The sequence below is a fragment of the Barbus barbus genome (genome assembly GCF_936440315.1).
Source record: "Barbus barbus genome assembly, chromosome: 41".
Classification (NCBI taxonomy): Eukaryota; Metazoa; Chordata; class Actinopteri; order Cypriniformes; family Cyprinidae; genus Barbus; species Barbus barbus.
In genome coordinates this window covers 602,489-674,577 of record NC_136719.1, presented here as the reverse complement: position 1 = coordinate 674,577, position 72,089 = coordinate 602,489, and the positions used below count along the sequence as shown (strand labels likewise).

At 39.0% G+C, this 72,089-nt stretch overlaps 2 protein-coding genes across 3 annotated transcripts in view; one reads left to right on the top strand and one right to left on the bottom strand.

Moving 5' to 3' along the window:
* LOC306860604 (uncharacterized protein) overlaps positions 1-24,747 on the top strand; it is a 29,185-nt gene extending 4,438 nt beyond the window's left edge. The window contains exons 3-15 of the mRNA XM_079402380.1: positions 4,796-4,997; positions 7,379-7,585; positions 10,103-10,277; positions 14,480-14,852; positions 15,917-16,076; positions 16,174-16,242; positions 16,320-16,457; positions 18,328-18,466; positions 18,605-19,082; positions 19,202-19,343; positions 19,464-19,553; positions 19,661-19,856; positions 19,942-24,747. Coding sequence (XP_079258506.1) covers positions 4,796-4,997; positions 7,379-7,585; positions 10,103-10,277; positions 14,480-14,852; positions 15,917-16,076; positions 16,174-16,242; positions 16,320-16,457; positions 18,328-18,466; positions 18,605-19,082; positions 19,202-19,343; positions 19,464-19,553; positions 19,661-19,856; positions 19,942-23,762 — 6,190 coding nt within the window. The 3' untranslated portion in view covers positions 23,763-24,747. The remainder of the gene's footprint in view (positions 1-4,795; positions 4,998-7,378; positions 7,586-10,102; positions 10,278-14,479; positions 14,853-15,916; positions 16,077-16,173; positions 16,243-16,319; positions 16,458-18,327; positions 18,467-18,604; positions 19,083-19,201; positions 19,344-19,463; positions 19,554-19,660; positions 19,857-19,941) is intronic.
* Positions 24,748-34,537: 9,790 nt separating this feature from the next.
* On the bottom strand, positions 34,538-71,552 carry LOC306860966 (uncharacterized protein). 2 transcript variants are annotated; one of them, XM_079402988.1, is made up of 32 exons: positions 71,451-71,552; positions 70,777-70,848; positions 70,227-70,262; positions 69,867-69,938; positions 69,689-69,742; positions 63,694-63,729; positions 63,435-63,458; positions 63,178-63,231; positions 62,957-63,010; positions 62,833-62,874; positions 61,068-61,124; positions 60,876-60,929; positions 60,734-60,787; positions 59,568-59,621; positions 59,410-59,463; positions 59,257-59,310; positions 59,096-59,149; positions 58,964-59,017; positions 58,834-58,887; positions 58,585-58,629; positions 55,299-55,352; positions 55,127-55,180; positions 54,822-54,875; positions 54,537-54,608; positions 47,558-47,593; positions 47,424-47,468; positions 47,310-47,342; positions 39,329-39,475; positions 39,189-39,243; positions 38,923-39,105; positions 37,625-37,702; positions 34,538-35,345 (listed from the first exon to the last, which is right to left on the bottom strand). In XM_079402988.1, the coding sequence occupies exons 1-32, from the start codon at positions 71,514-71,516 to the stop codon at positions 35,161-35,163; spliced, it is 2,040 nt and encodes a 679-aa protein (XP_079259114.1). In that variant the 5' UTR covers positions 71,517-71,552; the 3' UTR covers positions 34,538-35,160. The 2 variants fall into 2 exon arrangements, with proteins under 2 accessions (XP_079259114.1, XP_079259115.1); XM_079402989.1 differs by lacking the exon at positions 62,833-62,874.
* Between the last annotated feature and the right edge of the window lie 537 nt (positions 71,553-72,089).

Here is a 72,089-nt window from a genome sequence, read left to right as displayed (position 1 = left end):
CTATCTGGATAATTGATCGGATCTGTCTTTCCTGCACAATATTTAAATTAGGGATGGGCATTTTTGGCAATTTCTTATTTCGATCATCGATAGGTTTCAAAAACGATTAATTGAGTACTCGGGGGGGGGGGGGGGGGGGGGCTTAAACCATGAACACGATTAGATGTTAGATTATGATTATGATGCAGCAATGTTATTAAAAAAGAATAGCTGCCTGAGGTGAAGCTGACCTTATGCCAATAAAATGAAACCCGTTCTATTACACTTTCTATGATATTAATCAGATAACTTGGAAACATAATATAAACGTAACATTACAACTTGCCTCTACACAAAAGGATGCATATGCCAGTGAACTTTGTTACGCACTATAGTGAGAGAAAGAGAGAGCGCGCTCCCGCCGTGATGCGCTTTCAACAGTGTGCTGAAACACGGACAAGGACAGGATTCACTATAGATTTCACATTCTATAAAGTTCTCATTATAAAGCTTATGTCATTAATGTTTATGGCAGATTTGTGCTATATTTTCATCTACATTATCAAGTGATTCCTAAAATCGCCCGCATGTTTTCAAAGTCATACGAAGTACGAAAACAATTTTAATTGAAGTATGCCTACTGTTGAACAAATATGACAAAAAACATCACTGCTGCATTATTATAGGATGAGTATTTTTGAAAAAGAAACATCTAAAAGCAATATGACCGGCTCAAATAACTCGTATTTCAATGTTGGGCATTGCATGTGAGCATGAAACTAAACACTGGAAATATGCAGTGCATTCAGCATGTTAATAAATGTTAATATCCCAACGCATCCTATATTAGATTAATCAGATATATATAACCCAGACATCACTACGTGACTTCGAAGCCAAGCTTCTCTCTCTTCTCACGTCTATACTTTGATCCTCCTGCTGTTGCAAGCTAAACAATCAGCTCAGGGTGCCGCCCAAAGTGCTGCTATAACCAATCAGAACATTTTTTGTCCCACGATCATCGTTTCCATGATCGATCATCGCTGTCACAGCCGAGTACTCGATCACCGTTGCACATCCCTAATTTAAATAAGTCTGCAGAGAATGGCCGGTGCAAAGTCAGCCTGAAGTGGTGGGTTTTCTTTTGAAAACCATTTTCAGTCGCGGGACATTTTACAAATCAAAGATAAGTGTAGGAGTCTCCCTAGCGCTCCACACAGGTGTTCACAGCGGTCCTCCAGTCCTCGCGTATTTTGCAGATGCCGGCTCAACATCGTGATGTCTGTCAGCCATCGGTCTATCGGCCCAACCCTATTAGGAATTATGGGACTGCTGAATGATGAGCTTGACCAATCAGAATGAAGTATTCCAGAGCGCTGCGTGATAGGTAAACATGATAAAGATGAACATTAAAAGGATAGATCCTCCAAAAATTTTAAATTTGTCATCATTTACTCACCCTCACGTCTTTCAAAACTTATATGTGCCTTGGTTATAGTTTGGGTTTATAATTGTGGAGTAATTAAAGGCATAGTTCACCCAAAAATGAAAATTCTGTCATTAATTACTCACCCTCATGTCGTTCCAAACCTGTAAGACCTTCGTTCATCTTCGGAACACAAATTAAGATATTTTTGATGAAATCCGAGAGCTCTCTGACCCTCCGTAGTCAGCAACACAACTGCAATGTTCCCAGACCCAGAAATGTAGCAAGGACATCATTAAAACAGTCCATGTGACATCAGTGACCCAACCGTCATTTTACGAAGCTACGAGAATACTCTGTGCGCAAAGAAAACAAAAACAACTTTATTCAACAATTTATCTCCTCAGAACAGTGTTGTTCACGTATTTGATGCTCTCTAAAATGGCAGCAGGGTGATGCAGAGGAGATGAATTGTTGAATAAAGTCGTTTTTGTTTTTTTTGCGCACAGAGTATTCTTGTAGCTTCGTAAAATTACAACTGAACCCCTGATGTCACATGGACTGTTTTAATGATGTCCTTGCTACGTTTCCGAGCCTTGATCATGTTAGGATCCTTGCTGTCTATGGAGGTTCAGAGAGCTCTCGGATTTCATCAGACATATCTTAATTTGTGTTCCGAAGATGAACGGAGGTCTTACAGGCTTGGAACGACATGTGGGTGAGTAATTAATGATATCATTTTCACGTTTGGGTGAACGATCCCTTTAAGTGTTTTTGTGGAAGAGGTGTGTCTTCAACTGCTTCTTGAAAGTTGTGATGTCTGACATGAAGTTTAGCAGCTTCATCTAAAGCTCAACAGTGTTTCTCTGAGAGTAACAGTCCAGTACAAGTACAGGGCTCGCAAAATGTCTAAATCCCTGGTATCCCTTCGGGCAGGTACTCTTCAGATTTTGGTAGCCCGAAAATTAATTTAACTAGCCAAATAAAATAAAGACCATAAATGTCAATCAAAACCATTGTCAATACACAAATATCAACGAATATCAAGAAAAGAGTTTTATTTGACTATTTACAAGGTATCTGCAGAATTCTTAAAAATCTATTTAAAGCAATTTGAAACATTTGAAAATCTATTGAGCGGACACTTCTGTCTCCTGAGCAAAAGCATTGTTTACACCAGACCTGTACAGCACGCACACAAAAGTGTGTAACTTTGAACTTTAATGTGCTGTTTATATTTGATTTGACCCTTGATGTCACTATATGATGTATATTTTAGGTTAAAGAGAAAACATGTTTACTGAACAATACACTGCAGTTCAAACGTTTGGATCAATAAAGTTTTTAAAGAGGTTTCTTATGCTCATCAAGACTGTATCTATTTGATAAAAATACTGAATATTATTTCACAAAATAATAGTGTGAAATATTATAGCAATTTAAAATAATTGTTTTCTATTTTAATATACTTTAGAATGTAATTAATTCCTGTGAAGCAAAGCAGTATTTTAGAGTCACATGATCCTTTAGAGTCATTCTAATACGCTGATTTATTATCAATGTTGGAAACCGTTCTACTGCTATTTTATTTTATTTTTTATACAGTTTTTTTTGGGACCTGTGATATTTTTAAAATACAAAAAGTTAAAAAGAACAGTGTTTAGTCGAAATAGAGATTTTGTTACAATATAAACTGTTCAAAAGTTTGGGGTCAGAAATGTTTTCTTTCTATTTTAAAGATACTTTAAAAAAGTTTAAAGAAAGTTAAGCTTTATTCAGCAAGGATGTGTTAAATGGATAAAATTGATAGTAAAGACTTCTATTGTTAGAAAATATTTCTATTTTGAATAAATGCTGTTCTTTTAAACTTTTTATTAATCAAAGAATCAAAGAAAAAAGAAACCGGTTCCAAATAAATATTAAGCAGCAGAACAGTTTCAACACTGATAATAAATCAGTATATTATTATGATTTCTGAAGGATCATGGGACACTGAAGACTGCAGTAATGATGCTGGAAATACAGCTGCAGATCACAGAAATAAATGCTATTTTAAAGTATAGGTATTAAAATAGGAAACCAATATTAGAAATTGCAATAATATTTCACTATATCACTGTTTTTTCTGTATTTTTGAAATGAATACAGCCTTGATGAGCAAGAAACTCAAAGTCAAAGACTCAAAAACAAGGTCAATTGTTTATCAGGTTTATAATATAGCCCTAACATAATATATTATCAAAACGAACTATTTAAACTGATAGAACAGAATAGAACAGAATAGAAACTGAAGCAAAACTTAAGCTGAGATCTGTAAGTTAAATATAAATCCGTGAACATATGATTCTTCTATATCTGTGTAAACATGGTTATGAAGTACAGTTTGTACAATACTCTTGTGTGAGACTGAACATGTTTCAGAGTTTAGTTACCCATACTCCTCTATTTTCAGCACTTAATCAAGCCACTCTTCTTTAATACATGAGGATGTTTTATTTCAGATGTCATTGTGTTTGTGTTGTCTCTCGTGTTGAGCGCACCGCAACCATTGAAGTATTGAGTTTCTACAGCGACTCATTTGGTGCATATCGTTCTCTTTCTATGAAACCGGCTCTAACTCTGTCGTGACATCAGCTCTAGAGCGGTTTGCCCGAGCATTGCTATTCTTTCCCTTTTACTGCGGCATTCAATCAAATGGCTTCCAACTCATTTGTGTGCGCGAGGCACATTATTTCTTTTGCGCGGTCGCGCGCGCTCAGCTTAGAGGGAACATTGCGCGGGAACCCTGTATTTAAGGCCCGTCGGGCAGGACAGTGATACATTTTGGTAGCCCGACTGGAAAACACAATAGCCCCGGGATGTCGGCTAGCGATTTTGCGAGCCCTGAAGTATCAGTATCAAACATGTTACTTTTGGGAATTCGGAACAGGATTTATGTATGATGATTTTTATCATACACTGTTCAGAGCACAGTCAAAACACAACCTCTGTTTCCGGTGTTTTCCAGCACTCATGTGGCAGCACTGTCCCAGGGAGGGAATGCTGTTACTGGCGATGCTGTTAGTGGTGATGCTATTGTGGCAGGTTTTTAATACTGAATTTTCACTTATACTTCACCTTGTTGTGACCCGCATTATTATTTTAGATGTGTTCGACTGAGTTCGTGCTAGTAGGCTTTTCTATTGTTTTATCCAAATGTGGTTAGTTTCTGTGATGAGCCAGGAGAGAAGATTGATTGTGGATTTCAGTTTGTTCTGTTTCTCACTCAGCATCTTATTTGAGTTTGGACTTTATTCATCAAGCTTCTTTATGAATTGATTGAAATGGTAATGCATATTCATAGTGGTCAGATTTTTCAGCCCCTGCCAATCTAACGGCTCCATCTGTCAGGTTGATGATCTGCTGTGACTCCTGCCGAACGTGGCGTCATGTCGACTGTGTCGGCGTCGCAGAGACTTGCAGAGATGAGCATCTCCTGCAGAGGAACAGAGAATACGTTTGTCCCTCATGCTCCGATGACCGGGACGCCACCAGCAAGAACACGGCAACCAACCGTCTCAGCGAAAAACATGAAATCGACTCAACTCATGTGGTAATTTTCTTTTTTCTGATTATCTGCTTTTGCGTCATTCGGTATATTAGAATATGAACAGTGTGTGTTCTCCAGACCCTGATGAGGAAAACCACTACAATGTTAGCCGCTTCTACAAAAGGAGCCTGTACTGTTCTCCATCAATAACGTTTAAGAAGTGCATTTCTAATAACAGTCAGTTGAATTCTCAGTTTTATCAAGTAGGGTTGTGATGATAGATGATGGTGTTGTGTATCGATGATAGGCAGAGATATTGCCTGTTGCTGATGCCTTTGACGATAGCAAGACTATTATTTCTCTTATTATTATTATTTTGGGAAGGCTAGTAGTCGTTCATTTTAAGCAGTAGTCGACTTAGTCGCACGTTTGTTAATAAACTATTTAAATCATAATAATGAGCCTTTTAATTGCCTACATACCCTAATAAGCGCTCAAAGCATGCAAAAAAACGGTTGCCACAGCACACCAGCAGATATAATAATTACGAATGTGTCAGGGAAAAACAGCAAGGAGACTGCATTAATAATTTATTGATAAACTACTAGTGCTTTCTTTGTTTTCAGTTTAAGAGATGAAGTCGGCGACAATGACTCGTCATCTTCGCAGTACGGGATGCGCCTGTATGCATGTTTCATACGGATAACAAAATCTGAGAATATTTGTCTTCCATTTGAATTGTTTCATTTGAAAGTAGACATTTCACTCTCTATAGATATATTTTTCATATCTGTAAGGCAAGTATACACGGAGTTTCGGAGAGACCGAAACGGCAGAAAGCGCATCCTATTTGCTTTAATTTTCCGAAATTCAACGTTTTGTTGTTATTCTGAGTGCACACAAATAAACGGAGAGTCTTTACAGATTTGAAAGATGTATTACTCATATCTGAAAAATGTTGGGCAACCAAGCTTCTTCTCATCGACTAACGGTTAATCAACCATTAGGAGGCAGCGCTATTATTAGTCAAAAATAGACTAGGCGTCTATCTTTAGTGATGCAGATAGAGAGTGATGGGACGCTTCAGAAACATGCTGCGGCGCGCCTGGTATAAACACAAGCATTGACTAGAGAGACCGAGTCAGAGCCGTAACGCGCCGCAGACGTCTGCAGTGTAAATAAGAGATTTATTCATCATACAGTGTAGATAGCTTCACTGATTTTAACGGGTGTTTTTTAAAGAGCATATACTCATGCTGGACTGAGTCAGTGATTATGATCTTTGGTAATGTAAATGTTCTTTGCTCGTTTTCTGTAGCTGCTTTTTGAATAACGGAGGAAATGTAAGCAAAATAATTAGTAACTTACAATGTTTCTATAAAATGTTATAAAATTCTATAAAATTGTTTTAAATGAGTGGGACTTACATACCATTTGTCTTTGTCTTTAGTATCCTTTTACTCACTTATACACTTTACTGCACTGCACAGCACACGGACACTTTATCACTGACATACACTTTACTTTTTATAGAATCTATATAGAATCATATTCTATTTTTATTCTTCATATCTATTTTTATTCTCATATCTATTTGTTATTTTATTTTATTGCTAGTTTATTTCTGTATATGTTTACTGTACTTTTTCTATTTGTATTTTTGTAAACTTGAGGTTTTTCTTAATTTTGTTGGACAATTTGTTGGACAGTCGTACAATACATTTCACTACATGTCGTACTATGTATGTATATGTATGTGACAAATAAAATTTGAATTTGAAATTTGAAATGTTAAATACAAATTCAGTCATATTGAAAACATTAGGCTGCTTTTAGCCTTACGCTGGAGTTGGTTCACTTTCCGGCAATGAAACTAATAAATAATTAAATAAATTAGCACGATAATATTGTGTATCGCCGATCTCACAGGCTTACGATGACAATTGAGCATATTGCCCAACACTATTATCAAGCAGGCATTGTGTTTGGCAAGATTTAAAGGAATGGTTCACACAAAAATGAAAATTTACACATCCTCATGTCGTTCTAAATCTGTATGACTTTTTTTCCTTTTGTGCCGTTTTGGTTTTTCTTAACTCATTTTAAGATCAAACACATTCCACGCTTTCCTGTCTGATTAATCCATGTCTCTTCATCGAGTTGTTAATAACTTTTAAAAAATCCTGCCAACTGGAAGCTGTGTTGATTTCTTTAGATATGGACAAAATAGGATCATTTTATAGTACATAAGACAACAATCTGTATGATTCATTTGAAAACTACTTTGTGGACATCTACAAGATAGGTCATGATATAAAATCGCCAGATCGCCGCCCCCTACTCCTCCTAGGGTTTTTATGCAATTGTCACCAAACTTGGTCAACACGCATAAGATTCTAAATTGCACATGGATTACTTGATCTAATCTGTGTCTTGGGTCTCAGATGGAGATTAAGCAGCCGGTGGAGGAGGAGATGAAGGCGGCATTACCTAAATGCATTGGTCCAGGCTGCAGTAAGGACTCTCTGCCAGAGTCAGTGTACTGCGGTCATCAGTGTATTGTGCGGCACGCAGCTGCGGCCATGAAGTCTCTCTCTGAACCCAAAATTGAGGCAAAGCCTGGTGCCCCACCAGCTGACCCGCCTCTCAAGGTAAATATTATCATAATAAAACTGTACACAAGCTTTAACTGGTAAGGTAAAACACTTGCTTAAAACACATTGCATAATGTCTCTAAATGTGTTGTCTAGGTTGACATCAAAGGAGTTCTTAAGTAACTTCATCCAGTTTTAATTTTTTTAAGGAAATGCAATAGTTATTGACATATGTTGGTGATATATCACAGTATGGTTGGGTATATGGTACCTACTGAGAAAAAGACATAAACACAATACAGTATGACTGAAATGTTAAAGTGCAAAAAAAATCTTATTTTTTATCAAATCTACAGTTTTATCTTTTATGCAAAACTGTTAGCAGATTTTTGTCTGATACCCGAAATCAATGAACAAAAGTATATTTTATCTGACACCCAAAACTTTATTAAATAAGAGTCTTTTATCAGCCTGAGAGGTTGACAGAGGAAGCTGTGAATTAGCAGAGAAGCAGGAGACAAAGTAATGATAAAAACTGAGCTGGGGTTATTGAATAATACTGCATATAAAAGCCTTTTCAGCATTTAATTAGGTTAAACTAATGAGGTGAAATCATTTACAGATATAAATATAATATATCTAAAGTATTTGCTTGTTCTTCCGATATTGTCGGTCATTAACTCTTTCCCCACCATTGATGAGATCTCGTCAATTAAGAGACGACGCTTCCCTGCCAAAGACGAGTTTTACGGCAATCCGTGTTCTAGGTGTATTACGGTAAGGAGCGCATGCCCTGAATGAGTTACGGGTCTTCTGGGTGCGGATACAAGACGATCGGCATAAACGGAAGATCAGAGAATATGTAGATTGTTTTGACCATTTTGAATCTGATCGGGACGAAGTGGTCAGTGAGGGAGATGCTTTACAGACACAGAAACATCTCTAGTTGTGTCGTGGCTAGACCGATAACCCGTCGATCTGCATATGTATGTATGTGTATTTATCACATCCAAAATAAAGGTCTTTGTTTACATAACATATGTTTGTATACTGTGTATATTTATTATGTATAGATAAATACAAACACATGCATGTACTGTATATATTTAAGATAAATATATTATGTTTATATATTAAATATATTTATATATAAGAATCTGAATATATAAATGTATAAACGTAAATCTTTTCTAAGTATATACTGTATGTGTGTATTTATATGCACATAATAAATATACACAATACACATACATGTAAACAAAAACTTTTATTTTGGATGCGATTAATCGTGCTTAATCATTTGACAGCACTTATATATATATATGTGTGTGCGTGTGTGTGTGTCTGTCCGTCCGTCCATCTGTCCGTCCCGTCCTGTCTTGTCCTGTCCTGTTTATTGAATGCAATTTCCATGATTCATATAATTATTTACAGGTGAAAGAATATGACATCTGAATGTATTCTGCTTGAAAATGCACTACTTTGATAAAAATATTTCTGTTGAAACCTCTCTGCATTCAAGTGGTGATAAAACATGAACACATGAAGATAGAATAAAATAGTTTTTTGTTTGTTTAAAAGCAGAGGCTATATTTTGATATATAATATGTTCATATATTCATAGCAGAAAATATTGTGAGGGCCGTCAAATCTGGCGGGTGGCTGGCAACTGGAAAGAGTTAATGTGTTTTTTTTTTCTGATTGATTTGAATTATTTATAATTTGCTCCAACACTATATTTTATAGACAGACTAGAGGTTTTGTAAGTAATAAACCTGTAAGAACTGTTAGCATCAACTTGAAAGGGCAAATTTACTTCCTTTGCTGCAGAACAACTATAAGTTGGAAAAAAAGAAAGGAAGTGTGTGTAAATGCTGTATTTGACTATTTTCATGTGAACTTGAAATGGTTAACAATTTCTTGAACATAACATGATTAACCAAACTTATTTATTTGATTATATAATGTGAATAGTGCATAATCTTAAATATTCTTGTTTTTGTTTTTTTTTAATAAAATGTGTTTTAGACTAAAGGTTTTAAATCAGACTTTGAATAACAGATATACGGGAGGATTTACAGACCCTACTGAATGCCTGTGTGTGACAGAGAATATTGTAGTGGTTGTTTACCGACTTGAAAATCTCCAACATTTATAGCAATAATTCACTTTTTTTCTGAAAGCTAAGAGCAGTCAATGCAGAATAAGCTGTCATACACTCGAAGTGAAAGGGAGAAACACTTCGGTTGTGTTGTGAGACTGGTTTGCTGGAGCTACACGCATCTGATCAGCGCAGATTACTCCACAAAAGCAGACAACCACAGATGGTCCACATGTATCTCAGCCGTGCCGGCCTCGGCATGCTCTTCTTTTATAAATATATATGAATAGTGAAGTGTGACAGTCATCAGCGAGAGAACGGTTGATGAGTGTCACTTTAAAAAATGTCATTTAAATGGAAAAATAAACATGAAATAAAACTGATTAGGTTGTGGAATCGCATCACATTTCGGATCTATTCAGTTTTTTACTGTAGCTGTGTACTCAGTTCACTCTTATGCTTTCACATTTCAGAGCGAGAAACGATCATTTCTTGCAAAGCTTTTCAAGGTGAAGATCAGTAAGACGCCGGCACAGGAAGAGCGTGTGAGCAAGCAAGAAACGGATGAAGAGTCTCCGTGTTCAGCTACAGTGGTTGAGCCTGTACAGTCCGCTTCACCATCCACTCCTGCTCCAGATTACAAACCCAGTATGTATCATATACTCTCCTCACAGACACAAGGAGACACGCTATCTCTCTCTGTGAACGCAATTACATTCTTAAACCAAATATGGTTAAGCTGACAACACATGATGTTAACTGAGAAAATATATTGCACTCTTCAACTCTTTCTTGACCCAAGAAATTATAAAGAAGTGTTGTCTTGTGCAGCCGCAGGAGGTACGGTCTGCAAACATGAGGAGAACGAGTCGCTACACGTCTCCTGCTGACGCTTGGAGTACATGTATGTGGGTTTTAAGTAGGGCTGCCCCCTAATAGTCGACGAGAAGAGGCTTGGTCGACCAAAATTTAAGTAGTCGCTTTTGTCGCAGAAAATAAATGAAGAAATCCAGAGGAAGTGGTGAAGTCAGGCAATCCGTGACGGACAGATCGTTAACGGCTGGTCTGTGTGGTAATACAAGACATCCAAACGCTCACCTGTCATTCATCCACCTCAAATATGGCTTATCTGAAATACACTCACCTAAAGGATTATTAGGAACACCTGTTCAATTTCTCATTAATGCAATTATCTAATCAACCAATCACATGGCAGTTGCTTCAATGCATTTAGGGGTGTGGTCCTGGTCAAGACAATCTCCTGAACTCCAAACTGAATGTCAGAATGGGAAAGAAAGGTGATTTAAGCAATTTTGAGCGTGGTATGGTTGTTCGTGCCAGAAGGGCCGGTCTGAGTATTTCACAATCTGCTCAGTTACTGGGATTTTCACGCAGAACCATTTCTAGGGTTTACAAAGAATGGTGTGAAAAGGGAAAAACATCCAGTATGCGGCAGTCCTGTGAGCGAAAATGCCTTGTTGATGCTAGAGATCAGAGGAGAATGGGCCGACTGATTCAAGCTGATAGAAGAGCAACTTTGACTGAAATAACCACTCGTTACAACCGAGGTATGCAGCAAAGCATTTGTGAAGCCACAACACGCACAACCTTGAGGCGGATGGGCTACAACAGCAGAAGACCCCACCGGGTCCCACTCATCTCCACTACAAATAGGAAAAAGAGGCTACAATTTGCACGAGCTCACCAAAATTGGACGGTTGAAGACTGGAAAAATGTTGCCTGGTCTGATGAGTCTCGATTTCTGTTGAGACATTCAGATGGTAGAGTCAGAATTTGGCGTAAACAGAATGAGAACATGGATCCATCATGCCTTGTTACCACTGTGCAGGCTGGTGGTGGTGGTGTAATGGTGTGGGGGATGTTTTCTTGGCACACTTCAGGCCCCTTAGTGCCAATTGGGCATCGCTTAAATGCCACGGCCTACCTGAGCATTGTTTCTGACCATGTCCATCCCTTTATGACCACCATGTACCCATCCTCTGATGGCTACTTCCAGCAGGATAATGCACCATGTCACAAAGCTCGAATCATTTCAAATTGGTTTCTTGAACATGACAATGAGTTCACTGTACTAAAATGGCCCCCACAGTCACCAGATCTCAACCCAATAGAGCATCTTTGGGATGTGGTGGAACGGGAGCTTCGTGCCCTGGATGTGCATCCCACAAATCTCCATCAACTGCAAGATGCTATCCTATCAATATGGGCCAACATTTCTAAAGAATGCTTTCAGCACCTTGTTGAATCAATGCCACGTAGAATTAAGGTCAAACACAGTATTAGTATGGTGTTCCTAATAATCCTTTAGGTGAGTGTAGGTTTGTAGTAGCAACTTTACATGGCCGCTCAATCTGATGTTAATCTAGAGAAATGTGCGCTGTTCTGTGTCTGTGTGGAGTGACAGATGGAGGCGCTGGTGCGCTCACTTGCTCTTAAAATACTCCGTCAGTTTTGGTCATACAGATAAGAGTAATACATCTTTCAAATCTGTAAAGACTACATTTATTTGTGTGCACTCAGAATAACAACGAAACGTTGCGCTTTTGTAAAATAAAGCAATCAGGATGTTCTCTCCATGTATACTTGCCTTACAGATATGAAAACACATCTATAGAGAGTCAAATGTCTGCTGTTTTTCCCTGACACATTCATATCGTTACTTCTGCGGTGCGCTTCAGCACTTATTAGGCTATGCAGGCAATTAAAGGCTCATTAATGATTTAAATGGTTTATCAATAAATGTGCAATTATTCGACTAATGCTTCAAATGAATGACTACTAGTCAACCAGAAAAATCTTTAGTTGAGGGCAGCCCTAGTTTTAAGGCTTTAAAGGGTGGTTCACCCGCAAATGATTTTTCTTTCAAAATATATTTTTTGTGTTCAACAGAAGAAAGGAATTCATGCAGGTTTAACACAACTCTCATAATAGATGGAATACACTAAGAGTCAAATACACAGATGATAACGTCATTACTGGGAAATAAACAGATTTTGTTCTGAAAAATGTTTGTAAACACGGCTTTCTTGCTGGGTTATTAGCTTGCACACAAATCTGTTGATTTATAGTTATCAGCATGTTGGTGTTCATGTAAATGTGCGCTCTGTCTCTCTCTTGCACACACACATACTCTCTCACACACCTCTGCTCAGCCCGTTTTCTCAGTGTAGTAACAAACATTGGATGATAATATTTCAAGGTCAGTATTTACACAGACAATTACATTTTTCAAGTAAAAAAAAAAAAACTCTTTATAGGGCAGTAATCTGGAAGGCTGTTGTGGTTTGGCGTTTCTGGTAAACTGATATATTAAGTGAGATGGGCCCAGTGCGCAAAATAGGACAGGACAAAACATACATTTGGTTCAATGAAATGTTGTTTTAGGTTCTCAGATTTAGACAACTGGAGTTGCTTTACACTGAAAATGGTGCATTTACATGGACCGTTATATCAGGCACAGTAAGCATCACATGTTTCTGCACAGCTGTCATGATTCTGAACAGACAATAACAGCAAAAACTGATACTGATTTATACAGAAGCATGAATAAAATGAGTCCTCAAAAGCAAAACTCTAAGCAAAGTGACAGATTCTTCCACCTCCTTTTCACCATTTACAAACCACATTGTGCAAGCTTTGGATAAATCGTTGGCTGGTTTGGACGCAAATATAGTTATCATGGTTATTAGTTGTCATTATCGTTCTTGGTGTGAACGAGCCTTTATTCACACAGATGAAAAAAAAGAAACAAAACATGAGCAGTGCATTTGTACAGGCCAATCAGTTATTTCACCAAAATATATGATTCATTTTACTGCCGTGTGTGGTACGTTCACAATCCTGTGCAGCACAACATCATTAAATAATGCCAAAATAAACGTGGACCCTTGTTGGAGTCAAGTAAGATTGAATTGTCGAGCTACAAATATTGTAAATAGTTTTATTGCCAACACCTACACTGCCAAAACATTAAACATCAGTATACTAATATATCAGTTTAAGTTACTGATAATTATATAGTGTGCAAACAAGTGAAAATAACAATATACTGTATATTAAAAAGGCCTTCATTCATAAAACTTTAACATTTCATACGAGTATGTTAAAAACTGACCTTCCCAAAACTTGTGTATGTTAAGTGTGTTAATAAATTTCAATCTTTCATAAAAATGGTGTTAGCGTAATCCCACCCATGAAACATCTCATGTGATCAAGAATGACTGTTATGTTGAATAAAGGTTATTCACATATGTAACAGCTAATGAATCTACATAGAGGTTTCAGAGTCATTTTCACAGTCCATAGTCAAGATGTGAATCTGAAAGATGTGATTTAATTAAATAATTCCACACTCTACCGGTTTGATTCATTTACTGTGAATCGAGCTGTTCTGAGACACTGGGCTGCGTTATATCAAATTAATAAATGAAGACCTATATTAGTACTGTAATTTTGCAGAAAAAATAAATGCATTTTTATTTTCTATTTGTTTTTACTTTTACAGTATTAGAATGTTTCTTTTATATCACAATATCGAAATCAATGATCACAAAATCAGGAAGCTTATGAACACCCTAAATTGTCAAGTTTTTCCCAAATCTTGAAGACCTTAAAGGATTTCACATGCGCGTGCACAAAAAAAACTTGTGTAAAAATAAATCTTTCAGTTTTTTTAAAATATATTTTCTGTATAGTCACACTCCCCAACAAAATCACCCTTTCACACTAGCACTTTTGGGTTCGTTAGGATTATGTGAGCGCTGCATGTGAATTTCCTGATTTTTCTATATTCTTTTGGTGTTTTATTTCTTTCTCTTTGTTTCTTTCAGCCGTTAAAGAGAAAGATGAAGTTGAGTGCAGTACAAGCACACCACAGATCCAACCTTCAGATCTGACTCCGGGTATTTGCTCTTCTGAAAAAGCTCCTGCTGCCCCACTAGTTAAGAAGTGCACTCCAGGAAGAGCAAAGAAAACCATGCCAGGCTCTCCACGATTGGAGCTTCTGAAAGGGGCTCTCAGTAAAAGTCCTTTATCGATTCCTAAAAAGTCCTCTGAATCCAAGGCCCCTGTAGAGTCCAGCGAAGCCGCAGAAGTGGTGACCTGTGGCCCCTGGGCAGATGAGCCCGCTGTGGCCCCTCGCGCCTGTCCTCTCCTGATGAGACAAAACATTCGCCGCTCACTGAGCACACTTCTCTGCAGAAGGTCAGAGAAAGCTACCTCGTCTCTAGTCATGTCTTCATTCAAACACTTCATTTTCAAAAACAAAAATCCTGTTATAAATGTTGAACTGATCAAGCACTAACAGTCATCATCGGCATCTGTTTCTTGTGGAGTCTATAGAATCATACATAGAGTAGTTATAAAAATCTTGAACCTTTAACCAACAGTTAGAAGATTCACTTCCAGAGCCAATGCCAAATCGATTTTGTCAAACTCCCAGATCGCTCATTAGGTGTTCAATAAGTCTGGCTCAGCTCATCATGGATCGATCATGTTGCCAAAAAGTCATGAAAAGTTTTTGAAAAGTCATGAAATACCAAAGTATTCTTGTATAAAGCTGCAACAATGAAACTGAGCACACCGGTTGTATCTTCACAGCTCTTTTGTGAATGAATTAAAGCAGGTTTAGTATAGTGCCACCTGCTGGTCAAGAAATATGGAAATGAAACATAGTAGTTTGGCCTAACATCATGAGACTGATCTTTTAATTTATTTCACGAGGCATACGGAGTCAAAGGATACCTAATGTTCCTATGTCGGCCAAATTGAGTGTCAACAATTTACAATTTTTTGTAAAATAAAAATTAAAAGCTACTATCCTGCAGAGTTTAGCTCCAATCCTGAAGCAGCTAATCACAGTCTGGTGGATTACTAGAAACTTCCAGGCAGGTGTGTTCGGGCAGGTTATTCATTTAGCACATGCTTTCATCCAAATAGAGACTTGCAAATGAAGAATTTAGAAAAGTGCAAGCTAGAACAGGGAGGTATAAAGGAATAGAGAAAATTATGTATGTATTTCTTTGTTATTAGTAATAACAATCTCTGGAATGCTTTGGCATAACTTGGTGTCATAGTATGCCAATATTGTAATCTCAATAGGGTGGCAGTGTCACACATTAGTCAAGTTAAAATCAGTTTTGTTGCATTATAAGTAATTATTCTTATGGTTTTAGAGACCACTTTGCCTAAAATCATTCTATATTCAGTCCATATTTTACCATTTGTGGTAACAGCTATATTAATAATCCTGTCGTTGTCTTCATCAGGTTCAGTCAGAGTGATGATTTGGAGATTTCTGAGAGTGAAATTGAAAAGTTGGCAGTGGACATGGAGAAAGAGATGTTCAATATGTGTTACACAACAGATGAGGAGTATAAGAATAAATACCAGTATCTCGTCCTCACCTTGAAAGATCCCAAAAACAAGGTTAGTTTGGTCAGTTTACTGTGTACACAGTTATTCTATTGAAATGTTTTATAATGTGTGGAATCATGGATTTATTCTGATGGCGTATTGTTTTCAGGAACTGTGTCATCAGGTTTTGAAAGGAAACATGCCTTCAGTGAAGCTCATTCAGTTGAGTCAGCAGGAGGTGAAGTACTGTGACGTCACAAACAAATTCATTTTAAGCCAATGTGTAGCATTTCAGTTCTTGACTGATTTTGACAGGAACCCGCTGCTGATGCACTGCTTCAGATCTCTGTGAAGAAGGAACCGTCCCTTTTTTCTGAGGATGTGGAGGAACCATCTACTCCTCCTGAGAAAGTGATGAGCGTAGACACCACGCCGAGCACAACCACTCCTTCAGTGAGCTGATGCTTAGTTTCTTACATGTTTCAGGGAATCATAACCTTTATCATTCATCTGCTGCGCTCTAGCTGGGGTTTAGACATTGCAGATCATCCACCACAGCAATCTTAGGGTGTGTTCACACTGGCAGGTTAGATTTGATTTGAACAAGTGTGAATGCTGCCATCCGAACCTTGGTACGCACCAAACGAGTGGGCTGGGACCCCTTGAAAAGCTGAGTCTCGGTCTACTTCCAGACAGATTCTGGTTCAGTTCGACTGAAATATGAACACAGCTTGGACCAAAATGTTCCCTTCTTGTCATGGAGCTGTGACGAGCAACATAAACTTCATAAACTTCATATGGCCTAGTTTGGTGCAGTCTCCCTGCAGCAGATATTAATTTGTGTGTGGAATTGAATTGCTGATGCTAAACTTAGTTTAAAACTTTTTTTTTTTTAAACCACCATATGTACATACAACAAGCACATTTAGCCTAGCACACAGCGTTGCTTTATTTCAGTTCAGTCACAAAATATAAAAGTAGTCCAGTCAGGTTGTGACTCCATGGCCACCCCTGACCTAAGCTTGGACACCCCACTCAAAACTGCAGTTTCTCTCCCTTTTTTTCCTGACAAGAAATGCACCTATTAAGACATGGAACTGCCGTATCTCTTTATGACCACATCAAACAGCAGACTTTTCAGACGCGTACTTCAACTTCACCTCAGCGCCAGGTGTGAGTCAAACGAGCGCGGAAAGGAACATGTGCCAAATGAGCTTCAGTAGATCAACAGTGAACTGCGGTCTTACGAGATGTTGTTAGGCTATATGTTAGTAAAACAAACTTTCCTGTCCTGACAGCTGTTTTACTGTGCTCACGGCGCACACTCTTCAATTTTACGTGAATATAAGGCGCACGCTCTATATCGCTTCATCATAAATAATGCACGCAAGAAACTGAGCATACAAAGTAGTTCTGTCATCAGTTAAGTCATGAAATTACCAAGAAGGCGATTAGTGCATGCATGTATAGCATCACGTTAAAGAACTTCTCTCAAATGCATGTACTAAAATATTGTGCAATTCGAGATCACAATATAAGGCGCAAGCTGATGTTTTTATTTTTTTTTATTTTGTAATTGAATGCACAAGTAAATATGAACACAGTGCACTTATACTAGAAAACATACGCTATTTTGTATTTTTTAGTTTGTAAAGTACAAACGAAAATGAAACCATTTAAATGCATAAAATAACTCATTTTACATTCTGGCATTTAAGTGCTGTTGACTTCCATCCTTTTTAATTTTTAAAAATTTTTTATTAACCAATTCTTATCACTATCTGCATGTCTCATCAATGAGTATGCAATGACGGAGAACAAGCTTTTGGGGGTTTTGAGGACCAGAACCAAGCTGACTGAGCGATAAAGCTATAGTGAGCCCCTTTATTAAAATGCCTGGAGGTGAGGAATAATGCGCAAGTTGTCATATTCACTCAGCATTCCTTGATCTAATTCACAAATATCTCAAATGCAATGTAGTAGAAATTAATTGTATTCAGTTGTGTTTTAGGCACTAAAACAGTCCAATACTTTATAGTTGTTATTTGAAATGATGAAGATTTCTGTGCCACCCTGAGCTTGCTTGCTGGCTGGCCTCTCCCTGGCCACCCCTATGAAAACATCCTGGCTCCGCCACTGGAGTCTTTAGGTTCATTGTTAAAAATGACACCACAAACCAGAACTAAATGTGTAATTTTCTATTTTGGTCAGGACCAAGTGAACCAGAACACATCCTTATATTAGGGCTAATTCCCTTCACTGGCTAGAGCACAGTGGCATTTCTGTTCTTCTCTGAGCGATCAAGCATTGTGTCTACCCTTAGGAGGAGAAATCATCTCTGAAGCTGCCTCAGGCGAAGGAAATATGCGTAGGTGCTCCAGATGTGATCAGCTGCATGCTGAAAGACACTACAGCAGAACATAAGCGCCATCTCTTTGACCTTAATTGCAGGATATGTACAGGTATGACCTTCGAAAACAAACTTCACACGCACTGCTTGTTTACCTGGAAATTTAAGAAATTGTAAAAATCGTTATAAAGTTATGCAATTATAATTTATTTACAGTACAATTTGTTACAAATGAATTTCTTACCTGCAGGCCAAGTATCCACTGATGATGATCCCGAAACCAAGAAACCCAAGATGACAATGACCAAAGATGAGACAGAAAAGGAGAAATCTTCCTGTGTTGTTCACATGATCGATGAAGCGTTGGGTTCCCCAGCGCTGGACTCTGATATAATCGAGTCCCCTGCTTCTCCCAGTGGGGAGGACCTAAACTCACAGATACCCTCGGCAGATTTCTCTCCTGTGTTGATTCCTTCAGTTCCCACTGTGTCCATCTCAAGAAGAGACCCCCGTAGGGCACAATACCGACAAGCCCTGCCATCGTCTGCCGGCCCAGAGTCTGCCTCAATCCCACAGCAGCATCCGCACCCTGTGAAGAACGCACCAGAATCTCTGAAAGAGACGCATCCACCTCATGTGTCCGTACCTTTGCCCGCTCCTATGCCAAAATCAATCCTCATGAAACCTTCGCCAGCTTCACTGGACATTTCATATGGTTCAACGACAAGGTGCATGCAGACAGTTTTGTCAGTTGTCATTTCAACAGTAACCAATACAAGCAATTGTTGAAACTTACATGGCACAAATATTTTATTGATTCTAATCAAGTGTTTCTGTCTCTTTCAAGGCTGGCAGATTGTGATAAAGGAACAAAACAGTTTTTATCCAAGCAGAACATTTTATGGAAAGGCTTTCTTAACATGCCAACTGTGGCCAAATTCGTCACAAAGGGATACCTGATTTCTGGCTCTCCTGACTTTCTAAAAGAGGTTAGCCTTTTAAGCTTAACTAAATGAAAGTTAAAATTGTGTTTATTAATTATTTTCTTCAAATATGCTGTATTTGAATGTGGTCAGTGGGTGTTTAATATGTGCATTTTCACTGTTCAGGACTTACCAGACACTATACACATAGGAGGAAGGATATTACCTCAAACTGTGTGGGAATATGTTGATTTGATAAAGACATCAGAGGCAAAGGTAAGACCGTGACTTCAAATTTAATAATAATAATTCTGATATATTAATTATATTAAATGCGCATTATTAAGGTTAATGCCCTATTTGCACTATTTCTTTGAATGCAGGAGCTGTCATTAATCCGCTTCCATCCATCATCTGAAGAGGAAGAGGTTGCATATGTTTCTCTGTTTTCATATTTCAACAGTCGTAGGAGATTCGGGGTTGTTTCTAATATTTGTAAACACATCAAAGATCTTTACCTCATTCCTCTGAGTACAAAACAGTCCATCCCTGCGGTGCTTCTTCCCATAGAGGGACCAGGTATATCACGAACAGATGCACACTGATCGGTTCTGACATCAGACTTTAATGATTTTAACCTGTTTTATGTTATGACTTCTCTTAGGGCTTGAACAGAATCACCCGAATCTCCTAATAGGTTTAGCAGTCTGTCAAAAGCCGAAGCGTCCCGAGGGATTACCACAAGATGTTGGCGAAAAGAATTCTAGGTCCTTGATGTGTTCGGATGCGAAGGGAACCAGCAATCCTACCTCACTAAATGATCCTGGACAACATAGCATAAAGGCTTGTGATGCTGACATCTTCCTCAACTCAAATCCTGCTGGATCTTTACCTTCAGTTGGGTTACCAGACCCATCATGCTCTGCCAGCTCTCTATGCGCCCCATCTTCTCTCCCTAGCGTGTCAAATGCCACCCAATCTGTCACTGTGGGCCCATCCAAAGACTCCACCAATACCACCCCACTTCAGACCATCCTTAACACATTATTTGGACAAAAGAAACAACCCTCAGATGTCACAGAGTGTAAGATAAGCTCATTAACAGATAAGGTTCAGATTTGTCCACAGACTTGCAAAGATGATGATGCAGTGATATTGGGTGATGACAGGCCTTACGATCCCGAGGAGTATGATCCAGCATGCTCTAATGGGGTCATGGGTTCCTTCAGTCCAGCTGAAGTTTTGGAGCCTAAAGGTCCATCTTCAGTGGCTGATGATGATAGACCATACGACCCTGAGGAAGAGTACAGTGCAGTTGCTAATGGTGTTACTGTCAGAAATAATACACCGAAAGCATCAGAGGCTAAAAACAAGGAAGAGACCTCTACAGTTACCAGTGATATAGCTTATGATCCAGAGGACGAGACGATGTTTGAGGAGATGCAAAATTACCTCACAAGTAAAGCTATACCTCACAAATCCACCGTCTGTGAAAATAACACGTCACATTACAAGGATAACACCTCAGTTACAACATTATCTGAGCAGCAAAGAATTCTAGAAGAGTTGAATAGGCAGATAGAGGAACAGAAAAGGCAGTTAGAAGAACAGACAGAAACTCTACGCCTACAGAAGGAAGCAGTTGGTGTTTCCATGGCCCATTTCTCTGTTTCTAAAGCTTTAATGTCACCAACACACTTTGATAGGGATGAAGAGGAAAGCATAGAAAACGCACCCTACTGTCCAATAATTCATCAGAATAGGGATCCACGCATCTGTCAAAAAACTAGCCAGGATATGCCATTTGATGATGCTGAATGTGAGGCTATAGATAAAGAAAGTGCAGAGAAATTATTAAACACAGAGGAAGCCACGAATGCAGTCCTGAACAAATCTTTTACCACAAAGAAAGAGAAATTAGCCTCTGATAAAGCAATACCCAAGGAAGGATCACCAGACACTAAAAGCGCACAGCTAAAGAACACTAAATGCTCACACTCAGAGTACACCCACAAAAATCAAGGCAGTAGAAGGTCCACTCTGAGCACCTATAGGTCATCAAGGAGCAGGTCACAGCACGAACACGGGTCATCCCACCAAGACAGGGCGTCTTCAAGAGCATCGCGTGCAGTTAGATCCTCTAATGACGTCTCAGACAAACACCATAGAAGTAGACACTCTGCAGGGCATCTCTCTAGGGGAGGTAACAGTGACAAAATAGGAGTGAACTCAAGGAAAAGGCCTCATCACCATCACAGAGACTCATCTTCACCCCCACGGTATCGAAGGAGACGTCATTATTCCCCCGTCTCGCACTCAAGCAGGAGAGACAAATCTTCACATGATGACAGTGACCAGTCACGCAAGACTGACCTGTCAGAGCATATCACTAAATCTTCACATGAGTCTGGCCAGGTGCCAGACAGTGATAGCATTCAATCTGCGTACCCATCAGGACGGAGTGTTAAAGTGGAGGGTGAGGCTGCTAATTGCAAAGACAAGCGTTTGGCAGAAGTTCAGAAAGGTGGTCCTCCAAATACAAAGCATGAGGCTGATCAAAACCAGGGACTTCAGACGTTCCAAAATCCTGGGGAGGGTCCTTCACAGCCTCTGTTAAATAAGTCAGTTGACAAAAATCAGCCACTTTCTGTCCTGTCTGAAATGAAGAGGGAGAATTTGCCCCCGAGTCAAACTGACTTTTCTAAACAAGGAGCGCTACTGCCTACACCCTGCCACGGTGCTACTGACTTACCTTTACATAGAGACTCGCCAGCATTACAGCCATCTGTGATCCAGACAGACATGTTTCACCATGATACCCAGCCACCACATAACCAAACAGATCAGTTTTCTGAGCCTGGCCAGATTGATCAAAAGAGAAACATGCCATCGATGCTAAAACCAAATTATTCACATAATGAGACAGACAAATTACATTCAGGAGATTACCCTCAAAGAGCTTTCCGTTCACAATACAGAAATTCATCACAATCTGACACGGATCAATTCTATTCTAGAGAACTGCCTCAAAATAAAAGAGCAAAGTTTATGCATGATGCAGACAGCAACAGTCAACCTTATGTATCTCACAAGCAGGAAGAATTCTCCACAGGCAAGTTTGTTCACCAAAAACATCCAAACCGCAGGCTCAGAAGGTTTCCAGTGGAAGCGACAGATCAGGTTCATCAAAGTCAGCAACCCAGACCTGACCAGTCACTTGAATGTAACTTTGAAGAACCTGAAACCGCTGGATTATGTCACAAAAAATACACATCTCATAAGCAAGGGCAGAATTTTCATGAGGATGAATCTGTCCAGTTTCATCAAAGAGAGTCACTGTTAGGACCTCCTCCTGTGCACAAGGGCAATTTCAGACCTCCTAATCCTAGAGAGCACTTTCACCCTTCCACCTTTGATAAGTGGAAGCCTTTGAGAGAGCGTCCGTCTGGAATGAAACAGAGAAGTCCTGAATTTGCTCAGCCTAGGGATGGTAATTCTGGTACTTCTACGAACTTTGGACCTAGGGGCCAATCCTCAGGTTTTGTGAGGTACGAAGCCCTGACTAAAGATCCTCAACCCAGAGGACCGTTTACAGAAGAGATATTTGAGAGTCCGGGACCTGCTCAACCCGTTGGATCAAAGGACCCATCTCTAAGACAACGTTGTTTTAGGCGAGGTAGGGGTGGTCACAGGGGTTCGCGTCAGGTCATGCATGATAGAATCCATCTAATGAATTCAACTAAACAAATGAGCATTCCTAATGTTGAAGGGCCATTGGAGAGACAGATTGACGCCAGAGACTCGCGCACAACCCCAACCAGTAAATCTCATATGCCACATCTTGCTGATCCAAGTGGATACGCACAAGATATCTGTGAACTACAAAGCCCTGACTGCCACCAAACATCTGCAGAGGATGCAGAAGACAGAATACGCACAGGTTTTTCAAGACCGGCTCCATCACACTCTCAGGACCCAGCACATGGGGCAACGCATAGCCGGTTGGAAGGACAGCAGTATACTGAAATCAAGGGTCAACCAAGAGGGCTTCAAAAATTCAGAGGACGAAGAAGGGGCATTGTGGGCCCGTTTTATGTCAGGGATCATAAAAATAATGCACAAGCAAGGGGACCTTGCTTTGATTCACCACCACAATTTTCGGGCCAAAGAGAACCATCTGTTGATTTACATAGACGGAGAAGACCTTCACCTCGAAACTGGGAGGGTTTTGACGATCATAATGAAACCCATTCATCTGATTTTCCCGACCATTCCACTACCACGCCCACTCACTTTACGAAACCACAGCATCAGCATTTGGGGCAGCCACCTACAAATTTGGAGAGCCGGCTCAGACAGACTAATGTACGCCCTTTACGACTATCAGGTCCACTACTCCCCACTCCTCCCGGAGGTCCGATCAGGCAGAACCTTTCCCGGGGACACGGGCACAACTCTCACAATGAATGGGACTGCTTGATATAAGACAAGTCATATCATAAAGGATGATAGTGGACGCTGTATTCATGAAGAGAAGCCAAGCATCAGTAACTGTTTTAAACTTCTGCAAAGTGTAATTCAGGAGGAACATAGAGTTGAGTGTGAAAGTAGACCGGAAGAACCTTGAAGGAAAATGATGAAGAAGAGATTTATTAAAATTATTATTATTTTTTTTTTAATATAGAGGAAATGTAAGAGCACTTGGCTGCAGACTATATAGAAATGATAGGAGCAGGTCTTGCAGTGTTTGGCTGAGTAGTCATGATTTAAACTATGGGGTGCTGTACAGTTAATATAGATGGACTTCAGTTTGCAGAATGTTCAGAATTAGAATGGATTGAATGAAGAAAGACAATCCCTCTGAAACTTTAAATGAATATTTACCAGTTGAAGCATAAATAGACCTTCTTATACACCTGTGTGTGTGTGTGTGTTCGTGTGTTCGTTTTCTGTTCTGGAAAGTGAAGCAATGAATGTCAGTCAAGCAGTTTTTGATAAATCTGTTTAAATTTTCTTGAAAGGCTGAAGGTTTGTTCATCCTGCCATACCAACTGAATTACTTCAACTTCAATGTTTTGGTTTGTTTTGTGGAAGCAGGACATGGTCATGTTAACTACTGACAAAAGTTTGTAAACATTATTTTTTTCTCTTGCAATGAAAAAAGTTCTCGAGCTATAAATAGCAGTGTACATTTGTTCATAGGTTTTTATGTCATTTTCTAAATGTACATTTGTAAGTATTCAGAACCTCAAAAGATGGAATCTTTTGGAATGTCCACTGATTTCATTTATTAAAAACCTGACCAGTGCACTTCATGGCCTCTTATTGTGTCCCTCTGCCCAAAATTAAAATTGTGATCACTTACCCTTACATGGTTCCAATACTTTGTTTTTATTCTTCTGCAGAACACAAAATAATATATTTTGTAGGACAATGGGAATCAAGCAGCATCGGAACCGTTGACTTCCATTGTATGAACAACAACAACAAAAAAAAATGAAGAAATAACATACAAAAATGCACACAATATACAGTCAAATCGACTTTATTTTATAGCGCTTTTAACAATTCACTGATTCTTGAGAAGTGGGACAAAACAGTGCAATATTGAAAAATAAAACCTTGTACTCAGACAAATGAAATATTTTTTTGTTTGTTACATGTATAAGCTATGTGCTGGTGAAAGGTGCTTTTTACCTTGCCATCACTTATTTTGTAATCAAGATGGTTTTAACATTTCAAAGAACATTCTCATGTTAGCAGACAGATTACATTTGTAACAGTGATGGTGTTGACAAAATGTGACCAACAATTACTCAAATATGATCAAAATATTCTTCTGACGGAGTTGACGAAAACCTGAATTTGTCGTCATTTAAATACATTGAATCAATCAATTACTGTATTAAAACAAACACAACGAACAGTATGTTAATGCTTATGAAGCTTTTTTTCAAGATTCAAATTAAAGCATTTTGATATATCATTGGAACACAACTGATCAGTTTTCTCTCATCTCAGAGCAGTATGTGCGCTGCATCTGCTTTTAAACAGTTAAACAATTATGTGTTACCGCTATCCATTTACATTCACCAGGATTTTAATATTCACATTTAAACATCTTAACAAATTATCAGAACACATGATCAGAATACAAATGAACTCTTTTATGTACAGATCTTTTATCCAGTGCCATGTTCCCTCAACCCTAACTCTGCTACAAATGATGACTATCAATCCACAAAAGCAATATATGCAGTATATTTAGTATTTATACATTATTAGAAAAAATATTATTATATTAACTATTGTATAGTTAATATAATGACTTGAAAACCACAAAAATATGATGACTTCACTTCATGCTGAATGTCAACTCCATCAGACAGAAAATCTTACGGTGTTGACAAATTTAGCATTTCTTTCACAAAACTAATGGAGTTCATCTAGTAGCCCTTTAGTTTTCTCTGTTGATGCTAGATGCCAATAGAACCTGCTTCAGGAGAAAAAAAAGATCTAAACGTTCAAATAATTTCCTCAGAAATTGGAAGATGGTGTTGACATATGGTTGTGACGTAGGAAATATTAGTCACATTTAGTCATTTAGCAGACACTTATCCAAAGCAACTTACAAATGAGGACAATAGAAGCAATCGAAATCAACAAAAGAGCAAGTGCTCTCAATTAGCTTAACACTGGACACATAACAAGGGATTTATTATTATTATAATACATACAAAGAAAACAGAACAGAGCAAGCTAGTGTTTTGTTTGTTTGTTTAAAGAAAACAAGCAGTTGGTAAATGAATAGAGTGCAAGTCTAAAAGAGACTAGTTTTTTAAAGAATAGAATTAGAATAAAGAGTGCTAGAGTTAGAGGGTCAAATAAAGATGGAAGAGATGTGTTTTATAGCTGATTCTTGAAGATGGCTAAGGACTCATGGAGGGAACATTTAATGTGAAAGTCTGTGAAAGTGATGAACTTTAGGATGAACAATAAAGTGATGTTCAGCTTCTAGAGGGCATATAAGTCTGAAGTAATGCATTTAGGTAAAGGGGAGCAGAGCCAGTGGTGGTTCTGTAGGCAAACATCAATGCCTTGAATTTTATGCGAGCAGCTATTGGTGAACAGCGGTGTGACGTGCGTTCTTTTCAGCTCATTAAAGATTAATCTTGCAGCAGCATTTTGGATTAATTGTAAAGGTTTGATGGAACTGGCTGGAAGACCTGCCAAGAGAGCATTGCAATAGTCCAGCCTGGACAGAACAAGAGCTTGAACAAGGAGTTGTGAAGCATGTTCCCAAAGAAAGGGCCTGAACTTCTTGATGTTGATTAAAGCAAATCTACAGGACTGGGCAGTTTTCGTAATGTGGTCTGAGAAATTCAGCTTATCACAACTGCAAGGTTTCTGGCTGTTTTTGAAGGAGTTATGGTTGATGAGCCTAACTAATATTAACATCAGGATTTAAAATATTTTAAAACTATAAAACTGACCAGAGCCTGTCTGACACTGATGTACTCTGCAGGGGGTCCTTTAGAGTGACAGCTGCCCCTGATATTCCCTGATTTTATTACATTTTAATGAATGTCTGACGGTGTTGACAAAAAGTGGGGACACAACTTTGAAACCTTATGAAACAGGCATGTGTCATTGAAAAACAAAAATTAAGAGAAAAAGACCTCTTAATATACAAATAGCTGGACATTTTCAAGACAAACTTTCAAAATTGTTGAAAAATTGCTGAATGATGATTATATCTCCCCTACTGCGATACTCAACTGTTCTTTAAGATATTTAGAGATAAAAACTATTTTCTAAATATGGCTTCTCTTTTTAATGCATCATTTTGATTCTGCATCGTATAGGATCTCGTCTCTTCAGAGTAGATCTCTGTTCATTTTCTCTCTATATTCCTGTGTCGTCTCTCTCTCTCTCCCTCACTCACTCAATTCTTTCTGTCTCAAAAACAAAGTATTGCATTTTATACTTATTTTCATGACACTTTACAACAATACATGTTTTCTGTAAAAACATCAGAAAATATTTGAATTAATGTAATTATTGCATATAAGAACACTGAAAATGTTCAAAAAAGAATAAAAAGGAGTTAAAGAAATCTTATTTAATGACTTAAAATGCTTCTTAAAGAGCCCTTGTCCTTGACTGTCAGACCAAAGGATGTTTCAGCTGTTTGTCAGTGGATGACCATGCCTGTCATGGATAGACTAACCTGTCATTTATGTAGTTTAATATACAGTTTTTAGTTAATATATATACTTATATTAAACTACATCATTGATAAATTATGTTAAATGATGAATGTTAAATTGTTAAATTTAAGGTGTCACACTAAGGGACAGCAAAGCTTACCACTGGTTGCAAAAAAAGTTAAATATTTGAACAATTGTGAGACAAAAACTAATTAACTAATTGTCACTAATCATGTCATGATGGGCTTCAGTATCAACCTTGAATGGGGTCCTTCAACTAATTACAGATGTCCTGGGATTTCTTGATCTATTAATGATCAGAAGTGACACCATGTCCTAACTTTAAATCAACAAATGAAACGGACAACTTTAAATAAAATTTGCATGCATGTTTTAGTCTCAGAATTATTCTCCATTTAACAACATTAAGTTACAGTAGTGAATGGTCACGTGTGATAGACTGCATGATTTTCTTGTGTCTGGACGAAGGTCTATATAATCACTGTGAAGCGGAGCGAATATTCACATATCAAACAAAGATTGGTCCATAAACAATGATTCATTCTGGATAATAATTCATTTTGAGTAGGTTATTGTGGTCATAGGGCGTATGCGGATGATGGCGTAAATACAGGAGGCATATCACTACTTTGTGGGTTTGATATACAAGTCCAAAAAAACTAAATACAGGTTGCAGTCATTGTGATTTTTAACTATGGTCTTGATGTGATATTGATATAAAAGTGAAACGGACGGGGTGTTCAGAGCAGCTGTGTGTTGTTTCAGTCTGTGGTGTCAGGTAAACACTTTCATCTGTTTAGCATTATAAATCTCTCTTTTGATTTGAAGAAAATGGGTTTATTGTTTACTATTATTAATTGTTACTTTTGTCAAATATAGCAAATCAGGAAGAGAAAGTCTAATTTTTGGAGAATGGTGGCTAAAAATCCCATGTTCCGATAGCTTTACTGTAGTAATAATTACAGTATTTTTATCTTATAACATCTACTTTAACATGCAATCCACAGCTCCTTTTACTTTGCCGCTAATTCTCCACATTTTGAGTTAAACAGGATAAGACACAAATGCAGAGAGATGTGTTTTTATATCAGATTTGTGTTTGAAATGTCTTCAGGATGAGTGCCTGTAAGAGTCAACACGCCACAGATATCTGTGTGTCTGAGCCTGGGGGTCAAAGGCCAGAGCTCAGCATGGGGGAGATGACTGAGGTAGAGTACTTACAGCACATTATTCAGAGCCACATTGATGCTCAGGTGACCGAGATGGACAGCTTTGAAGAAAGCTTGTATGAGGAGCCAGAGGGGACATCGGCAGGACCCGTGGACATTAAGATGCTGTTGCTGAGCGAGTTGAACACGACACCTGCCGGTGGCGCTGAGGTGCCTGGCTCCGTGCTGAGCAGCGTCGACGAGAGGCCCCTGGAGGAGAGACCCAGCCCAGCTGCTCGCGTCTGCCTGGAGAAGAGGTACACGTGCCACCTGACCGACACAGATGTCTGAGCAAAATAATCCATTTAATTCATTTTGGAATAAGGCTGTAACATGAAAGCGCTGTAAAACTAACTGAACTTGACCAATCAAAATTCAGCAGTTAATAACATTGAATCTGAATGGCTTACCATTTAAAAAATGGATTACCCGTATTGACCCAAATATAAGGCGATGAAAAAACACTGCCGTCTTATATTCAGGGTCTAGACTTTGACATGTCAATAATACACTCACAACATTAGGTTCCAGCAAATACACATAAAACGAGTGTGTCATGAGTGTGAACATCGCCAGTGAAAACAAAAGAAAAAAGAAAAGCTTACAGCGGCATGAGTCGTGTCTGATGGGAACAAACTTCCTCTGTAAGTGATTTTAAAACGTAAAACAGTACCCACATTTGAAGACTACAATAACACTTCTACTGTTAATAAAATTTTGGTATGCTACTATGAGATGGATAGACTAAATGTTATATAATTCAGATGGGCTACCTGTTATTTTTATGCTATATCAAAAAGTGTATATTTAATGTGATTAAGTGTGATTATTGGTACATTTTACTGTATTTTCTGTATTAAAAATTAAAATAGGAAAAATATGCAATATGAAAATAATTTAAGATAAAAAAAAATGTTTTTATTTTCTCAGTAAAACACCAGATTTGGTTTTCAAACAGTCTTTTTCCAAAAGGTACATCTGGAAATAGGGGGGTCGTCTTATATTCTTATATTATATTTGTCATATATAAGCACATATATTCTTATATGCTTATATATGCTTATATATAAGCATATAAGGTATATGCTTACCAAATATTGTGAAAATCAGCCACAAGGTGGCACTATAATTAGCAACTTTACATATTAGCTAATAATTGGTTGTGGCTAGAAGGGATACAGCTCTGCCCGGAAATGAACAATGAAATACATTTTCTTATTAAACCCGAAACCTACCCCTTACAATAATGACAAAATAGTAATTATTGTTGTACAGTGTGACAAAAATGACGCTGTATTGATGTGCGTATGCCCAGTAGCGCCATACGGATCCCTTCTAGCCTTAACCCTAATAATTCAACATTCTGAATCCTTGCTTTAAGCCCAAACAAGAGTCATTTTTATGACTGACTATAAACTTTATCCTTTTGTTAAAAACACCCCTCTTTTTCTGAACTCCTCCTAGGCCATTTGTCAGATCTTCACCAAACCTTGCACAATCAGCTCTAGGGAAAAAGAAGGAAAGACTAAAGGTCAGAAAATCAAACCTAATCCGGATTTTTTTTATGACGAATGAAAGTTTCGGTGTGTAAACGTAAACACAACGTGAGGCCGTATTTATTTTTTAACGTGCAAAAAATTCGGATGAAAATTTCGGACTCGGTGTGCAGTGACCTTTAGAACAATATATAACGTGCAATATATAGGCTTTTCTACTAATAGCACAATAATCTGTTCATTGCCGTTCTTTAAATCCATTATTGAAGTATCAACAAACTCCAGTTTCAGAGTCTGTGATAAATCCTAACCCTAACCCTAACCCTAACCCTAACCCTAACCCTACTTCATCAGTAGAACACAAGACTTTTTTCCATTCAGTGATCAGAGGCTGCCATCTCCAATAATCAAAAAGAAACGGACAAACAAAACAGTACTTCATTTAACCAATGCATTAAAAAAGATCCTTTCTGCTTTAGTTCAAGTTCAAGTTCAAGTTCAAGTTCAAGTTCAAGTTGAGCTTTATTGTCATTCTGCTACATGTGGGGACATACAGTGGAACGAAATGTCGTGTCTCGCAGGACCACGGTGCTACATAAATACAGACATACAACAATGAAGTAAAAAACACTATAAACCTATACACTACTAACAGATTTAACTATAAGTATACTATATATAAGTATTTACCCTATACAAACTAAAGAATAAAGGATAAAAAATACAACTATACGAATGCTTCACATAAATATTACCCTATACAAACTAAAAAATAGAAGATAAAAAATACAGACTATACGAATGCTTCACAAATACTGTACATGTGCAAAGAGAGACATTTGAGTCAGCAGCTGGTTGGGGAACAGTGCAGGATGATTTGTAGTGCATGGGCATGTAAACATACATATATTGCTGAGTCTTTTGTGAGATTGTGCACACGCAGCAGTGTGTGTAAGTGTCCATAGTGCACATAGTGTAAAGTGTAAGTGTCCATAGTGTAAAGTGTCCATAGTGCACATAGAGGAGAGTGTCCATAGTGTAAAGAAAAATAAGAATAAAATAAATAAAAAAATAATTAAAGTTGCATACAGTTTTTCTTTGGTGTGGTAAGGTTTGGGGTGGGGGGTGGTCCATGTTCAGGAGGTAGGGGTTTGCATGGGGTTTCACAGGGGGGCGGGGTGGTTTGAGTTCAGGGCTCTCACAGCCTGGGGGAAAAAGCTGTTGAGCAGTCTGGCGGAGCGGGCTCTGATGCTCCGGTACCGTCTTCCTGATGGTAGGAGCTGGAAGAGACTGTGGGAGGGATGGGTGGAGTCCTTCACGATGCTGTTGGTTTTGCTGGAGCATCGTGTAAGGAACATGTCCAGGATGGAGGGGACATCTTCCTTACAAATTAGCTCACAATTTAGCTCACAAATCTTTTCCATATTGGCACACATTCAAACCCTTTGCACTAGGCTTGCTGTGATAGACGGTGTTAAGCCGTCACTTGCCCACCGCAACTCCGCTCCTCACCGTCATTTAGATTTTTTTAATAGTAATAAAAATAATTCTGTTCAGTTAGAGAGCAGACACTACAATTAAAACTCAATGCAGCACACCGAACGAAGGACAGTTGCGCATCACAGATTTGATTATCAGGTGAGGAGAGTGAGTCCAGCTGACTGACAAGAAGAGTGAGGTGAGACTGACAAGAGTCAAGACCATGGCAGAAGAGTTTCAAAACCAAATGTAAAAGCGCCTGTTTTAAAAATATTTTGGATTTTGAAAAGCCTGTTGACCTGCCATTTATCTAAGGTGATATTGGAAGGTTTTTTTTAACATTCATTTCTCATTTATTTGGTTCCACAGTATTTTCTGATTTTTATTTTATTTAAACTGTGTAATTTTTTCCTATTAGTTTACATCAAGGTGTATGCAGTCCGTGCCTCCAAACTTTCTTAATTGTTCTGCGTTTCATTATTATTTGTTCCTCAGTCTTTACTGATTTTCAGTTTTGTATAGGCCTACCTATTTAAAATTTGTAAGTTATTTGTTATTTCATATTAGGCATATAGCATGGTGTATTTTTGTTCATTTTGTTAATAAAAGTTATATGTTCTGTGTTGTATTTTGTAGATTATTATGATGCCAAATTGCTGCAAATTTGAAAGTGAAAGTAAAACGCGCTTGGAGCTTACAAGCTATTTAAAACCGAAGGAAAGCAAGGAAAAGAGGGAAAACTCAAACGACCCCCCACCACGGTATTACCGGTGTTGTCACACGTCGATTAACCGGTGAAAAAATGTCCTCACCGTCACAACCCTATTTTGCACCAAGAGCCAGATTCATTCAAAATTATTAAGGAAAATCTTCTTAAACACTGCTCTCTTATAGCTTATCTTTTTTCTTAATATTGAATTTGAATTCCTGAAAAGAATGCTGAATTCCTAAAGTTAGGATAACCTCCAACTTGTCTTAAATCCACAAAGAGAAGACATCTAATGAATTTGTGGGGTTGTTTCCAATATTAAGCAATAAAACATTGCTATAACTAGGGATATACGTGAATATTTAGCAGTGATCGATAATGTAAACAATGATTGGTTATGATGATGCGTAACTTGTAGCCAAATAGGACCTGGTTTTTAATTGTGTAATTGCGACATTCACAGTATTCTGCACCAATGAGAGCGTCCATACACAGGACATAACCAGCAGCACACACACAGATACAAAACGCATTCACTCGTTCATAATGAGCAGGTGTAGCCAGCCATCCTGCAGGGTTCAGCTTCAGCCTTACTCACCCAAACCCGTAAGACCTTAAGTGTGTTACTCTTTCACTGTCCTTATCTGGTGAATGGCACAGGGAGTGTATTAGACAGAGTAAATTAGCTTTCCATTGGGCTGAATAAAGCCTGCTTGTTGCATACTGTTTTAAGGCATGAAAAGCAGAGATGTGTTTGCTTTGTTTCTCTTGTCGCTGCAGATGAGGCGGCGGATAACGCTGCACACCCCATCAAACCCGTCCGCACAAGGTCTCTCAGGTCATCTAATATCATGCAGGACTCGGAGAACTGGAAGCCGTACGCCGGTATGTCTGGGACTAAACGATGCAGGACAAGACCTCTCATGGACCAAACTCAGCGCAAAGAAGTACACAACAGAAAGGAGCGCGACCGCAGGTGGGCTCTGCAGACGTATTGTTTAACCTGTACCTCTCACTGTGCAGAGATTACGTGAAGCATGTTTACGGTTTGCTCACTCTGTGACTCAGGAGGAGGATCCGTCTGTGCTGTGACGAGTTAAACCTGCTGGTGCCGTTCTGTTACGCTGACACCGATAAAGCCACCACACTGCAGTGGACCACAGCCTTCCTCAAATACATTCAGGAGATACACGGAGACCGACTCAAGCAGGTTCTCTCGATCACAGCATCATTTTCTTTCTTAATAAGTGTGGGTCATGTGACATGCATGTGTGATGCATCGATTCTAAAGGAAGATAAGATATCTTCAGTTTACTTCTTTAAACAGAAGGCTGCAAAAATTCTTTCATTTTCTTAGTGTAGAAAAATCTTATTTGAAAACATTTCTAATGAGGTGGCTTTAAAATACAGTGTTAAGCACCACCTACTGGTCCAGAAACAGATTACAAAAGTGAGGCTGAAGGCATCGGGGCCTCATTTATAAAGTGTGTGTACGCTCAGATTTGATTATAGAGTGTGCGAACGCTGTAAGAGTGATAGATGCACACCTGACATCAGAGTGTCTGGAGTACGATCAACACGCTACAGAAGCTCTTCCTGAAGTACTCTGACCATCATTACTCAGAAATCCACTCTCTGTTTCAGGATTTCCAGAGCACATTCTGTGGCAAGACTGGACTGCGGCTGAAGCCTAGTTGTGTTTCAGTGGCACATCTCCTGGAACCCTATAAAAACATGACAGAAGCTGCGGACTCATCCTCGCACAGCTGACTCCCTGTTCTCTGCTGCAGCGTTGGGAATGTGCACCTGTAGTTTGTCATTAATGTTTTTCATGTGGGTTATTGCATGAAACTAGTTCCTCTCTTCCACTAGCCCATGTCCAGAAGACCCTGAGCGTTTGTTGTCTTAGACCAGCTCGAGTGTAGAACGAGGCTCAACCCACTGTTCATTTTATTTCAAGACCGGAGAGCAAACCCTACTGTAATATAGTTCACACATTTAGAGAAGTTGTGCTGTGTATTTTTGTTTGTATTTTTATGCCTTGTTTGTTTGAAAGGCACGACCATCTGTTGTCTTATATGTTATTTTATATTTAATGTATTTATTATTAGTGTACTAACGAACGTTCAGAGAAATACTTTACTGAAAAGTGGCTTTATTCAGTTTTTCTTACAATGCCATGCTGTAGAAACTCACTGTACACATAACAGTAACTCAGAAATAATAAATAGTATTTAAAATCATATTTAATAGTTTTACAGCACCGTTATCTAGTGGATAAGGTTGATGAAGCCCACAGATGGCCAATGACATATTTTACAAAGTAAGTGTGTCTGAAGCATCTCCATCGATGCTTGAAGTTTGTTCCTTAAACAGTGATAAACTGTTAAGAATGTTAAACTTTTAAGAACTAAATGTAAACGTAAGAATAAAATGGCAAAGAAAATCAATGTGCAGTAATGCGTCCAATATTTGGTTTCATTTCTTGCTGTTGTGGAGGTCAGATTTTGAGGCACTGTAAAACCCCTCATGAGGCTCAAAGTTGTACTCCATTACACTTTTAAAGGGTGCTGTACAAGAAGACTTCTAAAACAAGGACCGAATGATTATTTTCACAGAGTGATGCATTTAGTCTTTTGCTGTATCTACACACGTTGGAGTTGACAGATGCTCCGCTCTGATGCTCAGTGTTCGTTCGGCTCTGACATCCTCTGACACTTCAGTTGTGTTTCTCCTCCAGAAGCTTTCCTGATGGTTCTGTTAATGGTTCTTGGGGTTGGAGGACTTCCCATGAACCACGGCTCCTTGGCACGCTGATGTGTCACAGATTCCGGGTGACCCCTGGTGCCCCGTTCTGCCGGCTCTTCCTGCTTCTCCTGGCTCTCCTGGATCTCCAGGCGCTCCGTCGCGGCCGTCTTTGACGATGCCATGCACGCCGGGCAGACCTGATGGCCACAGAGACGAATGATGTATAATCAGACAAAAGTAGTCTGATTATATTACCAAAAATGTGTACTGTAATGGACAGGGTTCCTACACATTTTCCATTTCAAAATTCCATACTTTTCCAGACTCAAATTTCCAAACCTCTCACTAGATTTTCAAACCACATGTGACCCTGGAGCACAAAACCAGTCATAAGGGTCATTTTTTTTAAAGTTGAGATTTTTACATTATCTGAATAAATAATCTCTCCATTGATGTATGGTTTGTTAGGATAGGACAATATTGGTCTGAGATACAACTATTTGAAAATCTGGAATCTGAGGGAGCAAAAAAAAATCTAAATATTGAGAAAATCTCCTTTAAAGTTGTTCAAATGAAGTTCTTAGCAATGCATATTACTAATCAGAAATGAAGTTTTGATATATTTATGGTAGGAAATTAACAAAATATCTTCATGGAACATGATCTTTACTTAATATACTAATGATTTTTGTCATAAAAGAGAAATGTATAATTTTGATCCATACAATGCATTTTTGGCTATTGCTACAAATATACCTGTGCTGCTGATGACTGCTTTTGTGCTGCAGGGTCACATTTTTAACATAAATGGTTCATAGAGCATTATTTTCAGCATTGTATTTGGTATATACAGTGGTGTGAAAAAGTGTTGGCCCCCTTCCTGTTTTTTTTATTTTTGTTGCATGTTTGTCTCACTTTAATGTTTCAGATCATCAAACAAATTTAAATATTAATCAAAGATAACACAAGTAAACACAACATGCAGTTTTTAAATGAAGGGTTTTTTTTATGAAGGGAAAACAAAATCCAAACCCACATGGCCCTAAAAATCAGGAAGGGGGCCAACACTTTTTCACACCACTGTAGTACAGTCCTCTGCAAATATTTTTATTTTCTCAGGGGTTTTTTTTCATTAATTTTCTCTAAGTGACATTAACATACAGAGCCACTAAAATAAATAATAATAAAAAAAAATAAAAAAAATGCACGTTTGGAAGAAACTTTTTGCATGCTTACGTGTTTCTAGTTTTATATAACCTATTTCCTTTGTGCATCACTGCCATCTTACTATGAATAAAACAAGAGCATGGATGCACATGAAGTAATAGAAACCTACTTGCTCATATTTTGGCTTTTCTTATGGTAGTACTTCTAATATCAAGACCTAATGTCCAATTCAACACATCCTCCGTGGAGGCACAGAAACCATGACACAAAATGGGCTGATGGCATAAAATTTGCCAAGTTCAAGAGTATATAAAAAAGACTGGTACTGTAAAAAAAAAGTGATTAAAATTTGTTTTTTATTAGGGCATTATGCCATATTTCAAGGTCTAAGGTCTCTTTAACCCATACTCTGCGGTGGCCAAAAAAAACTGGCCTGATGGCACAATAGGTGGCTCAGCGTGCATTGTCCTATATGCTAAGTTTAATGGATTCTCGTGCACACATAAACGTCTGTATGTATTTTATTTTTGATCATTTTAAAATAACATCAATCAAAATAAAACACTAAAAAACTGAAATGTTTCATTTGTTTGCATGCATGTCATGTGACCATTAAACAATGTCAGAACTGTGAACATGCAAATGTGATAATTAAAATATTTCTTTTAAAATCTCAGAGGTACTTCAAGTAAATATATCAGGTGAAAGAGGATCAGATGACAAAAAAGTTTGGGAATCCCTGCATTACTGCATTTTAATAATAATAAAAAAAGTAACTAGTCTTGATTCCGAGTATTTTGAAATGTTATTTAATATTTGGAATCTGATTACGTAATCCAGATGACATGTGATGAGTTACTACCCAGCTCTGCATATAATCATTTTATGATTGGTTGCTCATATACTCATGTTTGGTTTAGTTTGAGCAAACAGTACAGTTAATGAAGTCACAAACGTCACTGGCGTGTTCTGGGGAATCCATCCCAGGATGTTCTTAGAAGACTTCTGCCACATCTTTTTTTTAATCTTTTCATTTTACATTATTGACACACTATTTTCCTTTTTTGATATTGTGCAGTTGCTTTGACACAATTTACATTGTTAAAAGCGCTATATAAATAAAGGTGACTTGACTTCACTTGACATCTGGCCCAACTAACTTTTTTATTTTTTTGCATGCTAATAATTTAGGAAATGTGTTTTTTAAGTCGATATACATTTTTAAGATACTATACATTGACAAGCTGCATTGATAATGTGTTTGACTGGGGAGCACTTATGAATGTCCTTATGAACAGACTGTACATACCTGGGTCACCTTGGTCTCCAGCGGGCCCTTCGATGGCTTTACCTACAGGCCCCTTGTCACCTGGCTCACCAACATCCCCTGCAGAAGTAAGATCCATCCAAATTCATTCTGGAATGTGCTTTATGAATTCATAAAAAACATTCTTCCTGGATTCATACACGTAACAGCAAATAGCTGTGAGAGAGTTTTTTACAGTCACTACAGGACCCATTACTCTGGTCACTTTGAAAACTCTTCACACAATGAGCGCAGCAGCAGTCTGTGTGGGTCATTTATCACAAAACACACTCAGTGATTAAATCTTTCAAACATCACCTATACAAATTAGGAAACTTAGAAATCATTTAGTACTGCAAATACATAGTACTACAGTGAATTCTCAACAGTGGCCAGTTTTATTCTTGTTTAGTGAAGAAATTGAACAGAAGAAAACATTGTATAATGCTATGTGATGTTGGAGGGATGTTTTTTGGTGGTTGTTTTGCATTCTGGATGAGAAATATACAGCTGTGCCAAGCTAAAGGTTGGTAGGGAGAACTGTGTGAAGAGTTTAGAAAGAGTTACCCAAGTATTGAAAGATGTGTCTTAGCAATTGTAAAAAAAACAAACTGTCATACTCTGCTTGAAAGCACACTCATGCTATATTCTATCCACCTTATTTTGCCCGTTAGAGCAGGCGTGGCCATTTGTAAATTTAATGTGTCTGGCTTCCGGTGTCACTCGCTTCCAGCTATTTTGAGCTGTACAAAACACCTCGTTTTGCGGCTTGGTATTTCAAACTGGTGTCTTACCATATTATTTGAATGTATTACATATCTTAATTATGAACACACTGGTTTGTAGTGCAAACCGTTTTACCCTTTACTGCACTTTGTTATTCTTCTCGTTATTTCCCTTCAGCGGTTAATGAACCGGACGTCTCACACATTCACAGGATTACTACGGCGTTGAACAATAAGGTGGATAGGTGCAGATAAAGCCTGTCCTGAGGAAATATGGCTAGCACTTTAAGAGCTACATTAGTTAACATGAACTAACAATAAAAAGTTATTCTAAAGCATTTTACATGTACAATAGTCATTTTAACATGAACCAAAATCAAAAGTTGTCTTGATGTTATTTAATGTACCTGAGCTAATGATGAACAGTTGTATTGAACTAACCTAAACAAAGATTAATCTCTTAACAAATGCACTGCTTTAACTACCTATAATGCAACCTTAATAACATTGCATTGTACTCATTTATCCTTTTAACCATTTATTTAATAAAAAAGTGCAACATGACCAGTCTCTCACCTCGAGGACCAGGATCACCGAGATCTCCTGGCAGTCCTCTATAACCTGGCGGGCCAAGGGCTCCAGGGTGACCGATGGATCCAACTTCTCCTTGCTTTCCTGGAGGCCCGGGTCGTCCAGGCCGTCCCACAGCACCAGGAGCCAGAGGTCTTCTCAGGTTAGCAGCCAGCTGAGCTATCTGATCTAAGATCAACACCAGCAATACGCTACAGGTTGCATCGTGAAGCTTTTCACAAGTGCCATTTATGAGTGAACAAAGGTCTTACCATCAATCATTGAGCCACACAGTTCTCTGATGTGCTGTTCACTAGTCAGTTTGCCCTGCAACATAATCACAACAGCACTTGTGAGACATATTTTGTGTTTACAGCGCAGTACCGACACATGTTGACTGGCAGGTGCTTACAGGAACACCAGTCTTTCCAGCAACGCCTGGAAAACCTTGCTCTCCTTGGAATCCCATCGGTCCTGGTTTTCCAGGGGCCCCTCTGGCTCCGGTCTCTCCCTGTGGTCCTACAACTCCTTTAGCTCCCAGCTCGCCACGCTTACCGTGCTAAGACACAGGGAAAACCACATGGAGGAATGATTATCCTCAGGTAGCAGCATAAAATGTTTTGCATTTGGTCCCAGATGCTGTAAGTCAGCGTCTCTGTCACTCCAGCTAAGAGCTATGACGTGTTTTATGACGTGACACCAATAGCCTTGTGTGAAGTACGCTCCAGGCGTCCCGAGTTCGAGTCCCGACTCGAGGACCTTTCCTGATCCCATCTCCCTTATCGCTTCCTGTCATTATGCTACTATCCTATCAAAATAAAGGCAAAAATGCCAAAAATAAACCTAATTTTTTTTTATTTATTTATTTTTTAAAGTACCGCCCTGATTAACTCTTTCTCCGCAAGCGTTTTTAAAAAATGTTGCCAGCCACTGCCAGCGTTTTTGATGATTTTCACTAAAACTTCATGGCCCCCAGAATATTTTATTGTATGAATATCTGAACACACAGTACATCAAAATATAGAACAGACCCTCTACTTTCAAACAAACAAAAAAAAATCTGTTTTATTCTAGCTCCAATCATTATTTTTTTTTCAAAAAAGCAACACTTTGAGCAAAAATGTTTTCATATTCAGTAATACTATCAAAGCAAAGATGCAGTAGATCAGTACTCCCAAAGCTTGCACAGGCCTTTACCAATTCCTGGATCCACATTTCACATTTCCTTGTAACATTAGGCAGGTTCCATTTATATGCGGTTAGTGTTGATGATCGTATTATTTTTCATATGCATATGCTTACATATGAGATCGCTCATTTCTGCATCTTCTTGATCTGTGTTTTTCATCGGCACTTTCAAGACTCATTCAGGAGATGCGTAAGAACATATAACAGTGAAAACACGGATACTTGGAAAATTATGTTTGGCAGGGAAAGAGTTAAGCTATTTCACGTTCATGCCACATGACAATACAAATGATCCTGTTGAGAAGTGTTTGCTTGCACATTCTCAGGTTTTCCATCTCTTCCCAACAGCTTCAGCTTTTATCACGAGGATAATTAAGGGACTCACACTACTATTACAAAAGGTGCAGACGTTCATTGATGCTCAATCAGGAAACACATTACAATAAGAACAAAGATATTCTTTAGCGCTGTCCTTCACAAGTTACATACGATACATACGTATCCCACACAGAATAAAACACTAATAATTCACAGCAGTCATGCAGTAGGTAGCGCTGCTGCCTCACAGAAAGAAGGTTCGAGTCCCAGGAGACATTTTCTGTGTGGTGTTTGCGTGGATGTCCTCAGGGATCTCTGTTTTCCCCTCAATCATGCAAACATGCAAAACTGGTGATACTGAATGTACTAAACTGATGGTTTGAAATTTTCTCGCAAATGTCTTGCATACTAGATTAGATAGGTTCTCTACATGTAATCTGGCGAGCTGCATTTAATGCTCCATTTAACATTTAAATACTCCAGTGTTACTGTAAACTGGTTCATTGCAACATGCAAGAATTGTTCTCTTAACCCTCCTCCTCCCCAGCAGCACTTGTCTAGATCTACATATGTGCATTTGCTTTAGCTGCAGCAAGTAGAACAAACACTTTCCATTTCCATGATAAAGGTTTATTCATGATTGAGACTATGTAGCTACAATTTTCTAAAAGCAATGAAACACTTGAGACCTCGATAACCGACACCCATAGTACTTAACAGAGCACCTGACCCGTTATCTGATAGCAGCACTAATTTAATTCTATACTTGATGATTTATCAAAATAAAATCGTGGCGATATGGCTGAGTGCTATTGTCAGACCACACAGGTGGCTATTTCATTAAATATACTGTATGTGTTACTGGTTTCAAGCATGACATTTCCACACGTGTAGTTCATGATACAGTGTTTGAGCGTCTGAGAATGGTATGGTTCATTTACTGTGAATCGAGCTGTTCTGAGACACTGATATCATGGGCTGCATGAATACACAGAGCTGAGCATCACTCTGAAACTAAAAATCATTTTTCTTTGTTCTTTGATGGTTTACCCTTTGAAAATTAAGAAATGAACGGGATAGTTCTGCCATCTTTTACTCACCCTTAAGTTGTTCCAAACCTGTAAGAGTTCTGTGGAAGAAAAGAAAGGACAAAAGAAGAATGAAGAATGTTGGTAACCAAACAGTTGTTGGTAGCTATTGACCTCCAAAGCATTTTTGGTCCATACTATGGAAGTCAGTGGCTACCAGCAGCTCTTTGGTTACCAACATTCTTCAAAATATCTTAGAGTAAATGATGACAGAACTTTCTTTTTTTTGGGTGAACTTTTCCTTTAAGACATCAATATTAGTATTGTAATTTTACAGTATTATTACTATCTATTTATCATTTTGTTTTTATTCTGTAATATCACGATAATAAAATACAATTTTATTGTTATTAGTGATTATAATATTATGACAACCACAATTGTATTTTATAGCCATACTGGTCAAAAACAATGGCAATGTGGCCAACAAAAAAAAAAGTGTAAAAAGATTGTTTTTTTTTTAACCTGGAGTGGTTAATGAAAGAGATTTGAGCTGGTTCTTGTAAATCTTCAGACTAAAAATACATTTTTCAGCTGTTTATTATTTTTATTTTATATATAGATGCACTCCCTAACAAAATCACCCCACTAACTCTAAAACGATTTATTCTTTTTAAATATAGCTCTTCAAATCTTCTGGTGACAATTACTGCATTTTAAAAAATAATCTCAAAAAATTTGAATATTGTGAAAAACAATATATAAATATGAAAAACATATTTCAAAAAGTGAAACTTTCATATATATTTTACATTCATAACATGTAAAGTAAGACATTTCAAAAGTTTTTTATTTTATTTTGATGATTAGAGCTTACAGCTCATAAAAGTAAAAATCCAGTATCTTAATATATTAGAATATTTACATTTGAGTTTCATTAAATGGCCATCCCTACAGTATAAATTCTGTGGATCTCTTGTTCTTTGAAACCACAATAATGGAGAAGACTGCTGACTTGGCAATGATCCAGAAGATGAACATTGACGTCCTCCACAAAGAGGGTAAGTCACAGAGGGTCATTACTGAAAGCTGTGGCTGTTCATAGAGTGCTGTATCAAAGCATATTAAATGCAAAGTTGACTGGAAGGAAGAATTTGGGTAGGAAAAGGTGCACAAGCAACAGAGATGACGCAAGCTTGAGAATACTGTCAAGCAAAGCTGATTCAAACACTTGTGAGAGCTTCAGAAGGAGTGGACTGAAGCTGGAGTCAGTGCATCAAGAGTCTCCACGCTCAGACGTCTTCAGGAAAAGGGCTACCAAGCCACTTCTGAACCAGAAACAACATCAGAAGCATCTTACCTGGGCTGTGGAGAAAAAGAACTGGACTGTTGCTCAGTGCTCCAAAGTCCTCTTTTCAGATGAAAGTAAATTTTGCATTTCATTTGGAAATCAAGGTCCCAGAGTCTGGAGGAAGAGAGGAGAGGCACAGAATCCATGTTGCTTGAAGTCCAGTTTGAAGTTTCTGAAGTCAGAGATGATTTGGGGTGCCGTGACATCTGCTGGTGTTGGTCCACTGTGTTTTATCAAGTCCAGAGTCAATGCAGCTGTCTACCAGGAGATTTTAGAGCACTTTATGCTTCCATTTGCTGACAAGCTTTATGGAGGTGCTGATTTCCTTTTCCAGCAGGACTTTAGCACCTGCCCACACTGCCAAAACCACTTCCAAGTGGTTTGCTGACCATGATATTACTGTGCTTGATTGGCCAGCCAACATGCCTGACCTGAACCCCATATGAAATCTGTGGGATATTTTCAAGAGAAAGATGAGAAACAGTGGATCCAACAATCCAGACGAGCTGAAGACTCAATAGAGCCTCAGCAGAGCCACAGGCTGATCGCTTCCATGCTATTCCTCACTGATGCTGGAGTTTGTGCTAAAGCAGCCCTGACCAAGTATTGAGTGCAGAAATCAACATACTTTAAAGAACTTGAACTTTTCTGCTTTGCAAATCCTTTTTTTGATTGATCTAAGGAAATATTCTAATATTTTAAGATACTGGATTTTGACTTTCATGAGCTGTAAGCTCTAATCAGAAAAGCAAAATATAGCAATGTCAGTTTTTTCCAACAAGCTAACCGAGGTCTCCAGGATTACTAGAAAGTTGCAGGCAGTCTAACTATACTGCTTCCTCTCGTTTATATCGTGTCTACACTTTGTATTTTAGAGTGAGTACTGAAATGACTGAATTTGAGTGAGTACTGAATTTCCGCACATTTAACACCTTTGACAGGACTCTGTTTCAGTTCATGTGCTCTACAGATGTGTGTGATCGCGCTGAAAATGCTTTACTTTCATGCTCTTCACACTGTAAACACAAATATGCAAATATGGCACATTTAAAAGCAGCCAGCAAGCTATCAGTGGGTTCTGAATTTGGTTAAAAATAGCCTTGGACTCAGTGATTTGGGGGCCCTTAGCAATTTCCAGGCCTGGGGCCTCCACACACCAACTACAGTTTACTTTTGTAAGCCTGATTTTGCTGCCTCATAGCTTGAAGTTTATGACCCCTTCACATTATCTATGGGAGATTTCAGAAGATTTCAGTGCAAATTCAGAAATTAATTAGTCATCCTGATGGTGTTTTAAACAGTAATTACTTTCTAAAATGAAATGTGATGTTGTGAGTGGAACTTGCTAGCTGTTTTTTTCTTGATATTGAATGAGTAAATTAATACAGAGATGATTTTCAGAAGTTCATGAAATGTGCTGGTTCCATACCCTTAGAAAGGCTCTCAAAGCCAAAACACATCAGTTTTTATATATAATTAAAAGTTATCTTCAACTACAAGTGTTGCTGGATTTCTGGTCTTTTTTTCTTTTTCTGTTGTGAGACAGTCATGGCCATGTAAACATTTAATATATACTATATACCAAACACAATATAGCTTATTATTCTTTTCTGTGTTTTAATAATTAAAATGTTTTAATTCACACCTAATTCAAAACTAGATCTTTTATATAGAGTATATATATATATATATATATATAATTATTTGTTAATTTTATTTATAATATGCTTATATGATCCCAGATGATGCCAACCCTCAGACACCATACAAAACTACCACATTTTGCTATAATTATTAACAGCAATAATTATATGTTGCAATCAGTGTTTACTGTCTGTTTGATTATATGACATTAACTGCTTGATTTTTACTGTACATTTCTGCCATATGGACATCAACTTGAGATAGTCACCACTGATAAGATATTACTAAATATAATGTAGAAACTTTAATTTTCTGTAAAGCTGCTTTGCAACGATTTGCATTGTGAAAAGCGCTTTACAAATAAAACTTTAATTGAATTGATTATATAAGAAATAATGCAATAAGCGCTTACCTTATAATCACTCAAATCTGTCATATTTTCCTGTCCCCAAGAAACCCCAGCCCACCTGCCTAAACGACTATCGCCCTGTAGCCCTCACATCAGTGGTGATGAAGTGCTTTGAGAGACTGGTCAGAGACTTCATCATTGCATCACTACCAGACACACTGGATCCACTACAGTTTGCATACAGACATAACCACTCCACGGAGGATGCCATCTCACACCTCCTCCACACCACAACAAGTCACCTGGACTGCAGAAAAGGGAATTATGTAAAAATGCTGTTTGTGGACTACAGTTCAGCGTTTAACACCATAATTCCCTCCACACTCACCTCCAAGTTGGAGGTCCTTGGTCTCAGCACATCCTTGTGCCAATGGATCTCCAGCTTCCTGAAGGACAGACAGCAAGCCGTACGGATGGGTAAACACACCTCATCCTCCATCACCCTAAGCACTGGAGCCCCTCAAGGTTGTGTTCTGAGCCCCCTGCTGTACTCACTGTACACTTATGAATGCGTGGCCACTTCCAACTCCACCACCATCATCAAGTTTGCTGATGACACTGTTGTGTTGGGCCTGATCTCAGACAACGACGAGACGGCCTACATACAGGAGATTAAGAACCTGGAGAGTTGGTGCCAGGTGAATAGTCTACACCTGAACATCAGCAAAACTAAGGAGCTGATAGTGGACTTCAGTACGAAGCAGGAGCGGTCATACCAGCCGATCACGATCAACGGGACTCCAGTGGAGAGAGTGGACAGCTTCAGATACCTGGGTGTTCACATCACGCAGGACTTGACTTGGTCCTGTCATACCAGCACCCTGGTGAAGAAGGCCAGGCAGCGTCTGTACCATCTGAGACGCTTAAGGGACTTTAGACTTCCCTCTCGGGTGCTTAAGACTTTTTACACCTGCACCATCGAGAGCGTCCTGACGGGCAGCATCACTTCCTGGTTCGGGAACTGCACTATGCAGGACAGACGAGCCCTCCAGAGGGTGGTGCGCTCAGCGGAACGTACCATTCACACCGAGCTCCCTAACCTGCAGGAGATCTACAGCAAGCGGTGCCTGACCAGGGCCAGGAAGATAGTGAAGGACCTCAGCCATCCCAACAATGGACTCTTTTCTCTGCTGCGTTCAGGGAGACGCTTCCGCTCCATGAAGGCGAACACTGAGAGAATGAGGAGGAGCTTCTTCCCGCAGGCCATTCGGAGTCTTAACCTCTCTCCGCTATAATCACATCACCCCACACTTCCACTTTGCACATTTTTCAATTACAATCTGCACTAATTTGTAGAAGGTTACGTAAGGATAAATGAGTGGGACTTACATACCATTTGTCTTTGTCTTTAGTATCCTTTTACTCACTTATACACTTTACTGCACTGCACAGCACACGGACACTTTATCACTGACATACACTTTACTTTTTATAGAATCTATATAGAATCATATTCTATTTTTATTCTTCATATCTATTTTTATTCTCATATCTATTTGTTATTTTATTTTATTGCTAGTTTATTTCTATATATATGTTTACTGTACTTTTTCTATTTGTATTTTTGTAAACTTGAGGTTTTTCTAATTTTGTTGGACAATTTGTTGGACAGTCGTACAATACATTTCACTACATGTCGTACTACGTATGTATATGTATGTGACAAATAAAATTTGAATTTGAATTTGATTTAAAATTGCAATCTCACAAAGTTCCATTATAATAAATTCCCTGGAGCCCTATGCATCCGCTTACCTAGCACCTTTGGTTAAGTCCGCTCTGCCCTACCGCTGGTGACAAGGTACATCTTTACCAGCAGTTTTATAAAACTCTCTCGCTTCACCTGTCGGGTCGCTACCCACAGGCAGGAATCTGCAATGCCCTTTGCTTCATTTCGATAATTTGCATGAAAAAAAAACATCAATTAAACGCAACTGTGATCTGATTACAGGCACTTTTAATTACAAAAATAATAACTTTGTATGTGGGTGGGTGTGAATTTTTAAATGTGACATATTGCATGGCTAAAAAGGGAACGGAAAAGAGAAAAAAGGAGAAAAACAACCTGGAGATGACATTATGATCATTTTTCTTGCCTCCTGTTTAACTGTACAATGTTAAAACATTTTTACAAGAATGCTCAGTGTCAAACATGAAGAGGTAATGATAAAGTTTGATACAGTTTGAAAGGTTTGCCACCGTATAATGCAGTTTCGCTTAATACGTTCAGTTTTAGGCAGTCCAGAGACTGTATATTGTGTTGTGTTCAGTAGTTTTCATGCTTTCCAAGCATAGCCACTCTGTTCTCTTTCATTTATAGCATTGTATTGTATCAAATGTATCATTTTGAAAAAACAAAACATATATATACTGGTTTTGACTACATTTTTCATTCAACAAAATATGCAAATAGTAAGAAAACAGGAAAATGTCATCAAATGAAATGAGCTCTCACCTCTCCTTTCTGTCCGACCGGACCATAAGGACCCTGAAGTAAGAGGAACCAGAGTCTATGTCAGAAATCAGAGGACTATCAGACATTGAGCTGCATGTGGCAAGTGTTACGTACCGGCTCCCCGTTCTCCCCCGGTAAACCATCACTTCCAGCAACTCCCTAAACACAAAACATCAACATATGAACACATGCATACATAAATGATCATCATATGCTTTCTCTCATCGTACAGCAGATATGCCTCTTACCATGTCTCCTTTAGGCCCTCCAGCTCCAACTGGACCCTGAGAGAGAGAGAGAGAGAGAGAGAGAGAGACAGATCTACATGAGCTCTTGAATTTTCTTTTTTGTTTGCTATTTTGAGATGAGAAATAGATGAAAAATCTACAAAATCTAGAAGAATACTACATACAGACACAAATTTTCATGAAAAGAACTCAGAAAATACAGTATTTATGCTTTTAAAACCAAATAACCAACGCAGAGGATCAGAGCATCACACTTCTAGCAGCAGGCCTGCTGGAAAATTGGAGGGAAGGTTAAAACAAGAAGAAGATCCACTTATTCACAGAGAGAGAAGCAGTGAGTACAAACAAAACTGCACTGGAAACCTTTTTTTGGCTCGTTTGCTTGTTTTTTCCAAATATAAGGGCATAAAATTTATATGTTTTGTATTTTTATAAGCTAAAATGCTATAAAGCTAAAGCTATGGCTAGCCCACACTCTGGCATTCCTCAATGTATCAATTCAAATGAGCCAGAGAAAATCAGCCAATCAGAGCAGCAGCTCCCATCACCCCACTGCCATATTCAGATGAGCTCCCCACTCACCACCATACAGTATCCCTCTGAGATCAGAACTGACTCTGCAAGGAAAAACTACAAACAGAAACTTCTTTCTAACAATCCAGAGACTCTGTTTGCAGATCTATTCAAAACTGGAGAAATCTGCAACCTCATTTTCTTCTCTGATCACCCCAGTGCCTGGCATAAAGCCATCATCAAACATTACCCCTCTGTAAAAAAAGAAGGCATCTGTAATGGCTGGAAAGTCAAAATCAGAGAACCACAAGACCCCGATAGCACTATGATGACTGTGAACATCTACAAAAACGGAACAGTCATGGTACAGGGGAACCTGAAGTTATTCCAGGCTGACTACAGAGCAATAGCTGAAACTGTGAAACACGAGAAAGCTTTGCTATCTGAGAGTCTGTCATCAGAACAGAATCCACAGAACAGCAGCTCAGATCTCAGGCCCACTCCTGCAGAAACGGCTAAAACTGAGAACATCCCATCCTCCCTGCTCAAATCCATCCCTATACTTCAGGAGCACTTCATGAAGCTGGAGATGGAGATGGTGCAGCTCAGAGAAACGGTGCTCAAACAGCAGCAGTCACACACATGTGCAGCTCATACTGAACTCCAGCAGAACACAGAGCAGCAAACACAGAGACTGACAGCCCTCACCCAGCAGATGAGAACGCTTCAGACGGAGAAGGACAGCTATCAGTGTGAGCTGACCGCACTGAGACTTCAGCTACAGGACAGAGAAAAGTCCACACTAGAGATGAGGCAGCAGCTGAGAGAGATACAGGAGGAGAGAGAGCAGCAGAACAGCGAGATCCAGGCCCTGAAAGAGCAGCTGAGAGAGATACAGGAGGAGAGAGAGCAGAGAGAACAGCTGAACAGTGAGATCCAGGCCCTGAAAGAGCAACTGAGAGAACTCCTCCTGGCCAGAGAAGAACCAGCACAGACCCACAGAGCTCAAACATTGCCCTCCACCCCAAACTCACCAAACACAGGGAGTCAACACCCACCCCTCAGCGCAGACTCAGAGAGACCCGGCCCAGACAGCTCACAGCCATCACAGCGCCCCCTGTCAGGCTCCCCAGCACAACAGCATCAGCCCTCGTCTCACAGCAGCCCAGCACAAACCAGCACAGAGGAACCTGAAGTAGCTCTACTCATCGATTCAAACGGCAAATTCATTGATACAAAGAAACTTTTCCCCCGACACAGAGCTGTTAAATTCTGGTGTCCCACCACCGACAAAGCCCTGGAGCTCCTGACAGAATCCCAGCTAGGCCGGCCCAGCCACATCATAATCCACACGGGCACCAACGACCTGCGGAGCCAACAGGACCGAGTGTCTGACTCCCTCAGAGCCGTCGTGGAAAAAGCTAGAGAAACCTTCCCCAACTCAAAAATCACCCTGTCCACTCTACTCCAGAGGAAAGATTTCCATCCCAAAACAATTAATAAAATAAACTCTAGCATCTCCAGACACTGTGCCCTCCTGCCCAACGTACACTTGGCCCACCATCCAGACCTGGACACCGACTGCCTATATGACCACGTCCACCTTTATAAGAACCTGGTACATATTTTTGCAAAGAAACTCAAAGATGTCGCTCTAAACAGGACCAACCAGACAAGTAGAACCAGTCTTAACCCAGCCAACCCAACGAGACACACCTCAGGAAACTACATCCCAGCCAACACCTCATCTAGAGCCCCGACCGGAGCACCGCCCAGACCTTCAGCGCCCAGACCTTCAGCGCCCAGACCTTCAGCGCCCAGACCTTCAGCTCTCAGGGGTCCACACAAAGCTTCAGCGCCCAGAGAGTATCCGTACGGACAGAGACTGTCATATAACAGCCCCAACGCTCCAGCGGCTGAAGCCCGACCACAGCAGAGCCCGGCCCAGCCAGACAGACCGAGCTACGCCCAAGCTGTCAGCGGAGGAGCGAGCCGAGCTAACGCTGAACTCCACGACATCCAACACATGCTGAGTATCATCTGCTCTCACTTACTCACACACAGTGGACAGTGGTAAAAAAAAAAAAACAAAAAAAAAAAAACAAATATATATATATATAAAAATATCTCTGTGTATGTATGTATATATATGTATGTGTATATATATATATATACTTAGATATACCATTTACCAAGCCACATTGTTAGTATAAGTGTACATGTAATTTAAAATGGATTTGTTGATGTTTTTGAGTTTCTACCATAACATTACTTCCATCATTCATTATTTTCTTTTACTCTATTGTATTTTTGTATCATTCTCTTTTCTCAAAATGGCAAACAAACCATACCGATTATTTTAAAAGTTTGAGATGAAATCACTTAGTTTTTCTACATGGAATATTCAAGGTCTAAACTCCTCAGTCTTTGGCCTAAAAAGTAGAAATTCTGACTTTATGAAAGAACTTGAAGACATAGATGTCATCATCTTACAGGAGACCTGGTGTAGAGGAGATGTGTTCACTGGCTGTCCCTCGGGATACAGAGAGATAATATTACCATCAGTCAAACTCACATCAGTCACACAGGGGAGAGACTCGGGAGGGATGATCATCTGGATTAAATCTGAACTGGCCATAGAATTAGTTCAGAGAGATCAATACCACCTGTGGCTGAAAATACAAAAAGGATTAATATCAGCATCTCAGCCTGTTTTCCTTTGTGCCATATATATACCCCCCCTCGAGTCTCCGTATTTCCAAGAGGAAACCTTTCAAAACTTTGAACAAGAAATCAGCCATTTCCAGGCCCAGGGAAACGTGCTGCTTATGGGTGATTTAAACGCTAGAACCGGAGAACAATTAGATTTCTTAGAATCACACGGTACCAGATTCATCACTGGCAATAACGACTTGTACCCTTCTTACCCCGCCAGAGAGAACTGTGATCAGACAGTGAACGCTCACGGACGGCAGCTGCTGCAGCTCTGTACATCGTCAACGGAAGACTGCGAGGAGACTCGCTCGGCCGATACACCTACAGCTCAGCTCTCGGTAACAGCACTGTAGATTATACCATCACAGATCTCCACCTTTCCTCTTTGAGAGCATTCACAGTCAAACCCCTGAAACCTTTCTCAGACCACAGCCAAATCACACTCTATATAAAGCAATCTGAAACATCACCCACACCAATTAGGACACTATATCAAATGATCAAAATTATGTCATTCAAATGGACAGAAAACAGCGCCACAAATTACATCAATGCTGTTGAATCTCCAGAAATACAGTCCCTCTTACACTCATTCCAAACACAGGCATACCCTAAAAATCAATTCGGCATCAATCAGGAAGTACAAGATCTAAACAACATATTATACAAAACAGCACAAAAGAGTCATTTGACCATTGTTAAACCAAAGAAAAAATGTTTAGATACTGACAAATGGTTTGATTTGGACTGTAAGACTCTGAGAAAAAACCTCAGAAATCTATCAAATCAGAAACACAGACAACCAGATAATCCGGACCTCCGCCTTCATTACTGTGAGGCACTAAAACTATATAAAGCCACACTCCGGCGGAAAAAAGCACAGTTTTTGCAAAACCAGTTTGAAGAAATTGAAAAATCTATAAATTCACACAAATTTTGGGATAAATGGAAATTATTATACAAACCAAATCAAGAAACTCTGGCCATCCAAGATGGGGAGACGTGGAAAACTCATTTCCAAGAATTATATAGCCCGACCCAAATACAACATTTGAATCAAAATGAAATAATTAATAAACTAGACAATTTAGAAAGATCGATTAAAGCGAATCAAAACCCCTTAGATTTCCCCATAACAATGAAAGAATTGGAAGATAAACTACGGGTCCTCGAGCCCAAGAAAGCCTGTGGTGTCGATAGCATCCTGAACGAGATGCTGAAACACACAGAGCAAAGCTTCAAACTGGCCATGCTAAAACTCTTCAATGATGTTCTGTGTGTCGGGTTCTTCCCTGAGATCTGGAACAAGGGCCTCATCAGCCCCATTCACAAGAACGGAGATAAACTAGACCCCAACAACTACCGAGGCATCTGTGTGAACAGTAACCTGGGGAAGGTGTTCTGTAGCATCTTAAACACCAGACTGTTACACTTCCTTACGAAGCACAATGCCTTGAGTAAATGCCAAACTGGCTTTCTTCCAAAATGTCGCACATCCGATCACATTTTTACATTACAAACACTAATTGACAAATATGTACATCAAAACAAAGGAAAGATTTTTGCTTGTTTCGTTGATTTCAAGAAAGCATTCGATTCAATCTGGCATGAAGGACTATACCTAAAACTTATCGACAGTGGAATAGGGGGAAAATTCTATGATTTGATCAAATCAATGTACACAGCCAGCCATTGTGCGGTTAAAATTGGGAACCAAAGAACCGAATTCTTCCCCCAGGGGCGTGGAGTGAGACAGGGATGCAGTTTAAGCCCCACCCTCTTCAACATCTACATCAACCAATTGGCCAACATATTAGAACACGCCCCCTTTCAAGGTCTCACTCTACACGACACAGAGATAAAGTGTCTTCTCTACGCAGATGACCTGGTCCTCCTGTCGCCCACTGAAGAGGGGCTTCAGGACAGCCTGAATCTGCTGGAGGATTACTGTCAGACCTGGGCCCTGACGGTCAACCTCCAAAAAACTAGAGTAATGATGTTCCAGAAACGCTCCAGATCTCAGGGACCAACACACACATTCACACTATCACACAGAACCATTGAAACCACAAAAACATACACTTACCTCGGCCTGAAAATAACCCCAACCGGTAACTTTGCTTTGGCTGTGAATGAACTCAAAGAGAAAGCTCAAAGGGCTTTCTATGCCATAAAAAGATCCATTAAAATTGACATCCCAATCCAAATCTGGCTCAAACTTTTCAAATCTATAATTGAACCAATTGTTTTATATGGCAGTGAAGTGTGGGGTCCTTCTATAAAATTTGACTTCTTAAATTGGGAAAAACACCCGATCGAAACTCTACATTTAGATTTTTGTAAAAGAATACTTAAAGTTCAAAGAAAAACTCCAAACAACGGATGCAGAGCAGAATTAGGCCAATACCCTCTGCTTCTAAACATTCAAAAAAGAGCCCTGAAATTCTGGAAACACCTAAAAACAAGCGACCCCAACACATACCATTACAAAGCCCTAAAACACCAAGAGCTGAGCGTAAGTAAGAGTCCCCTCCTTCAGCTGGTGCTGAGACTGACTGAGCTCACACACACAGAGATCAGCCAGCCTCAGCACACACACACACACACACACACACACAGAGATCAGCCAGCCTCAGGACACACACACACACACACACATTCGGCCCACACACATTATAAACACAGAAAAAGACAAGTACATCACCCATTGGACAAACACCATTAAAAACCAGCACAAACTGGAATGTTATTCGGCCCTAAATCGAAAATACACTGTTGCGATCTACCTGAGCACCGTGAGTGATGTGAGACTCAGGAAAACACTGACGATGTACAGACTCAGTGAACACAGTCTGGCCGTAGAGACGGGCCGCAGACAGACCTGGCTCTCTCGTGAGGACAGACTCTGCTCGCACTGCATCCTGGGAGTGACGGAGACGGAGCTGCACTTCCTCACAGAATGCACAAAATATAAAGCTATCAGAGACCAATACTACCCCAAAATTAATAAAATATTCCCCCAATTTAGCACATATAATCCAACCCAAAAACTCGGTTTCATTCTTGGCGAAGAAGCCAAATGTTGTAATATAGCTGCAAGATTTGTAGCATCTTGTCATCTCCTGAGGGACAGCCAGAGAGAAACAAACAGCCAATAAACACACACTCACTCACAGCACAAACACATTACAGCTACACACATCTATACAATGTTCAGTTTTCTAAGTTCAGTTGTTACATGATGTCTGTAGTATAATCTTTTATTTATTATTATAATTCATTATTTATTTTATTAACAGTTAGCATTGTTTTGTTTTTGTTATATCTAGCCATGTGTTTATGTAATAATGCTTTTATTTAGTTTCATTATTACTATTATTTTCTATAAGCTTTACTAAATTTTCTATGTTGTTTTAATGCTTTGGCAATACAGAATGTATGTTTTTGTCATGCCAATAAAGCTTTCTGAATTGAATTGACAGAGAGAGAGAGAGTGTTATGTGTGTGTTTGAGTGAAGGCCAGAGAATACAGATATGCTTTGTTCTGTGGCAGGAGCGCTGGACAGTGAAGTCACCAGGACCTCTAGATATCTACTAAAATATGAGCTCTGCTCTTTACTGAATTCGTTTGTCTCTGTAAGCATCTACGTATGTCTGTGTCTTTGTTTTTAGAAAAGGAAAGTTCATGATGTTTAGAATAGAGAAGAGATTTTCAAAGACTGAAAGACAGACAGATGTTTTGATCACTCACCCGCTCACCGAAGCCGCCTCTGATTCCAGTCGGACCAGGCAGACCTGGGTCACCTAGAGCCCCTTTAACACCCTGTACAGAAACACCAAACAACCTGTCAAGTTCATAAACCACGGGTCAGATGACAGAGGTTTGTCTCTCTCAGAGCAACGGTCAGATAATAAATGACATTTACTCTCGCCAAACCCTATCCTATGCCTTCAGAAGACGAGCAATATGAGGCAAGTTTCGATGATTAGTGTTTTTCTGTTGTGGCACTTGACGTGATCCCATAATGCCACTCACCTGGAATCCTTTAACACCTTGTGGTCCAGGGTTTCCAGCTAGTCCAATGCCGCCCTGTTAAACAAGCACAAACACCCCTTCAGCTTGAGAAAGCCTGCTGAACATGAAGAGCACCTCATCTCTCAGGATCAGCTGATAGACCTCCTTTACAGACGATCACGTCACCATCGCTGCTATTTTATGTTACGAGTCTGAATTCAAACAATTCATTCAGAAAGAGGAAAATGGGAATTTTCACTTGTGGCTTTATGATGCCAAAATCCTAGCTCAGCTGAGCTGTATGAGGTTGGTTTAGCAGTACTCACAGCCACACCTCTGGGTCCAGCGTCTCCTCTCTCTCCAGGGACGCCGATCTCGCCCTGTGGAGCAGTCACACACATCAGTGCATCGCACCGCGCAGCAGGCGCCTGGCCTGTGTAACACTGCCTGCGCATCTGAAATCTTACAGCATGCATTGGTCACGAGTCAGATACATACAGGTATACCTGGCTCTCCAGACGGCCCTGCTTCTCCCATCTTTCCGGAACTGCCCTGAACAGAGAAGGATTCTTGCATTATACACCACCGCAGACACTCTTACAGTCTGATACAGAAACACCAGACCAACGAGCAAAGAAGATGGGATATCTATCATGTTTAGCCGAAAGTACCATGAGCAGATTGCTGACAGATGCCTCTCTCCAGAGGTGCTTATCATTAAACTGTCCTCCTCAAGGACAGCTTAGCAACTAAGACACCGAAGCACCACAAATTCCCCTTCTTGTTTCTTCTTTGGGGTTACACCACAAACTTCCACGGTGAATCTTGTTTTTTTTTAACATTCATTTTAAATGCTTTCATTAACCAAACTTCAAATTGCACACTGAGTGATCAGTAATACTGCTTTTTCAAATACGTCTCTCGTCAGTTCTTCCACCCTCGTGTCCCTCGAGGAGCTAGAACACAAGGCGCAGAAACGAGGACATACTAATAAGGAATGGAGAAGGTCTCTCAGAGCTGTGCTGTGAGCAAACTGAAGACTGGCCAAGTGCTGCAGTGAACATCAAACAAGGCTTTGCACTGAATGAAATATGCTACTCTTATGAATGAGTTATGCACTCGGATGACTTGAAAGTAGGGATGCACTGATACCGATCAGCCTGTATAGCTGATGTGCGCGAGCTGATGGGCTAAGCAAAGCACGATGAGTGGATTGAGCGCACGGCGGCGTAGATGCACGAGCTCGTCGAGTGAATATCCCTTTCTCACAGACATCACTGGATAGTTTGTAGTTCGGTCGGATATGTCAAAAACAAGTAAAACAATACACGAGTTACTTAACGGTAGGGAGGGAGGGAGAGAGAGTGTGCGCGCAATTCTGTTGTGTGATCTTTATTGATGTTCACTCACTTGGCACACGCATCATTTGGCTTAAAACTAAAGACAATTTATAGGGGTATTCACTATAACCATCATTTATTTTCAACCTTAAGCATACACGACATTCTGGCGAAAGTGAAACTAACAGCTTATGCGCTATGTTCTGTACTTGTCCCTCTCATTCTGCAGCAGTAGGCTACAAATACGTGCGCACGTTGCGCGTGTTTTGCTTGCTTCATGATGCATTATATGAGTGGCTTTGGAATATAAATTGCAGCACGTTTCAGATGAAAAAAAGCTACTTTTATTTCTGAAAATATCACAGTTAGGAGATTTATAACCAGTGGTTCCCTGCATTATTACAGCAAAACGCGTAATTACAGTACTGAGCCGCTGCAATGGAGCCGCTCTAATTATATTAAATTAAAGATGATGTACCATACAGCAAAAATATGAACAGTGAAAGTAACAAAAACTTGTAAAATACATTTTAATGGGCATAACTAAGTGTGAAAATAACCGAAGATATTATACAGTCAAATCAAAATAAAGTAATCTGTGACATATTATAACCAAAAATTCTTCATACAGTGGACTACAAGTAAAATTTATACAAATTTGGGACAAAAAATTATTCAGACCGAGTCTGGGAAAAAAAAAACTTTCAGTTCAGGTTTGCATGAAGCTGGTTTACAGCATGGCCAGGAGACTACAGGCTGTCATTAAGACTAAGGGTGGCCCGACAGAGTATTGATAGTTGTGTAAATATTGTCATACTAACAGCTGTCTGAATAATTTTTGGTTGATTGTAATCCATTAAGTTATCTGACATTATCAAGCTGAATTTGTTCAGACACAGTTTTACTCTGAGTTCTTGTCATATTTTATTACCATTTTCTAAACTATAGCGAATAAACCGTGATAATGTGAGAAATTTTAAAGATGTTTGAATCAACTTTGGTTTGACTGTATTTATTTGATAAATTAAGTTAACCAATTAACATTATACATACTCTTGGGAAGTAGTGGCCTAATGGTTAAAGAGTCGGACTTGTAATCCAAAGGTTGTGGGTTCGAGTCTCGGGCCGGCAGGGATTGTAGGTGGGGGGAGTGAATGTCCAGCGCTCTCTCCACCCTCAATACCACGACTGAGGTGCCCTTGAGCAAGACACTGAACCCCCAACTGCTCCCCGGGCGCTGCAGCATAAATGCCCACTGCTCCGGGTGTGTGTTCACGGTGTGTGTGTTCACTGCTGTGTGTGTGTGTGTATGTGTGTGTGTGCACGTTGGATGGGTTAAATGCAGAGCACGAATTCCAAGTATGGGTCACCATACTTGGCTGAATGTCACTTCACTTCACTCTTTTGGTTTCTGTACCCAATATTTAAAAAAATGTACAAATGCAATGAAAAGTATCAGTATCGGTACTCAGTATCGGCAAGTACCAAAAAAAAAAAGTATCGGTATCGGGTGAGTACTGGAAAAAGTGGTATCGGTGCATCCCTAGTTGAAAGCATTGGCCAGTTATCTGAACTTAACTTTTGAACTTATCTGACCCTAGATATAGTGGATGGTAGTGGATGCTTTGCCTTCAAAATCACAGTCTAAGTGCAAAAAAAATATTTGGATGCACACTTGACTGTAAGAAGCAGCTTCACAACACAGAGATCTGGTGGTATAATAGCAGGCAGTATATGCTACTGATGTCCTGCAGCCTCCCGACCTTATCGCAACGATACACCTCCTAATGTGTTTTTTTACGCTCAACAGTAAGATTTGCATGTTTCATTATTTTTTAAAATAAAGTTTATTCAGCACTGATGTCAGACAACAGTATTTTGCATAGCAAAAATAATTCTCAAGCATGTTTAGATATTATTAAATGACAAATAGTCAAGTAATAATATCTAAACATCCTAAAATGTTTAAATTTATGCTTAAAAATATTTACACAGAGACCACTGTATCAGGACGATTATTGCTTTTTACCACTTATCCTCAAAGAGTTTTTTTTAATTCCACTGTGTTCCAGCATAATGGGCCAGTTTAATTCACATAAAACAAAAAGACTTAAAAGAGAGCAGTTGAATGAAAAAATAAATAACTTGCTTCTTTTAATTCAAGCACTGTGTGTTCAGCACACATTCATCTAGTGCAAGTTCACATAGAGAAACAATGTAAAACTTCATTGTGTGACTGCCGTGAGTTCACACAATCTCACTGAGGATGCCTAATCTCAAAAAACACAAAAACAAATCTTTACATGTCTGAAAAATAAAAATGGGTATGGAATTATGATGACAATTTGTATGTCTCTCTTATCTGAATCTATTTGACTTGTAATACAGCTAAACATGGCTTAGCTCTCATGGAAGTTGCAAACAGATTGATATACAGTACTTACAACTCCTCCTTTGGCACCTTTTGCACCAGCTTTTCCTGGCAAACCCTGAATTACACAGATAGATTTACACTTGGTGTGAGTTGAACAATGATACAAAACCCAGCAAATAAAGCTACTATGAAGCACTCAAAATTGATTATTAAACAGAACAACCAAACGATCTGCTAAATGAAAACTTTGCAGATTAAAAAACAAGCAGAGATGAAATCTCACCACTATTTGAACAGTGTAATTAATGGTAATACGTACAGGCAGGCCGTTAGGTCCTTTCTCACCAGGTACTCCAGGTCTCCCAGCATCTCCCTGTCAACACAAGCACACAGCGTCAGCACGGCCAGAAACACGGCCCAGATGCGTCTCTAAACCAGCTGCTGGTCACCTTTTCACCGTCCAGCCCTTGAGTGCCATCCTTCCCGTCCCTGCCCGGCATGCCCTGCGGATCCACACACAGCATTATAATGGGCAAATCTAACGCTCCTCACTAGAGTCAGCAAACCATACAGTTCCTCACCGGTTCTCCTTTAGGTCCTGCACCTCCCGGGACTCCCTTGGGGCCTATTTTCCCCTGTTAAGAGGATCAATATCACAATCACTCTGGTGCTACAGAAATAAAGCCCTACACTGAAATAAGTATGAAGGGCCAAGAAGAAATCTAGCAAGTAAAGTGCTTACTATCTCTCCTTTGGGCCCTCTGAAGCCTTGCGGCCCTTTCTCACCAGCATCACCCTATTCAGAAGACACGCAGCAAACTGTTTATGATTTTATTTATTAACAGAAACACACACATTAACACGTGCCACGTTAAAGGAGTGAGGAAACACTCACAGTTTTTCCAATGATGCCAGCTATTCCAGGTTTTCCTCTGAAGCCCGGCAGGCCCTGCACAGAGAAGCAGAAGCACACTGTCTGGACTCGCACAGGCTCCTACTTTTGTTCATGTGATCTATATTTGAGTGAGATGTGTGGTGTTACTGAGGTCTTACTCTGTCTCCTACGGCTCCCACCGGCCCCTGCAGTCCCCTCAGCCCCCGAGAGCCCTTTAACACACAGAACACCAATGGAGGAAAAGATAAGCTACTAAAATCTGGACATACAGTGTGTTATATGCTTTATGTTTGAACAGAATGCGTCACTGTTTATTTTGAGCAGTTCTATTCTATTCTGTTCTTCTAAACAACTAGTTAACACTGGGGTCCTTTATCATTTATTAAAAGAAATAAACGAGAAGTTGATTCTACCAAAGTAGCAGGTGTAAACAGATCTGACCAGCGGATCACCCGAGGATCTTCACAGTAGCGAAACATTAATGTTCAGTATCTGATAACTGTTTCATGACAGAATTGTTACAGGCAGTAATATCTGATGATATTATTATGGCTGTGAATCAACAACAGCCAGTGTTGGGGAGTTACATGTAACGGAATTACGTTATTTAATTACAAAATAAATGTAACTGTAATTTGTTACAGTTACTGAGAAAAAACATGTCATTTAATTAGTTACTTATTAAAATGTTAACTTTTACAAAAGCAGTTACATCTGAATATTTTCACACACATACATATTGAATTGATTTCTGAATTGAATCTGTATTTAACCTCAGAGTGATCTCGAAGTAAATAGAGGTGCTAAAGTCAGATTTTGTGGTGGCTGTGCTTTAAAAGAAAATGTTTATAATCTTAATTCAAATGATGAAGTATTGTGAAAGTCTGACAGTAATCAGTGTTGAGTTCTACTGTAAGAGTAACCCTGTCTGCTTTACATGCTTCAAAATGTTTAACAGTTGGAAACATTTGTTAGAAATTTAGAAAAGTAATCAAAACGTAATCAAATGTAATCAGTTACATTACTTTAATGAAGTAACTGAAATAGTACTTATTACATTTTAAATAGGGTAACTTGTATTCTGTAACCTATTACATTTCCAAAGTAAAGTAAAAGTAAAAAAGTAAAAGTTTTGACATATTAGTAATATAAGAGTGTGTGCATATTATAAAATGAAAATGTTATTTACAAAAAATGTTATTTGCATGACTTAACATTAAAACCTAGTTCTTTTGCTACTATTTTCTTAGTTTTTCTTTACTGTCTTTGAATCCCTAACTAAACAGGAATCAGTAAGATATTGGTGAGGTGAGGTCAGTCTCACCTGTAAGCCCACTGTCCCCGGGATGCCCGGTGGCCCCGGCGGCCCCTGAACCCCCTGATGGGAAGAGACAGCCACACAAACACGTTACCAACAAGCTGCTTCATTCAGAGCAGTGTTTCTGCATGTCGCACGCCCATCTCACCTTCTCTCCATCTTTCCCCAGCTCACCCTTACTCCCTTTATGACCTGTGTGACCCTAAACCAAAACACAGTTTGTGATAGAAACAGACGTCTTATCGTGTCAATGCTGATCAAGTCAAGTCATGTTCAACACAGATTGTGTGAGAGAGACAGTGATGGAAACAGTTCAGATTCTGCTGTTGAGATCAAGTACCTTGAATCCAGGCATCCCCGGCGGTCCAGGAGGGCCCGGGGGACAGATGGCCGGACACTGCAAACAAGACAATGATGCAATCAATCTGCATGCAAAGCAAAACCAGACCGCTGAAGACTGGTCCAGTGATGATGCTCTTCAGACGCCAGTCAGTGAATTCAGGCGAGAGCGCCAGCTTTACGTTAATAATGATCTGTGTTACAACTTACACCTCTCTACACATCACAGGCCTCATTTATAAAGCGTGTGTACGCTCAGATTTGATCGTAGAGTGTGCGGACGCTTAAATCCACGCCAGCGCTCATATTTATAAAGACGTGGAAAAGTGCTTAGCATCACGTCAGGGTCTGAGCAGACCTACACACTTTCTCTTGTTCCAGTACTGCAGGTTTCTGGAAATGAAAGCGGTTCTAAATTATGATGAATGGTGATCTTTTATATGTTAATGGCATTAATTAGGAGTCGTTTGCAAGCAGAGAGCTGAAACCATTCAGTTGCGCACAAGTTCAAGATCATTTGTGATTCATAGATTTCACATCTGAAAGAGATGTGCGTTTTCTCTTCGTACGTTCCTTCTCTGAATCACACGTACACATACTTGAGAGATGATCATAAGATCACATTTAGGATGGTTTCTGCACAACATGCAGTAGCACAGATGTGTATAAGGATGTGTATGCTGTATACAAACACTGAGAAAAAGTGAAAGGACCCTTTATTTATTGATCCATATAAGATCCATATAAGTATCTGATCGAAAGGCATGATGCCCATTTAAACCTGGTTTGTTTAGTTTGTCTAAAAGCAAATACCACTCCCCATAGAATAAATGAAAATAAATTATATTGTTTAAATAGTATTTTTGCTTGATTACTGATGATGTGCCGAACTAGCATCACAGTAAACATCAAGATTTGTCAAAGCTGTCTTTACTTACAGTAAGTAAACTAAATTAAACATTGACTAACCATTATTTCAATCTTAATCTTAGTTTATCTTAATTGGAAATGAAAACTTTAATATTACATCCTATTTTGCTTTTGTTTAAGTGAAATCAGGCTGTAAAAAGTTGACCTACATTGATCTACAGTCAGTTATGGTACAATCATATTTGTGGTCTACAAAATGAAATTGTGTTTCTCTTCTGAACTTGATTTCTTTGCTCTTAATAATGTAACGTGTGAATGTGAATTAAACAAGAGCTTGAAAATGCTTCGCATCTGACGTAACAGGGAGAGTAAACATTCTGAAATGAAGTATTATTATTATTATTATTTGAAAAAGGGAGCCTGAATGGTGTTTAAGGTTGAGTTCTGAGGGGAGTTGAATAGTTTCTGAGCTAACGATGAGGACGAGGAAGGCTACAGATAATCTGTGCTGCTTTACTGAAGGAGCAGACTTAGCATTTATGTGTGATTGCTCGTGAACAGTTTGTTGACTAGCAGTACTGTCTTATAATTCAGTGATGGGAGAAATTGGATAAATTAAAACCTGTCAGTTAACCATGTAAAAGCATTTTGAGACATTTGGTCAATTCAGAATAACTTAATTCAGGGAATGGATGTAGATGATTGAATAATGTAAATACAACACAATTCTTTTTTAAGTGATGGATTTGATAATAAATCATCTTTTTGTGCTGTATGAATGTCTTTTGTCTTTTATTAATATTAAATTAGTTTGTACAATGTACATTTTTGTCAGTGTAATATTGTAGTTCGTTACAATAGTTTTCATGTCAAAGTGGTGAAGCTTCTTAACGCACCAGCAGATCTCCACTGCCTTCAGGAAGAGTGCCTGGGAGCCCCTAAAAAAGAGGAAGAAGTATAGATGCAATAGAATTATTTGAATAAAATAACTGTTTTTGCCATCTGAGTGCAGGTACTTACAGGAGGTCCGTCTGTGCCGGGAAGACCAGGGATTCCTGGAAGACCCTCGGGCCCCTACGACACAAACCCGAGTCACTCGTCACAACACTCACCCTGCAGCTGTGCTGTTACATTAGTGCACCGCTACAACTGCTACTAATCATTATCGTTACATGTCCAGCAACATAAACATCTACGCTGTGTGTAAAAAGTGTGTAAAAAGCCACTGATCAGTCACTCACCGGCGGACCCTTAGGTCCTGGTCCACCTGGAAGTCCGTTAGCTCCAGCGAGACCCTGAGATCAGAAAACACAGAAACACAAATGCTTGACACTGGTTGCACATTTTCTTTTGTTAAGTGTCCTCACTAGATAAGAAATCCCCATAAGCCCACCAAGAGCCAGAGCAAGTAAACCTCTCCTGCGCCAAGCGTGTGAACTCATGACCGTTTCTCAGATCATTCTTCCTCTAACTGTGGTTTTGGACGGGTTTTACTCACCAGAGCTCCTGGTCTGCCTCTGCCCTGAGGAGGACAAGAGAAGACAACTTAAGACAAGTCACTGACGTGTTTGTCATGATACTGCACTCTTGCTGTACATGTGTTTTGTGAATGTAGGTAATGACGGTGGTCTGCCGAGTGAGAGAAACCATGGTGTGGGCTTGAACTGGAGAGCATCTTATTGTGATGTGCTGTAGCAAACATGCTGAAATGTCATATGACTGTGTTTACAGTGGATTTACGGATGCTGGGCACCTACAGGGGATCCGTCCGGTCCGGGAGGTCCTCGGTCACCCTACAACAACATACACAAAATAATATAAGTCTGAGCTGGCAAGCTCAACTAAACTAGCATGTGACGTGAACAGCAGACTTTAGAATAGAATAGAAATAAACTGAAGAACTGTATCTGATAGAATAGAACAGTATAGAGTAGAATAGAAAACAAACTGAAGCATTTAAACTGAGAAATGTAAGTCACATATTTTCAAAAAACGCCAGCATGTGAATTCCTACATAGTAATCTAAACATCCCTATGTAGTAGAGTCTGTACACTACTACACTTTTTGAGTTTTGTTACTGTTCTGTGCACATCATACACTATTTCAAGCACTCAATCAAGCCACTCCTCTTTAAAACATGATGGCGTTTTATTCACGCAAAGTCCCTTTCAAGGAAAGTCTGTTCACTCGCCGGCCATATTTGCAACGCCTCCGGGCAGCTCAAACAAAACCAAGTCCTTTCTAAATGAACCTATCCTGAAATCTCAACAACTGCTCGCTGAAGTCGTAATTAAATTACATATTTCAAATCAGCAACAAAATATGAAATGAACTGCCCCATGAATGTTGTTTCTTATGCTCAAATAGTGTTAGAAAAGCTAATTGGCATCAGCTGGTCTAGCCTCAGGTTTCTATGGGAACGATTGGCTCCTTCATTTAGAAGGCAGGACTTTTTCGGCATATTGCATGTTGCAGTTTCTCCCATTCATAAGAATAGGAGTGAACCGTTTTTGTAGTCTTTGTTTTACACATTGCATTTACGTTGGCTCTTGTGTTGAGCTATTTCGTTCGCAACCATTAAAGTATATGATTTCTACAGCGACTGATTTGGCGCACATCATTCTCTACTAAAGCAACACCAACTCTATAGTGGTTTGCCCAAGCATTGCAATTATTTCGCATTTCCCAACTCATTTGTGCGTGTGCACGGCATATTATTTCTTCTGCGCAGTCGCGAGCACCATAGATGTAGGCCTGATCACCAACAATCTTACTAAAAATACTTGAATTCGTTACACAGCCACATCACATGTATTAGTTTTTTTCTCAAATTATATCTATGGGTTGGTTCAAGCCTTAAATTCTGATTTTAACTTAATCTAAATAATTATTTTCCTAAAGACAAAAACATACAAAGTAAAAGATTTTTTACACATAATTGGTTGTAAAGACCAAAGTAAATGCCGAATCATTGACTTAAGTTATTTTGAAGTGACCAAATGAAGTGTCTCAATGTGATTTTCTGTGGTTTCACGACAGGAATTAATTCACTCAGTTTCATACATATTTCTTGTTACAGCACTTAATAAGAAGTCCTAATAACAAATTGTTAGTGAGCATTTGCACATAATTATTACAATAAATTGTAACGCTGCATCCAAAATACACTTCTTTACTAAATATAGTACTTTTTTACTATATACACAGGGCTGGGAAGGTTACTTTTAAAATCTGTTTCACTGCAGAATGTGCAGACTTTAAAAAGTCATTTGTAATGTATTTTTAGATAGCTCAAATTTAATCTAAATACTTTTGAATGCTTTGTAATTCTAATAAGGTATGAAACACAAAGAGTCCTCTGGAGAAAAATTACATCTACAAAATGTAGGACATTGGTTTTCCTCTGCATATTATTTTTTAACAAAATCAGTTTCCCACAATATTTCTTAAAAGGGACAAAATGCAGACAAACGTTTAAAAAAATGCTCAAGAATGCAACACGATGCACGACCAAGAGCCAGGGTGCCGGGGTGTAAATCGTACTGATTTGTCTTCTGGGAAACATGTAAGTATTAGATTCTAAAGTGCAGTAAATAAAAAAAAATAAAAAAATCTTGAAACAAAATAAGAAATCATCCTGTTCAAAAGTTTCCACCCCCGCTCTTAAAACACTGTTTCTTTCTTGAGCGCCAGCAAATGTTTTCACCTCCTGTAATAGTTGTGTATGAGTCCCTCAGTGTGAAAAGATGGATCTGAAAATCATGCAGTTATTGTTGGACAGCAGAAGATGCTGGAAAACCTGAGAAAGTGAAGAGCTGGAGGATTTTTCTGAAGAACAGCGGGCAGAAGAACTGCTCAGGATGAACACGGGACTCATCAACAACCATCACTAAACATGACCACAGTCCTACAGTTTCTATAAATTCAGTTATTTTGTCATGTGGTGGACAGTATGTAAGCATCTGTTGTGTGAAATCGCTTATTCAGGACAGAACTAAAATGCAATTTTTATGATCCCTCTAATTTTGTTAAAAAAATATTAAAAGTTTGCATATTCTGCAAGGGGTATGAAAAAACATATCTTAAGGCCTTTCCACACTAAGCGCTATGCAAAAAAGCGAGGTGAATCACCCGCGAATGCTGCTTTCACACGAGCGCGAAACGAATATTCGCCTTCTGCTAATTAACGCCTGCACGCTAGGTGGCGCCGACCAGCAATGCATTTTTTCTTCATGTAGTGTATGCATCTCGTGTGGTTTACATCGTCCACTGCTCAATATACAGCATTTAATTAAGATAAATAACTTGTGTTTCTTCATCAGAAACACAAAATATCCATAATGCTTACAAGAATACATCTGAAATAATTAGAGGTACAATTAGCATCAATCTACATTGAAAATGTATGTAATTATTAATGTTTTTGCTCAAAACCCACTTTAAATCATCATTCTTGTGCTTGTAATAACTTCCGATTGTGATCTAAAATGGATTTTGATTCTATAATAGACAGACATGCACTCTTTGCATGTTTTATTCTGGACTGATCGCTTGTCATGTGTTACAAACATCCTTTATTGTTAAACTAAATACCACGAGCTGCATAAAAACATATACAGAAAACCTATCTTCACAATTATAGGTCTATTCGCTTTCATATTTCATGTGTAGAAAAATATTTTTTCTCTCTTTTTTATATACGGAAGGGCAAGAGATATGATTGTGATTGTCTAGAGTGAATGAGCTTGGACACTCGCGCTCGTGGAAGAAAATAGACGGTGCTCTTCAGATAATCCAATAAATAAAACAATAAATTAGGATGCTTCTGCAGACCATCAGATTCGGAGAATCACCAACTGCTGCTTCCATTCATTGCCCGATACAGTTTACATTAATGTTTAAGTGACATAAATAACATTCAAATTCAAAGAGATCACTTTGGCCATCTAAAATACATTTTGGATGTAACTGTAATTTGACTACCACCCATTTAAAATGTAACTATAATAAAACCCAGTTACTCATATTTTATATTTCAAATACATAACTATTTTGCACGTAGTTTTGCACGTGGGATACTCCCCAGCCCTGATAGTATGCTAAAAGACCAGCATGTCCAAATTCATAGTGTTCAAAAACAGTACCCTGCTGAAAAAGCCAGCACATGCTGATTAGGTATGTTTTGAAGCATGGTAGCTGGTTTGAGCTGGTCCTGAGCAACTAGCTCCTGCTCAGAAACTGCTTCAAAACATACCCAATCAGCATGTGCTGGCTTTTTCAACAGGGATGATGAAAAGTACCCAGATTGCCTACTTCTGCCTGGATTCTGAAGTACACACTACACTGATGGAGTCTGCTTAGACACACTGTTTATGAGTCCGTCTTCAGCGCAGTGCAAACCAGCATAAATCAAACTGTTGAAACTCCCCTCACAACTGAAAATTAAACCCTATAAAGTCTCAAAAACTCAAAACTATACCTAATTTCTGTTTTTTTACTCTCCCCATGGGAAGTACAGTTTCAGTTATGTCAACATCAAAAATCATTGTCAAGTACCTGATTCGTTCACATTTGCCCTACATAATTTGCCCATATCTAGCAGACTGCGCATTTGAAAGAATTACATTATTTGAGTATTATTACAGTGAGTGTACCATATTTAAAATATATTATATTTTATATGTACTTATTAAATATATATATTTTTACAATATATTTTCTTTAGACATACACCAAAATGTTACCCAGTGTAGGTCAATTTTTGGCTTTTTTTTTTTACAAATATCAGCATAAGCAAAACCTAAATAATTTGAAAGAGCAGTTTTCATTTAAAGGACCACGCACTCTTAAAACGGCTCATTCAAACATGCCCCACATGTCTAGGTCACGGTGTGGGGAGATTTGCAAAACACCGCCCAAATGTTTACGCAAAGAAAGAAGGTGGAACTATTATTCTGGCTGCAGTGTTGTTGCTGCCGCCGGCGCCATGTCCTGGAGACGCTGTGTTTCGTTGTGAAAGCGAAAGTACTTTGTTTGGGCTTCCAAAAGAGGACACAACTAGAAATCAGTGGTTAAGTTGTATTTACAACAATGTTCCAGAACAGTTCAATCCATTAGAGTGTGTGCAGCGCATTTTACAGAGGACTATTTCCTGAACCTGGAAGAAAGTGGCCTACAATGCTGGCTTGCATAAAGGCTGTTTCTATAAAGTGGGGCAATTCCAACTTTGCAAGGACAGTCTGGCGCTTCTGACTCACAGCCTGTAAGTATGTTTCTGCTACTGACGATTCACACGCGAGTTTTGAGCTGTGTAGAGTAGTGCTTGTTGTTTGTCGATTCTCCAATCACAAATGCAGACATGGTAATGTTTACACGGCGCGATGCAACGCGACGCGTAAAAAGACAGTATAAGTCATTATAATAAGTAATTATGTCAATTATGGATGCAACAAATGCCTTGTTTATAATGGCTTTTATTGTTTTAGTCTCTTCGTGCACGGCATCACAATACGGTAAGGGGCGTAACATTTCCGTCTCACGCTTGAGGTGTTCGGCCAATCACAATGGACTGGATAGCTGGCCAATCAGAGCACACCTCGCTTCTCAGAACGATGAGCTTTGTAAAAATCGACGCGTTTCAGAAAGGCGGGGCATAGAGGAGCAACAATAATGTACAGTATGTGGAAAATGTGTTTTTTAACCTTAAACCACATAAACACATTGCATTACACCAAATACACAAAATAATGTTTTTAGCAACATCATATGACCTCTTTAAGCTAAAACTGAAAAAAATTAAATTGTTAGTCAATGTTTAATTTAGTTTAAGATAGCTTATTTTTTAAATATGCACAATGTTTTATGTAATGTACTAGCAATAAATAAATAAATGCATAAATTTACATTTAATCATTTAGAAGATGCTTTTATCCAAAGCGACTTACAAATGATGACAGTAGAAGCAATCAAACTAACAAAAGAGCAACATTACGTAAGTAAATAAATAAATAAAAGAGAGAAATTGAGCATTTCTGCCATCAGTAAAGCTAGCCAATATGTGTTCTGCACATCAACACTGGTCAAAAAACTTTAAACAAAACGCTTTGCTTTATTCCAAGTAAACAGTTATTTGCTTTTTATTCAAACTGTTTATTCAGTGAAAATCCAGATTTTTGATAATATAATATAAAAATGTATTTAAATGAATGGTGTGGTTGTGTAACTAATTTCAGTGCCCCATAACTGAACCTGTCCTGACAGGAGACGTCCTCTGAAAACCCCTCATGATAGCTGATCACTGTAGATTTACTGCTCTTAAAATCTTATTATATTATATATTTTCTACTAGAAACAAAACAAAAACAAAAAAATTTACCGTGCAACACGACTCATTATTTGATGAGATAATTTTTTTTTGTTTTTCTATTGCTGTCAAACAGTTGATGCCGTATGTTTCCACAGTTATAAGACATCACATATACCCACAGCTCAGACTATCAGCCACACAGAATTACAGTGATTCCTGCCGATTCCAAGAAACTAATGAACAGAAAACCTGTGCTGGGACGACTTCACATTCCAGGCTGGATTAGAGAAAACTCTCCATTCATCTACAGTCAGCTGATGCTCATTAAATCTGCTCACGGCTACACACCGTGCTCAGGACACAGCTCAGAGGGACCGTTTAGGACCGCAAAACTACAAGAGTGTTATGCATGTCATGTATAGAGACAAATCTGAGAGTCACTTACTGCTGCTCCTGGCGGCCCGTCCTTGCCAGCTGGACCGTCCGGACCGGTCAAACCCTGCAGAACAGCACATTTTCAGGACCAGGAGACAATTTTGTTTAGTGCTTAAATGATTTCCTTTCTTTATAGAGAAAAAAGAAAACAACAGTTTGTGTGTGGCACTGAAAATGCTGTGACTTACATCTACACCGGGGAGACCAGGCAGTCCCGGGCTCCCTGCGGCCCCAGGTTTGCCTGATTTACCTTTCGGCCCCTGCAATCACACGAGAATTCAAAACTTTGCGCCTTATACATGTTATTTATTGCATCAAGTCTTTGGAAGGGAATAAGCAGCGGGATGGGGTTAAAACATGACACTCGACTGGTCGGTGTTCCCCTGCTCTACCGCATTATTTACACAAAATCTAGATAGAGAAGCACTGTCAGAAAGAGATATGAGGTGAGCAGACATTTCTACATCTTTAGCACTGTGATGCAAGTTAGATGCAAAAGCAAGATCAGTGCTTTAAAGTATTAGACGTGAGCACATCCAGATACTCACAGGCTTTCCAGGAAGTCCGGCAGGGCCAGGTTTACCCTGCACAGATAACAATCACTTAACATTAGACAGCAGCCCACAGTGATCATGTATTCTGTATGAAGGACCTGCTCTGAGCTGAATAACGCTGGGGCTGAAGGGGGCTGGGAAACTCTAGACGCTTGTGTTTGATTTGAGGCTGAATGAATGGGCTCTCTGTCACCGCTCACGCTGAGCAGATTCTCGTTTACTGAGGAAACATTCACTGCTTTCAACGTTTGCATGCGTAAATTCCTGAGTTTTTCCTTTACCATTAACAGCCTGTCTAAACATTACTGTTTACACATGCAATATAATGAAGCTCATTTACATGAAAGTTTTAGATTATTGATGAGAAATGTTTTCAAATTCACAGAAGGAATATCTGTTCAGTCATTTTTCTGAATTTTGATATCTTTTTCTCCGTCTTTTGTTTCTCACCTAAAATGTGCAACAAACACACGCAGATAAAGGAAACGGAATATAAAAACATATGTGTATTTATAATAGATTAAGACATGCAGCTGGAACTCACGTCGATGCCATCTTTCCCTGGGGGTCCCGGCAGCCCTGGCGCTCCAGATGCACCCCGAGGACCCGGCCTTTGCTATAGACATAAACAACACAAAATCACCAATCAGAATAATCAAATAAAGAAATCAATGTAAATAAATGAAATCCCTCAAGTGTCCGTTCTCAGCTCAAAATGTCAGGTTTCTGAGTGAAGCTAAAATTAAATCTGTTCATTAATAAAAAATGAACTAATCACAAGGTGATCTGCATTGAAATGCTAAATATTCAGACAGAAAAAGACCAAGATGAAGAACACAAGTGAAGTGGGCAAACACTGTAAAGATCTCACAAAGATGCCATTGTGTGACGATCACATTACACCATGAAAAACATGCTCTGTAAGGTAACCTCATATATTTTTAATATAGTGTAACATCAATAAAAAATAAAAGAAGAAGAAAAAATAAGATATCAATCTGACATGCACTCGAAGTTACACCAGCAAAAGTCATTTTAAGGGTCAGGTAGAAACTGCACGATTTTACTTCTTCATACACATTACAGTCAGTCCACAAAGCGTTCTTTAACGACAATAACATGCATACAGTGAATCTACTTTCATGGATTGAACAAACTGATGTGATCTGATACTGCTCTCAGTCCAGACACAGATATCACCGCAGGCAGCTGTCTTACCTGAGCCAGAGACGACGCTAGCAGCTGGCAGAGGAAGAGTAAATGAAGCGCTGAGAACACGGCCATGGCTCCTGCGCTCCTGTGCCCTGTGCTGGACGCGCTCGGTATGAATGCAGATAAAGAGCAGGAGTCCGGACCGGCGGAGGGGGCGGTCAGAGAGAGGCCCCCCCACCCGACCAGAAACACACACACCAGCTGGTTCAATCCAATAAAGGCTCTGTCATGTTCTGTCAGTACTAGCAAGTAAAACGCACAACCTGATAAACACCAATATCGTTTATATGAGCAAAACACGTAGGGTACTAGAAAGTAATAATGGTGATTATAAGTTCTCGTGAGACGTTTTTATTTTTTTTACAGAATACAAGAGCATCTCAAAAAATTAGAATACTGTGAAAAAGGTTTTTTTTTGGTAACATTTCAAAAAGTGAAACTTCCATATTTTCTAGATTCATTACATGTAAAGTAAAACATTTCTAAAAAAATTTTAATTATCATTTTTTATTTTTTATTTTGATGATTAGAGCTTACAGCTCATGAAAGTCAAAAATCAGTATCTCAAAATATTAGAATATTTACATTTGAGTTTCAATTAATGACCATTTATTCTTTATAAATATAGCTCTTCAAATCTTCTGG

What these genes read in the sequence shown, in the direction of transcription:
- LOC306860966 (XM_079402988.1), bottom strand. Translation starts at nt 71,516, where the DNA reads ATGGCCGTGTTCTCAGCGCTTCATTTACTCTTCCTCTGCCAGCTGCTA. An exon ending in CAGGGAAAGATGGCATCGAC is followed by an intron (nt 70,263 to 70,776) that starts GTGAGTTCCAGC and finishes TTATCTGTGCAG; the next exon opens with GGTAAACCTGGCCCTGCCGG. An exon ending in ACGGGCCGCCAGGAGCAGCA is followed by an intron (nt 63,730 to 69,688) that starts GTAAGTGACTCT and finishes ATGTTGTTGTAG; the next exon opens with GGTGACCGAGGACCTCCCGG.